This window comes from Centropristis striata, chromosome 4 (assembly GCF_030273125.1).
Source record: "Centropristis striata isolate RG_2023a ecotype Rhode Island chromosome 4, C.striata_1.0, whole genome shotgun sequence".
Taxonomy (NCBI): Eukaryota; Metazoa; Chordata; class Actinopteri; order Perciformes; family Serranidae; genus Centropristis; species Centropristis striata.
Genome location: NC_081520.1, coordinates 32740406 through 32801353, shown reverse-complemented (window position 1 = coordinate 32801353; position 60948 = coordinate 32740406). Strand labels below are relative to the sequence as shown.

General features: G+C 37.9%; 3 protein-coding genes across 3 annotated transcripts in view; 2 read left to right on the top strand and 1 right to left on the bottom strand.

Annotated features, from left to right (window-relative positions):
* Positions 1-4738: 4738 nt before the first annotated feature.
* LOC131970731 (transmembrane protein 255B) lies at positions 4739-40834 on the bottom strand. The gene is made up of 9 exons (XM_059332151.1): positions 40759-40834; positions 36776-36915; positions 34711-34773; positions 23320-23409; positions 20589-20669; positions 19552-19637; positions 19195-19354; positions 8291-8380; positions 4739-5055 (listed from the first exon to the last, which is right to left on the bottom strand). The coding sequence occupies exons 1-9, from the start codon at positions 40832-40834 to the stop codon at positions 4909-4911; spliced, it is 933 nt and encodes a 310-aa protein (XP_059188134.1). The 3' UTR covers positions 4739-4908.
* Positions 40835-49272: 8438 nt separating this feature from the next.
* Positions 49273-51303, top strand: rnf7 (ring finger protein 7). The gene is made up of 3 exons (XM_059331432.1): positions 49273-49478; positions 49616-49663; positions 50837-51303. Exons 1-3 carry the CDS (start codon positions 49313-49315, stop codon positions 50953-50955), a joined length of 333 nt encoding a protein of 110 aa, XP_059187415.1. The 5' UTR covers positions 49273-49312; the 3' UTR covers positions 50956-51303.
* Positions 51304-54072: 2769 nt separating this feature from the next.
* The window catches only part of grk7b (G protein-coupled receptor kinase 7b), an 8164-nt gene continuing 1288 nt past the window's right edge, over positions 54073-60948 (top strand). The window contains exons 1-3 of the mRNA XM_059332150.1: positions 54073-54690; positions 56336-56773; positions 59034-59305. Coding sequence (XP_059188133.1) covers positions 54073-54690; positions 56336-56773; positions 59034-59305 — 1328 coding nt within the window. The remainder of the gene's footprint in view (positions 54691-56335; positions 56774-59033; positions 59306-60948) is intronic.

Here is a 60948-nt window from a genome sequence, read left to right as displayed (position 1 = left end):
AAAAACTACCCTGACCAACTTCAATCTACAAAATTTGTTAACATATTGCTTAGGGCTAAACTAAATATTAAGGAAATCAAATAAATGGCATACAAATGTGTTCAAGTAAATACAAATCAAGACTTATCTCTTCACTGTAGCTGTTTTAAGACTGCTGAGGGCTTCTCTTAAAGTTGTGAAGACATTTGAGAAGAAATATAAGAACTTTGTTTTCAAGAATCTCATTTGTTCTCAAGTTCTATCTTTGGAAAAAACTTAAGAAGAAAGTTAAGTTAGTTAAAAAGTAAAGAAAAGATAAGAATTTCTTCATGAATACCAAATCTTCTTAAATTTTGTCTGATAAACACTGTTTATTAAACACTGTTTTAGGAGGGGAGAACACAAGAGGGGGAACAACACACAGGGAGACAGACAACATGGGTCTGGCATAGGACACCCTCTGTCCTTCTGTCCCTCGCTTTGGATAAAAAAAGACCCCCGTTACCAGGGACAAAATGGAAGAAACATCATGGAGAGCAACTGAGTTGAAATGAAAGATGATGTAGAATCAGAGTGCATATGGACAGAATCAACCACTGAACATCATGTGCTATATTATTTAGACTTCCACCACACTGTATGGTTACATTAATGCCTGAATTTACTATTAATCCAGCATTTTTTGATCCTCTCCTCCTCTCTGGATTGTACCCTTTATTAAGAGACCAGAGTGGGCTTTGGTGTGGGGGTGGTCACTAATTAGAGAGCTGGCCTGGTGCTTTAACCTCTGCTTGGTTCTCATCCGTCACTGTCAGCACTGTTACATGTGGCAACACAAGCTGCAGGGAAATATTTGTGTTTTAAGGGTCAAATGTATACCACAGCATGAGATGTCTTCACGTTACAAGAGTACAAAGCTTCATCTGTGAAGGGAAACAGATGCTCAGAGATGTTCAAGTTTAAAATCACACGTGACATGTTGAGGATTAACCCTGGACTGATGCATGTGCTTCCACTTCCTATTCATGAACTTCCTGTTCCCCTTACCCCTACAGCTACATGACGTGGCTTAAAGGGTCGGGTTATCCATAGCACAAACAAACAACTAAAATAGAAGAGTGCAGCTATGTAGATTTTATGTGTGCCTGTGGACCTTTGTTGCTTCAGGATCAGTCCTGAAACAATAAATTGTGTGAATCCTAACTGAGATGGTATTTATCTGAACCTCATTGGTGCCCTGCTGCTTCTCTGTGACTTCATCATGTTCACGGCGGTCTGGCAGCATCACGGACTTCACATTCTCAGTGAAGCCACAATAATTTTTTTACTTTTATTCTAACCGACCATCTGACCCTCTTTATTATAAAGGACAACTGTGTTATGCTGGGCTTACACCAAAAGATTTTCACAGTCCCAGACTAAAAACTGAAAGTCTTTAGTAAATCTAGGAGTTTTACTGGAGTCACAGCGCTCCCGTCATCTCCATCGTTAAGTGTAAGGTAGTAATCGGTGCTGTTTCATATCAGTCTTTTCCTAGTCTTGGGTTTGCCATCATATCAAACGTGTTTGATATTATCACAAGTCGCAGTGATGTAACACAATCAACAACCAATAGATGAGCGGTTCCAGACCGGGCAGTAAAATCACTTCTAAAGGAAAAAGTAACATCACAATAATGCTAGTATGCTCAGTCCTAAATAAAAATATAGTGATGTCATATATTTACGGCCACAAGCGGGATTTTGGGGGGACGCTGTTTCTTAGTAAAGTAAACAGTAAGCAGACCCAGTTAAAATGTATAAATAAATGTATACATAAATAAGTAATAAATAATTGATGATGAATGTATGATTCAATTTATGAAAGTTGATAGAGCTGATAAGTATAATTATTCAATTAAACAAATTATAATCAAATAGGACATAATGTATATCATGAATTCTTTTCTACAGTTTCCTTTCCTTTATTCTTCCTTATATCTATTTTTACTGTAAAATAGTCAACTTTTCATGTCAAAACAGAAACCCTTTTTCAGCTTTGTGAGGGGGCATTTTGTGGCATCTTCTCCTCTTCCTTTTGTTGTTGTTTTTTTTTTCAACACAAACCACTACACACACACAAATTGCATGGTAGGAAAATAGTGACCCTGCAAGATACACAGTCTTTGTAGAATCTCAGTCTGAGACAAAAAACTCTAAACACTTGTCTTTAGATGTCAGCAGGTGTGAGCTTATGGTCTTGCAGGAGTCTTTCCAAATCTTTTCAAAGTCTTCTGGTGTATAGGTAGCATTAGTCTGCAGACCACAGAGTCTCTCTCTGTCTGTCTCTGCAGAAATTTGACCTGAAGTAATGTCCTCTTTCGTCTTCTCATGGCGATTAGTTAAGATGTATTAAATGTAGCCAACACTGCCCTACAAAGACAAAACTGAGGAAAAACTGCTTGAAAGTAATTGCTTTTAAAATTTTTTAACTGGCCAGCCCAATGGGTTATAGATAGGTCACTTGTTTCTACATTTATTGGTGATGTAATTCTTATGCTCACAAATCATGATTTATTTGACCTTTGACCCCAAAAATGTAGTAACTAAAATGTTGTCTTTTTCATCTTTTATATTTTGTTTTCAGTGAATAAACATTTTCAAATTGTTTTTGTTAGAAGTGTGTTTAAAAGTGTGTAACAACCCTATTCAAATATGTGTGTGTATTTTAGACTTAATATTATAAAGCAATGTTATATTTTGGTCTTAATATAATTTTATCTCACTTTTTACTTAATCACTATCCAGAGAATAATTTCCCTATCAAATAAACTTATAATTTCTATTATTCTTGTCTTCACTATTCAACACAATGAAGAAAAACAAGACTACACGGTTTTTTGTTAAAATATGTATATATATCCAAAGCAGACTGTGGTAAATGCAATTACTGAGTTGAATTTTGTAGTATCATTATTTCTCTTAATTAAAGCAAAATTGAAATCCAAGACTTTGTCACAAGATAAAATAGACATCAAGGAGTTCATTTTTAGTTATTACTCAATTTCAACCCAAAATGTAGTTACTGGCTTTGTAGGGGAGAATACATGCTGATCATTTTCCTATATTCCTCATCCTCTTTGACTGTAAGTCCAGACCTCTGAGGAGTGTTTTACAGAGGAAAAGTTCGCTGTAACCCCCACAGAGCTGGCGTACTGGCAGTCCAGCCTGCTGTTGCCAGACCTACCTCACACTCCTCAGGCTTTGCCATGTTTTATGCCACACATGCTTCCACATAAATTTTAAGCACACAGTGTTGCAGAAAATGCATCAAACGAGCACATGTGGATATTTGTTTCCAATCAAAGACAGAAACATCAACTGTGTTGTTTTTTAAGATGGGTTGGTGTTGGTTTATACAATTTATTCTGGAATTCAAAATTTCAACTGAAACGTCTCATGAGAACAAGATGGGAGAGTAGAGCAGGTGGACACTAGAACTTGAAGACGTAGGTTTTAAAACCCTCTGAACAAAATCACATCACAAAATCAGCACATGACTTCTTCATGACATCCTGCTGTAAAACTTTCAGCAGCGTGTTTCCTGCCGTCAGCCTCCCTTTAAAGTTCTGCTTCAAACTCCATGAGGCCAGTTTGTGTTTGATGATAGAGCAAGTAAAACCGGAGATAAGGTCAAATATATTTAGTAGAAAAATGTAGAACCAAATGTTCTCCTCAGTTTACCTCTTAGATGTAAGATTTGGAACCAACATTTAAGTCTTCATACTCATTCATCCATTCTTCATGATTGTGTTCTGAAAGTAACAAAAACTTGATATTAAAAATGTTACAATGGGTTTTTTTGTGTGTGTTTCAATTGGGTTCATAATGTTGATCCAGTAAGTCAAAGTGAATCAATAATGATCAGGTCATATAGGTGAAGTTATGCTGGAAAAAAAACCCAGCATAGCATGGTAAACCTTTCTTTAGTGGTTTAAACAGACAGGATGAAATAGACCAAAATTCCAAAGGGTTAATCACGGCAGGCAAACAGAGACTGACCTGGAAAACAGGATTTAAAAATAAACCAAACTAACGAGGAGATGAAGTGCAGGTGGAAGAAGGGTAGAGGATCTCCGGTGAGAGGTGATGAGGCCACAGCTGAGATTACTTTTCAATTTCATTTTATCCACCACTCAAATTACCCAACTAATCTGGTGTAATAGTTCATTTATTTGGTCAATGTAATGAGAAAGACACATTATGAAAAGTTCCATATGAGGTGAAACAAAATGTACTATACAAGAAAACAGTTAGTAAAAAAACATTATCTGTAAATCATGCATTCAGAGGCTTTATAGGGCATAAATAAAACGTATAGGGCATAAATAAAACTTCAAAACACAAACCTAATATTCATTAAAAACAATGTGTGTGTCACACTAAGTTTGGCTGTGTGAGAATGCCACTGTATTGAGGTTTTTAAGGCACATCATGAAGGAATTTATTCATCATTTACTGTTTGTAAACTGACTGAATGTCATCATGTTTTTGGCTGGAATAAATATACAGTCATGGAAAAAGTTATTAGACCACCCTTGTTTTCTTCAGTTTCTTGTTCATTTTAATGCCTGGTACAACTAAAGGTAAATTTGTTTGGACAAATATAATGAAAACAACAAAAATACCTCATAAGAGTTTAATTTAAGAGCTGACGTCTAGACATTTTTCATGGTTTTCTTGAACGATTTTGGTTATTATCAAGAAAACCATGGAAAATGTCAAGATATCAGCTGGTCTGGTCATTTTTTCAATGACTGTATGCCTCCATCTATCACATTACATATTCAGATTCAGGAACTTCACTAATATATAGGCCACAATGATTTTACACTGATGTTTGTGAGTTATGTTTTCTGGTCGTGTTCTGGTGAAATGCTGCTGCCGGGGCTCATGCTGAGACGCCGTTGACCTTGTAGGGCAGCAGGCTGGTCAGCGGGGCGAAGGGAGGAGGGTTGGACTCGATGGACGATGATGACGGAGGAAAACTGTGTGAGACAGCCGTCCCTTCAGCTGGAGGGAAATACATCGAGGCTCCCTGGATGAGTAGGACAGGACAGGACAGAGGAGACAAAGACAGATTCTGACCACAGACCTCAAATCATGTGTCTTCTGTGTCAATTGAGTGTGCTTGTAAGAGCACACTATATACTATTCACCAGGCTTAATCCTATTTATTCTTCTGTTTCTTCCTTTTTTGTTTGTGTTTTTTGTTTAGTTTAGGTCGCAAATACGCTAAAAAGGTATCAAATTGACCGGCTCGGCCATGACAAGTGTGCTTTGACTTTTCTAAGGGTTTCGGCAAACGGTTTTCAAATTATTCAGGAAAAAACACGCCAAAATATCCCCCCAATGTTACCCTATGGAGAGGCTAGAGTGGATGACATCATCGCTAGAGTGGAGAGGGAGAGAAAAATTTGTCAAAAAATAAATTTGGAAACTGCGCTCGAGGCCACAGATGCCACTCTACAGAAATAATTTATCCATAAAAAACGTAGGAAAACTCATCTTCTCCCTCACAATGGTCTGCTAAAGCTGTCAGAGTTATAGCTTGGGTGTAGGACGCACAGGTGCACCACCAACACACACCCACAGCCTCATAGAGGTACCAGTTTCTTCTGATTGCTCTAAAAAGACAATATCTTCATTTTTCTTCACAGAAAACATATGTAAACGTTCAAGAAGAACTCAGGATGCTCAAAGTGAAGATCACTGGATCACTGATAGGGACTACAGTTTGGCCACAAATGCTTCCTGTTCGAGGGGAACTTCCACCTTTTTTCTCTCTCTCTCAGTGGCGTCAAATGTCAAAGGAGGAGCAGCTGTGGTTGATTGCTCTGCTCTGATTGGTGGCGGCCACACAGACACAGACAGACAGGACAGACAGACAAACATGTTGAAAGCTTGATCTATCACATACCTCAGCAACGGTAGATATAATATACCGTAAACTACTCTGCACTGTCAATAATAAGAGTCATGGGCCAGAGTCAAGCACACTCAAAATTTGTTTAGGAATGTTCTAGTTAAACACTGAAATTTGTCGTAAGTCATTACAAAGTTGATCTTAGATTTACACTATTATGTTCTTTATATGGCTACACGGTGGTGTAGTGGTTAGCGCTCTCGCCTCACAGCTAGAGGGTCGCCGGTTCGCCGCTGCGGCTCTTCTGTGTGGAGTTTGCATGTTCTCCCCGTGTCAGCGTGGGTTCTCACCGGGTACTCCGGCTTCCTCCCACAGTCCAAAAACATGCACTTAGGTTCAATTGGGGACTCTAAATTGCCCGTAGGTGTGAATGAGAGTGTGATTGTCTGTCTCTATATGTCAGCCCTGCGATAATCTGGCGATCTGTCCGGGGTGTACCCCACCTCTTGCCCAATTTCAGCTGGGATTGGCTCCAGCCCCCCACAACCCGATTGCAGATAAGCGGTTAAGGATAATGAATGAATGATCTTTATATTTAAAGCTTGAAAAACAACCCACATCTTTCTTTTTGGACTCAGAATAGACTTTCACACTCCCTTCAATTAGTTTCAGTTGATGTGAACTCCAGAAACTCCAGCAGCAGCTGGTTTATTGTTTTGATTAATAACTGTGTTCCTGGTGCAGAGCGTGTGGCTTCATTAAACACATGAAGACTGAAATGCCACGACTGAATAAGTTGCTAAGATGTGGGTGGTCAGTGTGGAGAGTTTCATTGAAACAAAAACAAAAACGTTTTTTTTCTTCCATTCATTGTTTCTTACTTCAACAAAAAGTGTGTCTCCTTCAGATCTAACAACCACATTTAATTCTATTTCAATAAACATTGTGTAAGTGTATTTTCAAAGCTGTAATTCTTAAAGGTATACCTTAGTATTTTTAAATCTGGACCTTATTTTGATAAGTGACTAATAGCAACAATTACTTTTGAAACTGGTGCATGAATTTAACATTAAGTCCACTGTAGTGCTTGTTTTTAGCACCGACAGGCTCAGATTGTTCATATTAGTGTTCTGAGAGAGCACTTAAGGTTAAATAAAAGAGTTGTATTTCTCTTGAGGGTCCTGTCTATAATGTTTTATGGACAGGGCTCTTTATGACATTTATGAGAACAATCTGAAACTGGTACAAACAAGATTTGTCAGTGACGCTGTGCATTGCCCACGCTGCTTATTTTGCTGCCAAATACTGGAAGAAGTTCCAAAGTTGCTCTCACATAGACACAAAAAACCTTGTAAATAAGGTCTAAGTTGAAAAAGTTTTACTTTTAAGATTTAGTTCTGGTCGATTTGACATTAGGCATGGTTGTTGTGGTAATAGCGTCGGTGGTTTGTCAATGGTGCGTATGATTGCAATTTGAAATCAGAGTGGAAAAAAGGCGGACTCCACCACTGGAGTCTTACGGCCCATTAATCATTAATAAGGGATGTTGAGGGTCGTGCTCGCAGTCCTGCAGGCAAACACATGATCCTGCTCGTTCACATTACACTACCAGCAACAGCAGTGCTGTGCTCTGTCTAATGGAGGGATATTGGGTGGAGGCAGTGGTGGAATGTAACTAAGTATATTTACTCAAGTACTGTACTTAAGTATATTTTAAGATACTTTACTTTACTTAAGTGTTTCCATTTTATGTAACTTTATACTTCTACTTCATTACATTGATATTGAACTTTTTACTCCACTACATTTAGCTGACAGCTTTAGTTACTTTTCTGGTCAAGATTTACCATAAAAAATATTATCAATTTAAAGTGATATGCTTTTTTTTTTCATTTTTAAATTAAACCTCATAACAGTATATAAAGTAGTTAAAATGAGCCCCATATCTTTACAAACTCAAAACGCTGCTTACAAAAATGCATCAAAGAAATTATCTCATTATATATTTAGAACGTATAAAAAAATCTGAGTGTGCTCATTCTGCATAACGAGTACTTTTACTTTTGATACTTTAAGTACATTTTGATGCTGATACTTTTGTACCTTTACTTCAATAAGTTTTGCTTACTGAAGTTACTTGTAGTGGAGTCATTTCACAGTGTGGTATTAGTACTTTTACATAAGTAAGAGATCTGCATACTTCTTCCACCACTGGGTGGAGGTGAGGAGGTTTGGGTTGCTTGCGTGACTACAAAAATGAAGATGAATGAAGAGCATGTAAATGTATCTTTTGCAGACGTGTGTGTGTGTGTGTGTGTGTGTTAGTGTGTGTGTGAGTGTGTGTGTGTGTGTGTGTGTGTGTGTGTGTGTGTGTGTGTGTGTGTGTGTGTGTTGGCCGAACACTGACTGGGTGGAGCTGGTGAACTGTGCATGTGCTGCCGTTCATCAGAAGAGGAGCTGTCGGGAGAGAAGCTGAGGTCTCAGGGCTGCTGCTCCTCTGAAACACACAAAGACAAAACACACCCACACTGTTAGATAGATAGATTACTTTATTCATCCCTGAAGGGAAATTTGGTTGTCACAGCAGTCCGGTATTTAAGTACAATAAAATACAATAGAATAAAATACCACGATTATTGCGGTTACAATAAGCACGTGTTCTGATGTGACGTGCACACATGACAAAAATGAGGGAGTCACATTTAGCCATTACAGATGATTAAGATGGCCGATGATAAACTCGTAGAACTCTGTGATTACAACATTGTTTTGGCCATGAAATGCAGCACGGGTTGTCCCGGTCAAAAATGTCTCAGCTCCCAAATGAACAGGCCAGTCTGAACAAATCTTAATGTGATCTTGTAGCTTGGATTCCTGAAAACTGGACAGAGACAACTTTAATCTGTTGAATCAGTTCAGTTAGAGACATCGATGTCAAGGAATTTGCTATTTATAGCACTCAATAGTTATTTAGATAGAAAAAGCTCTAGGACTAATTACTCTTTAGCTTAACTTAAATCCCCCTGAATTTGGTTTAAAATCTGAGGTGTTTCTCTGTAAAATTGAATGACTTAATGTTAGTATGGGTAATCTTAAATGGGTTGGTCGCTTAGACATCCCCAGTTTTCGATAGACTATTGCTGTTTTGATGTATTAATATTATAGTATAAACATAAGGCCAATGTAAGAGTTACTAGTAATACAGCAGCCTACAAAACACAGTCCATCACAACAAAAATAAATAAAAAATAATTGAAACTATATATAGAAAAAAGAGGAAATACAAGGGAGAACATGTATTATATATCAAATCAAATCAGTCAAAATTACTTCATTCATCCCCAAGGGGAAATTCAGTTAGTCTGGTAGAATATCTTGAAGAATGAGACAGTCTGATGGCTGTAGGAGCGAAGGATCTTTTGAATCTCTCCGTCCTGCAATGGAGAGAGAGGAGCCGTCCACTGCTGTTTTTTTGGTCCATAAAGGTTTTGTGTAGTGGATGATCCGGGTATTTCAAGATGGCCTCGAACATCTTGACAGTGCATCTCTCCACCACCTCCTCCAGTGTGTCCAACCTGGCTCCAACCTGGCTCCAACCACAGAGCCAGTTCCCCAACCTGACATACTGGGGTCTTCCTGTCAGGTAATCTGTGATCCAGGAGATGAAGGAAAGATCCACTCCCATCTCTGTGAACTTTTTTTTTAGTATGATGGGTTTGATGGTGTTGAATGCGCTTGAAAAATCAAAGAACATGATTCTCACATAAGCACCAGTTTCCTCCAGATGAGCAAGGGCTCGGTGAAGCATGTAGAGGACAGCATCGTTCACTCTGATGAGTTGTTTGTATGCAAACTGCAGGGGGGCGAGTTTGTCTTTGACTTCAGCTCTCAGTAGGCGTAGAGTCAGCCGCTCCAAGGTCTTCATGATGTGAGAAGTGAGGGCTACTGGTCTGTAGTCATTAAGTTCAGCTGGACATTTTATTTTTGGTACCGACACAACACAGGAAATCTTCCACAGTGCCGGCACTCGCCCCAATTGTAGACTGAGGTTGAAGATCTTGTGGAGAGGTTGACACAGTTGGGCAGCACAGTCCTTGAGCAGCCTTGGACACACACCATCTGGACCAGCAGCCTTCCCAGAGCAAAGTCTTCCCAGTTCCAACCTCACCCCCGTCTCTGTGACAGACAAGGGTGGAGGCTCAGGTGTAAGAGGGGGGGTGGATGCTGCTTTGGAGATGTATACATGTTGAGGAGGAGGACGAGGAGGAGGAGGAGCATTGGCATTGGGTGAGGCCGCTGTATTGAATCTATTGAAGAACTGGTTGACTTCATTAGCTCTTTCTACATCACCCGCCACTGGCTGTCTTTTCTTGCTGTTGTAACCAGAGATGGTGTTGATTCCTCTCCACATTTCACAGATGTTGCTGTTCTGTAGATTTCTCTCCAGTTTCTTCTTGTATTCCATCTTTGCCATCTTTAATCTCTTTTTCAATTTATATTGTACTAGTAATCCAAGGTTTTTTATTGTGGAAACTAGTGGGTATGACTGTATCTCCACAGAAGTTGATGTAATCAGTAAGGCAATCTGTCAATGTCCATACTGTTCTCCTCTGTTTCCAGCAACACATTCCAGTATGTACATTCGAAGCAGTCCTTTAGAGCCTCAGTTGCCTCTGGTGTCCATTTCCTGAATGTGAATTTAGATGCAGGCTGCCTCCACACACAGGGTTTGTAACAAGTCTCCAGAAGAATTAAGTTGTGGTCCGATTGTCCTATTGGGGGCATGGCAGTAATTCTGTAAGCTTGTTTGACATTAGCATACAGCAGATCAAGGGTTTTATTTCCTCTTGTGGGACAATTAATGAACTGTGTAAATCCAGTCAGGTGGGAGGTGAGGGAAACATGATTGAAATCCCCTGATATTATCAAGAATGCCTCTGGGTGTTTAGTCTGTATCCTAGCAACGAGGTCATGTAGAACTTCACATGGAACTTTAGCAGTTGCCTTGGATGGAATGTACACAAGTATTTTTATGATATGACTGAACTCTCTCGGTACATGATATGGTTTCATACTAACTGCCAATAATTCAATGTCTGGACAGCACATCTTCTCCTTGACAGTAACATGTGCAGGACTGCACCATCTCTGGTTCACAAATAAAGCCAAGCCCCCACCTTTTTTTCTTGCCACTAGCTTTAGCATCTCTGTCTGATCTTATGAGAGTGAAGGCAGGTAGATCCACATTGGAGCCTGAGATGTTTTGATTCAACCACGTTTCAGTAAAACACAAGAGACTACACTCACGGTATACTTTCTGAGTCTTCACCAGCATCTCCAGTTCATCAGTCTTGTTGGGCAGAGAGTTGACATTCCCCATGATGACTGACAGCAGAAAAGGCTTATATCTCCATTTCCGAGCCTTAACTTTTGCACCAGCACGGCAACCACGAAAACACCTCTTCAACTCAGCTGGAATAGGGTGATGGTGTCCTCCAGACTTGCTCCGTTTCAGTGAAAGAAGCTCCTCTCTTGAATAAACTCTCCTCTCCAGCTATCAAACTTTTGCTGCTCCTCCATGAAGCATATATATGTGTGTGTGTGTGTGTGTGTGTGTACACATGTGTTTTCATCTAATAAAATGAATATAATAATATATTCATGTATATGTATAAGTGTCAATTAATCACAAGGTTACAAGCCAGTAAGTTATCACTAGACAAAACTATTAAAGAAACCAGTATTAAAAGCAAAGTCTAAAAAAAAAAAACCTAAAAAAAATAAAAAGTAACAAAAAACTAAATATAGTACATTGACTTAAATTGTTTCCTCAAAATTTTCTTTTCTTGTTCTTGATAATGTCAATAAATAATTAAAAGCTTTAAGTCAGTGGCTAAACATTATAAAAATAATGTGAAATTTGGCATTGGTCTGTAAGTTGATACTAACACAAAATGAACCACAATCACAGTTACAGTTTGTTAAAAAGAAAACATCTTCAGTTATTTCTTATCAAGAGTCTAAACTCTGTTAATCTGTTTAATCGTGGCTAGATCAGACTGAATTGATTGTAGTCTGGTAACATAATGACATCCCACAACTATCACTGTTTAAATAAAACTTTAAAAGGAATGTTGAAGAAGCAGTGTCATTTATGAACAAAAAGTTTACTGAAACAGAACCCACAAAGTATAACAAAACCAAATTAAGCAAAAGCTTAAAAAAGAGAAGAAAAAGAAAAGCCACTCCAGTGAAAGAACGGCACAGTCACACATGAAGGCAACCGTTGATCTCCTGATGAAGTGATAATGGTGCTGTGCAGAGTGTGACACATGGGATTGGGTTTGCTGGTTTGTGGTGCGTTTCACAGCCAAGTGGGGTGAAGCACACACACTCCTCTGCTATTGCACAGAACCAACACAGAGCTCCATCTGTTAAATATGTGACTCTGATTTTTTCCACAAATGTGTCATCTACACGTTTTTGTTGCATGTAGGTCCATTTAAACCTTCTTAATAACTGGTAATGAATCAATTAAAATCAAATAAAACTCAAGCTGTGATCCAACAAGTCTGACCACACAGTAAATAATAAAGGGAGTTGCTTTTCAAAGTCCCACATACCATTAATACTATTAGGCAGATTTGCACACAGTTAAGTGTCACTGGGTCATTTTAGTGACGCAGCACACATTTATGGATACATTTGGGCCTCAGTGTTCTGGTCTCCATATTGGGTGGTCTGTGTGAAGAAACCAAACCTTGAGGAAGCTTCAAATCTATTAATTTTACAAACTGTTAACCTCCCTGTTTTATTATATAATCTATTGCAGTAAGATAGGAAGATTAAAACATATAAAACATTTTTTTCTAAAAAAGTATAATGTAAACATGTCTAATCATCCCATAGGTATGTAGAAAATAAGTAAGTGTTTGCCACTCCCACAGATCTGGAGATGTCTGGGACTGATAGTTCAAGTTTTACACAATTGAGTGATCAACAATACGATATGATGATAATCATGTAAGATTTAAGAGGAGGAATATCTGAAAGGATGATGACAGATGATTACATGGCTGATAATGTTATTTATAAAAAGAAGACTTTCTGCATGACATAATAGGAAGATGACAGCAGGACGGAGGCGGTGTTGGCAATCATTTCCTGCAGCATTTAGGATCACTGAGCTGATTCTCTGGAAGCATGAAGCTCAATGGGATCTTCATAGACCACAAAAATGTTGTCTTTGGCGTTTCAAATACAGTCATGGAAAAAATTATTAGACCACCCTTTTTCTTCAATTTCTTGTTCATTTTAATGCTTGGTAGAACTAAAGGTACATTTGTTTGGACAAATTTAATGATAACTAAATTAGGTTTTTTAGGTTTTATTTTATTTGCACAGTTAGAATTACATAAAATGACAAAGATAACATATAATGCAAAGTGCAGGGAGAGGCAGAAAACCTAGATGGGCTTATTTAAAGCCTCCACCTAAAATTTCATTAGAAAGTAATAACTGATAATAGAAAAAACAAATGTATAACATCAACAAGTTATAATGACAATAACAAAAACAATTAAAAACAAAAATAAACATGTTAAAAAAGTGTATTTATGTGTGAACTAGAATTTCAAAACAGCAGTTAGATGAGCTTTCAGACATCTTTTGAAGCATTTTACAGAGATGGGAAAAGGTATTCCACAATTTGGTCCCCCTAAATTGAACAATAAATTGACCTCTGCATGTCAGAAATCTTGGAGGATGAAGATCTAAAGATTGACACGTTGAATAAGAGTGAATCTGAGAATTAAATTTAAAATAAGTCTTAAAGTGCTTTGGAAAGCTTTCATGATCTGAATAAACCTTAAAAATAAAAACACATATTTGAGAAATATTGATGTCATGAACAGTAAGTATCTGGAGTTTCTGAAAAAGGGATACAGATGAGGCATGTGACTCAGATCGGGTTGCCATCCTAACAAAATGTTTCTGAAGAAACAAAATTCTATGGAGTGTAGTAGGAAAGGTGCTTGCCCAAACTATATTACAATATGAAAGATATATGGATAATTTAAACTATAATAAAGTGTATGAAGACAGTTTGTAGTTACCAAATTACTAATCCTCTTAATTATACCAATAGATTTGCTTATTTTTTTGCTAACCCAGTGTACTTGTGCACTGTTATCAACTCTTATCAGCTATTTTTGTTGTTATCATTATATTTGTCCAAACAAATGTTCCTTTAGTTGTACCAGGCATTAAAGTTAACAATAAACTGAAGAAAACAAGGATGGTCTAGTAATGCATGAAGTTGATCATTTTGGTTCGTTTTGTATTTTGTCTGGTTTGCTTCCACAGAGCAGAAATGTAAACGAACCAATTTAAAAAAAAAAAAAGATTTGCAGAGGAGCATGTATGAAGACAGAGGGCTGAAAAAATACTTGCAAGTTATTGGTTGGAAAGTTGGTGGTGGAAAATGTCAACAACATGGAGCCAAATGTACATGTCAAAGTGTTTTCCCCTTGACTCTGCACTGATCTACCATGCACATGACTCCTTTCTCCTCCAGTTGACCTCCAATGATTATATAAACCGCATTGTTTTTGTGGACTTTATTCAGCATCTCCTGTATGTGTTTTTTGGCTCAAATGCCAATAAAACATCTGACTTCATCAGAAGTCCAAGTCAGTCCTCTCCCAGCCGTGTTGCATCTGTCGCTCTGTGTACATCTCACAGGTCGCCCACAATCTGCTGCGTTTTGGATTTATTTCTTGTAACTAGGGTTCATTTGGAATCATTCACAAGTGACCAAACGAACCACAACAAAGATTTAACCGCACCAGATTTAGATTAAAATGGACTAAAGTTTGGGCTGTGAAAGCACCCAAAAGTGTCTTTTAGTCTGTTGGTCCAATCAAATGCAATCAAAGACTTATTTTAGGTGATAAAATTGTTTAAATGAACATAGATGAACTGAAAACACACTGAGAAAGTTATAAGTAATACTATTTAGCAGATAATATCAAATGGTTTTGAAGTCTTTAGGGAGAGTTTGGCATCTTTGACTTTGATGGTTTTAAGAGCAGAAGCTGCAGGAGGACAAGTGAAGGAATGCTTTTGATATACCACACTGATGGACTGGGTATTAACATCCAGAGACAGTTCTGGTTAACTCTTCTGCTCTGTCAGTGTTTCCCCTTTTTTATGACCCACTTTATCGACTTCACATCCTGTCTCTGGTATCTCTCACTGCAGAGGGGGGTGACAGTCTGAAAGACTGAACTCATGCACAACAGGTACATGAACTGATAGTGAAAAGGCTGCCTTTCCCTCCACCTTTTCACCTGGTTCTATTCTCATCATTTTGCTATCTCTTTAATCCTTAGTTCAGAACAAATTAATTGATTTGTATAAATGACATATGCCTGTAGTTATTTATGGGTTTGTGTTTTGGTTCTGACTGTGATCATGGAGTTAATTCAGCTGCTCGCCAGCTTCATCATGTTGAGTGATGCAGGTCTTCCTGATTAGGTCTCAGCAGGGAGGGGCTGGGCACTTACAATGTGAAAGACAAGAGGTAAGATAGTTCTGCAGAAGATGACATTTGGGTTATACTTGGGTTACTTCTTGTAATGCTACCTATACATCAGAAGACTTTGAAAAGATTTAGAAAAGACTCCCAGAAAACTACCAGCTCACACCTGCTCACATCTAAAGACAAGTGTTTAGACTTTTTAGTCCCAGCCTAGTCTTAGACTGAGGTTTTAGACAGGCTGTGAATCTTGGGTCACTATTTACAAGACTACAACTAGATTCTTTTAGTATTTTTTTCCTACCATGCATTTTTTCCCATCAAGCTCTTAGTAAAAACTTACAAAATGGAGGAGAAGCAGCTTTTGAAGCTACAGCTGCTCTAGTGTGTGCAGTAGTTTGTGTTGAAAAAACAAAAATAACAAAAAGACGAGAAGACGCCACAAAATCCCCCCTCACAAAGCTGAAAAGGGGTTTCTGTTTTGTCAGACATGAAAAGTTGACTATTTTACAGTAAAAAAGAAGAAAAGGAAGAATAAAGGATAGTTTAATTGAACAATTATATTTATCAGCTTTATCAACTTTCATTTAGTTAATCATACATTAATAATTGATTATTTATTACTTAATTATGTATACATTTATTTATACATTTTAACACGTTGCTCTGCAGTTGCTCTGCAGTTTTATTTATGTTTGATTTTAATTTGCCTAAGTTTAATTTATTTGGAAGGTGAATTCCGGGTTTCATTTTGTGCTTTTTTTTTTTAGTAAGTTTTCTTTTGTAAATAAATAACGTTTTTTGCATTCACCCTGTTTCCTGTTCAGCTTTTTGAAAGATCCCTTTTTAAAAATTTTCATTGCGCCACCACCTGATCATTTGTACATGGTGGCGGTGCAACACTGATCTCAATGACCATTCTGCAGGTTTTAATTACAGAAAGATCACATTTACAAGAACAATTTACAGGATGGTTTTAGAACAATATTGCACTTGATTTTCATGTACCTTGCTGCAATTTTATGAGTTACTTAAATTAGTAAATTACATAATTTTGGGTTGATTTAAAGCTTTAGAACATTATATTCTATTTTTTGTTTGAAGACACCATAAAAACCTGACAGGACTAGTCGAGAAAAGGGAGATTTTATTACTTCATAAAGACTTTATCTCTTGAGTTACGTTCTATTTAACTGTATTTTTTTAATCTCTTTTCTCCGTCTGCTATCTGTGTTGCATTGTTCAGAGATTAAGTTATTAGCTGTGAACTAGCCTGGAACCTCCTGCTACCAAATAAGAGATTTATAAGTCTACTAAATAGTTGACCATGCTTAGATATGCAGCCTGAATAGGGTTAAGTAGATGCCTTAAATTTCAGAGACCAGAATATTGAAAGTAATAGCTCAAACATTACGTTATTTGGCTTTAAAAGTGGACAAGAATAATGGTTTTGTTGATGTGTAACCATGTCTGACTTTCTAATGAACTCCAGGTCTTTTTTGAACCCACGGCTCCACTCATCCTTCCACTTTAATCCTCATCAGCTGATCATTTACGCTGTTGAAGGATGCTATCAGTTTGCACTGGCATGGCAGGCTTTGTGCAACAGGTCCTATATGTGGTGCTGCCTGCTCTATGTGATCTGGCATTTAGCTTTCATTTCAATTTGATCTGCAGTCCAGAGAAAAGAAAAGAAAAAGACCCTGGCTCTTAACCATCCTGTACGGTTCAATCTGACCGCAACCTGATCAAACCAGCATCCAGGGAATTTGAAAAGAGTTCATGTGTTTGATTTCTCATTCTGGAGGTATCCATTGTTGGCTTTTATTATTCTTGATACAGTGAAAGACAACAACATGGCAGGTAAAGGTAAGATGCTACATATGGTTTTTACACAAAACCTAAGATTGCAAATAGACTAATTTTTATTGTCAGAAGACGAGTATGCCTCTCAGGTTTATTTCTGGTGTGTGTGTGATGTTTGACTTCACACATGTCAGTAAACAGAAGAAATCAGAATGGAGGCCAGTGAAAAAGTTATGGTAATTACTGCTTTTTTATATATCTGTTACTTATTCACTCTCTCTTTCCAACTTGGTGCAGACTCATTTTGAAAGATGTTTGACACAGCTTGGACAGAGACAGAGACTGGAAAAAAGAGCAGAAATCTGCGTGTCGACCCAGGTGTTATGTTTCCATCACTGCCAATCGAAGCTAAAGCCTATTTCATATGTGCCGGGAATGAATGCCGATTGTATCTCTTCCAACGGAAGACAAAAGCCAGATGTTATCGGGGTTTTTGTCGAGTGGGAAAGCGGCTTTATAGAAAACAAGCCCTTACTGGTTCAGGTGTGACGTAAAAAAAATTGCACAATGGGAATTTAAGGTTGCATGAATACGTAAATAGTCAGCTAAAGTTGGAAACATCTTTGAACAGATGCATTCCGTTTCCCAAAGTCAAGGATGCTCCCTTGATAGGATGGGCGAGACTCCTTCCAATTATTGGTAATAAATATTGATGCATAAATAGAACACTGTGCTGCTGGTGTAACCGATTTGTTCAGCCAACATTTTTCAAACTCCCGGTAGAGAATTGTGCACAAAGGCTAATCTACTGCTCCACACAGTCCAGTGGGTGGTGGTAATGTACAGGTGCATCTCAATACATTAGAATATCATAGAAAAGTTTATTTATGTCTGTAATTCAATTAAAAAATGGAAATAACACATGATATAGATCCATTACACACAGAATAAAACATTTCATGTCTTAATTTATTTAATTTCTTCTAATTATAATGATTATGGCTTACATTTAATGAAGACCTAAAATTCAGTGTCTCAAAAAAAATGAATATTACAAAAGACTAATTTTAAAAAGTATGTTTAATATGGAAATGTTGGCCTCTGAAAAGTATGTCCATCTATATGACTCAATACTTGGTTGGGGCTATTTGACTTGAACTACTGGAAATGGACTTTTACGTCATATTCTCATTTATTGAGATGCACCTGTACCAAAACTCTGGTTTGCCAACTGCCAAAAACTCATGGAAGAAGAAGAGTGTGCACAAACCATCATGGGTGCTCAAGGTGCGCCGAGGATACACACGTGCATCCTCGGAAATTCCCTGAAAGACGGACTCTGAGGATCCTTGACATTGGAACATGTTGATGACGTAGCATCCTTCAAATTCAGCCATTTTAGCATCCGTCCTTGATTTGAAAACAGCTACAGATTTAGTCTTGATGCTTGTTTTTTTGGAGATCTGTTGCCTCCTCGTGGCCCAAGGAAACCAACGGGTGCAGCTTTAAAGTTTAACTGGAGTTTCAGAAACTCAAAAATCTTAAGTAGTTTAACAATATTTTAGTAGTTTGTAGCTTTTGAAATGGTTGATAATAGAGGTTTATTATTAAAAGAAACAAACAGGGAAAAATAAAGAAAGAAACAAAGGATCCAACTTTCAGAAAAAAGCTCAGAAGGGCTCTGGATGCTTCTCTCATTTTTCCAACCAACGTTAAATTAAATCAAAGCAGTTTAGTTGTTATAGAGCATCTTGATGATGAATTTACTGTTGATCAGGCCACAAATTAGAGACGAATTAGCTAGGTAGTGTGGGCTGGTGGGCTAGGGCTAGTTTGCCTGCTGTACACTCTCCTTCTGGCAAAGTAGTCTCCAAGTTTCTGTAACTCTTGTCACTGCTATCTTGAGATGAGCAACAACTTCATATTTAACACAACAAAGATCCTTTCTTTCCGTAAGCGTGTCTTACCAGGTCCTTGATGCTGCCAAGCACGGCTGTAGTAAGAATGCCTGTGAACAAGGCCACGAGGTTCAGGCCGCTCAGAATCCAGATCAAAATGTACAGAGTGAAAACTTCCTCACAGCTTCGTACTCCAACAAACTCGTAGTAGTTGCTGAGGTAGTCTCCACTGCAGAACAAAACATCAGCTCTTATTTGACATTAACATTAATCAAAGACAAGACAAAGCCTGAGATTCTGGGGACAAGTGTAAAACTGTAAATGGGATATTTAAGTCGATAATGGACGTCAGTTTGTTTAAACTTTAATGACATGGCAGTGGTAACAATATACTGAGATAAAATCTTAGTAATATCATTGACTCACTTGGCGCAGTCGTACAGGTCGCAGCAGTAGCAGGTCCCACTCCGTACTGTCATGCTACAGGTCTCCTTTGGACTCCAACATGACACCTGAAATAGTTTTTACAAAAGTTCAAAAAGTGTCACCTACAAATACAACACAGAGTCAAATACACAAAACACAAACTAATTGAGAAAACATCTTCATCAATTTGACAACACAAGCACAGCATTTAGAAAACACGCCGCAAAGACCACAACACAACAAAAGTGTTCCCAGAGGACATTTAAAAAGTGATACACCCGCCTGGATACACTTTTGATATTATTGTTGTTGTGTATATTGTTGTAATATTTTAGACATAAAATATTTTATTTAATTGATGTGCATAACTGCAAACGTTAGCGGCTGATCGATAGCATGCTAACATTAGCGGCAGATCATAGCGTGCTAACATTAGCGGGCTAGCAAGACCAAGACCAACTTATTGCAGTTGAGAGAGACCTACAACGTGTATCATTCATTTATTTGATTTGTTTAACTGCAATGTGACTGATAGGGGCTAATGGGCTAACCGTACTGGGCTTACGCTAGTGGGCTAATGCTATATATCACATTATAACATGAAAATATCATTATCATGAAATAATGTGATAATATCACAAGCATGTCCAGACATGTGCATCACTTTTTCCTCTGGAAACACTTCTGTTGTGTTGTTGTCTTTGCAGTGAGTTTTCTAAATGCTGTGCTTGTGTTGTCAAATTTATGAAGATGTTTTCTCAATTTGCAGCGCTGTGAGCTCTCCGGGCCACCGCACTGGAGGCAATGCGTAAATGCATGTCTTTGGACTGTGGGAGGAAGCCGGAGTACCCGGACAGAACCCACAATGACACGGGGAGAACATACAAACTCCACATAGAAGAGCAGCAGGCCGGATTCAAACCTGTGACCCTCTTGTTATGAGATGAAAGTGTTAACCACTACACCACATAAAGCACCAACACAGAGTCAAGTCCAGACCACATTTTCCTTAAAAACACCAGCACATCTTTACTCACAGAGGTGTAGAAGTTCTCGTAGATGTAGCTGCTGCCGCTGCTGTAGTACTGGCATCGGTTTGCTTTCAGTGGTCGCATGTCCTGGAAAAGATAAATAAAGAAATATCATCCACAAGATTTCCAAACCAACCCTTCTTTATTGAGGACGAAATCAAATGTTTGTGAGCAATTTACAAATCTCTCTCGGTCCATACAATATTGTTTATGGCTCCTTTAAAATAGTTCTTTTCAAAGTTCTTTTTAACCGGAAATTTTTTCTCTTGGTGTTTATGGGTGGCTTTAATGGTTTTGGCTTCACTTGGTTCATTTTAAAATACATTTAATTTCAATAATGAGTGTGTGTTTGGTTTGATTTGGAGAAACTCTGAATGGACCCACAAAGTTTCCCATCTATTGTAAAAATAAAACACAGATGGAAATTTACAGTTTTGTATGAATAATGATTGTTCTTTTGTGGAAAGTGTTGTGCACAAAGATGTTACATCTGAATTTGTTTGACATTTAATAAATAAAAAACTGATTTGATCCGATGTTTCGTTGAGTCTTCATCTGTACCGTATGGTATTAAATGGAACACAGATGTGGAAAAAAAGGATCTGCAATTCTGATTCTGATGCTGAATTATTTAAAGAACCATAACTTTACCTTCTTGGACATCAAAATTTACTGCACTATGAATTCAATGAAAAACTGGCCTTCAACACACTACAAGACGATGACATGAATTATAGTTACATTAAGATTTTATTCTTGAAGGGAGGTCAGCACAAATAACTCATCTCTATGAAAAGGTGAAAAACTGCACTTTATGAAAATTATATATATAATTCCTCAAAGGACTACGCTTACAGTTACAATAAATCCAAGTGATAAATCAAAAGTTGACATTTTCCCAATCTATGTTCTACGATACATGCATGTAAATCCAATTTTTATCTTTGACTTAGTCGTAAAACAAACAGCAGCACATACATTATGGTATGTTGGTGAAAGTACAAAAGGTTAAAGATGGCAGAGTGACTCCTTAACTTCATTTTTATGTGCCACAGTGCCAGGTGTGCACTGAAACACGACACGAACATTAAATTGATTGATTAATTAAATTGCCAACATCTGGTGGAAAGATGGCAAACATCAGGTTGTCAATCTGGAGTCTGGAGCCTCGACCTGATGTTGTTGTGCAGTGTGTGGAGGGCAGAGAAGAATCCACCAATCACAAGAACAAAGCAGCAACAAATGAGGTCAATAATCTCTTCCACTTGTAACTGATTCCAGTAAATGTTGTACAATAGTTTTGGAAACACACTTTCAGTCTGTGAGCCAAATATGAAGCCACAGACGCTACAAAGAAATTTAATATGAGGTATTGAGGTTATTTTTTATTTTTGTTTTATGCTAAATAGTTCATAACATAATAGTAATAATAAAACCCTTTTTTATATAGCACCTTTTAAAACAGTGTTCACAAAGTGCTTTGACAGAACAAGCATGAATAAAACTCATGCAAAAATAAGAAACCAACAATGAAGAAGGAAAAATACCACACGAGTTAAAAAGACCAACATCACGCAAATGCAAGTCTGTAAAAATGTGTTTTGAGAAGTGACTTAAAAGTATTCACTGATTTAGCAAGGGCTTACACAATATATATATGATTCCAGTGGAAACATGCATTCTTCACTTAGAGACTATTATTACAGAGGAGTACTGAGGACTGATAGACTTCGTTTACACTTGATTTTAAAAGGCTTCTTGGGCGATCGGGTCACAAGTGGTCAGCGCGAAATAGCTACAAGAGTATACAGGGTCCAAGACGCATGTTACGCCAACGAATGTAATAATGTTCACAAACATAATAAACCACAAACATAATAAAAATCTGCAGCTATTAATGCAATAATCCCACAAACGTAATACATTTTCCACGAACGTAATAGCCGCTGCCTACTACAAACGTAACACACGATTACCCACAAATGTAATAACTATTATGTTTGCAGGGACTTATTAATCTTCAACTTTCAATAGTGTAATAACTGCCCACAAATGTAAGAACACAATGAATAATGGTTGTTGTGGTTGTTGTTGTTTGTTTGTTTGCCTATACACACACTATTAATACTGACCATGGGTGCAAAATCCAGCTGCTGGCTCTCCGCTACGCTATCACACAACGGATTGTCTGTTTATTGACAATTGGGCTGAATATAATGCTTATGCAAAGAAATTGATCTGTTAACACACAAAATATTTTGTGAATTAAAAAAGAATGACTATGTTGCACGAGTATGTGCTTTGAATAAAGGGTGTGAAGTGTTCTCTACCTGAAGAGATCCAAAATAAATGTATGTATTGTCTTTATTCCAGAGGCAGGAAACAGGAATAATAGATTTGCTTTTTTAACCTGTTTGGCGGACTTTTAGAGTTGCAGCTTTCTTTTCATCCTCTCGGTCCAATCCAGTTTTTTTCTCACATGAGGCTTTCACAACTGCTAATTTCATAGTTGAAAAACAAAAATAACAAAGTTATATGTGAGAACTCATTTCACAGTCAAAATTGTGTCAATATTGCCAACAGAGCGATGTGGGCGCCCACTGTGGGGCAAAGAGGCTCGCTGTCGACCCAAACGGTGTTTTGTTATTGCTCAGGGTCTACTGTTACTGCTCTGTTTCACCATCCAGCACAATCACCTCTCGGTCACAGGATACACCTGCAAGCGCAGGTAACTCACCATGTTAAAGACAATACAGACGCCATCGACCAGCAGGCACAGGGAAGAGGTGATGACCCCGAGGCTGAGAAACACGATAGCAGCCGTGAGCTGGAGGAGGAACAAAGACCAAAGCATAAATGAGAGAATATCCACATAAAGACAAATAAGCAGAGTTGTAACGGGAGCACAGTTTGAGAAGAATGCAGATTCTAGCTGAGAGGGGCTTGTTTATTTTCCAACAGATAAAAATTTTGCATGCCAGTCACAGCAGAAACTGTTTTGAAACCATGCCTGATACTAAACGTAAAGCTGTTTAACTTCTTCAAAGAGAAGTTTTAAAAAAAAAAAAAGAGATATAAATGGTGTTTTTTCGCAGCATTTACTAGCTTTTTTTAACTGAGGAGTACATTGTTTAAATGTGTATTTCCCCTGTTTCATTCATGTAATTACAGGGTGCAAACAAAGACATGTTTAAATAATGACAACTGATTACAATATTATAAAAAACAAAACAATTTCAGGAGTAAAATTGTGGAATGTCTTGCCTTCTTAATGTGTGTGAGACCTTCAAAGGAAAAGGTGGCTACTTTGAGTAATATAAAACATAAAAACATATTCTGGTTTGTTTAACTTTTTTTTACGTTAACATTTGACCATATTTAGCATATGAATTCTTCAGTTGTGGCTCATCACAGTAACCTTTGACTTTTGGTCAAAATCTAAGAGTCAATAGCCCCTTTCATAGTGCCGTTTTATGTATTTTTTTTTAATAAAGGGGAAGTGTTCTCCATATATCCATATATAAATGGTGTTTTTTTGCAGCATTTATTCGCTTTTTTTCAACTGTGGTGTACATTGTTTAAATGTTTATTTCCCCTGTTTCATTACAGGGTGCGGACAAAGACATGTTTAAATAATGACATTTGATAACAATATTATGAAAAAAACATTTTCAGGAGTTAATTTGTGGAATTTTTTGCCTTCTTAATGTATTTGAGAACATCAAAGCAAACGGTGGCTACTTTGAATAATCTAAAATATAAAAACATATTATGGTTTGTTTAACAATTTTTTGTTTACTACATAATTCCAAATGTGTTCTTTTATAGTTTTGAAGTATTTAATATCAATCTACAATGTAGAAAATTAAAGATAAGATAAGAACAGAACAGAATAAGAATATTAAAAAAAAAACATACATACATTCTTTACACATTAAATACATACATTTCTGCTATTTGGCATTATTATTATTAATATTTATTATTGTGTTTGTTTGTTTTCCCGAGAGTACTTTGCTTTTTACAGATATTACACATTGGAAAGAAATAGATTTTAGCATGTTAAACATGTTAAATTTTGAATATGTTAAAGTTTGAACATCAATGAATAAATATATTTAAATATATGTAGAGATATACACAGTATAGTATAAGTGGTATATGGCAAATATAATACAGGAAAAAAACATAGAAGGCCTAACATAGGCCTAATGTGTTCAGATGTAAACAGAGAAAAAAAATAATATTTAATAAAAAATAAAAAACAAAAAAACATTGAATGAGAAGGTGTGGCCAAACTTTTGACTGGTATTGTGCAGTCTGATATCAGTCTCAGCCAGAAATATGAACTTCTCTTTGTTTAAACTGCAACAATCATAATATTATTGCTACTTGAGAGCAAATAAACGGATGTAATTGCGTTAGCACTCTGAACCTGTTGTGCAGATTGTATCTCCCCTTCATTCCTGCCTTTCATTAATCACAATCTTCCTGGAAAATAATATCTGTGGAATAAATTGAATATAAATCTCATAAAAAAATAAAAATTCCACTTGTTAACATAATTTCCCACTGAATCAGTGCCATGTCTTCTCCGATGTTTTAAAAAGTTATTCTCACAGAAACTTGCCTCACCACTTAAACTGATAAAAACATGATGTCAAATCCAACCACAACCAGCTTTTTCCAAGACCTCGAGCAATGGACGCTGTGTTCGCAAATCCCCTTATATCCCCTGGGATGATCTGCTGTTTTGTTTTTTTGTTTTTTTATAATTTCTGGCTTAACCCGCTGGAGTCACCAAAAGCGCTAAAGCTTTACTTCTTCACGACATCTAGACGTAAAACAAAAAAGCAGCGTTGAGCCCTACCATAAATTTCCTGTAAAGAATAGACTTTAAACTCCATGAGGCCAGTTTTAGTTTGATGATATACCAAGTAAAACTGGAGACAAGGTCAAAAATATGTTTTGTATAAAAAAATATTTTTTGCATAAAAACTATAGAAAAAAATTATAGAACTGGATGTCTCTCTTATATGGATGTCTCTCTTATATGTTTTATTTGCAACCTGTGTTCACATTTGCAATATTTCAAGTTCTTCATTGAGCATGATAGTGTTTTGGAAGTTAAAAACAAAAAAACTGTAAAGTAATCAATCAATCAATCAATCAATCAATCTATCTATCTATCTATCTATCTATCTATCTATCTATCTATCTATCTATCTATCTATCTATCTATCTATCTATCTATCTATCTATCTATCTGTCTGTCTGTCTGTCTGTCTGTCTGTCTGTCTGTCTGTCTGTCTGAAATAATTATCAGGTCATATAGGTTGGGTTGTGCTGAAAAAAATAGACCAACATGGCATTTAAACATTTTTTTATGTGGTGTTTACAGGCAGGATGAAAAGGATTCAAAAATGGACAAAATAGCCCAAGACTTCATAGAGTTAAAGCAGCTCTCGGCCTGATGGTGGTGACAGATGAATAGTCAGTTGGTTCACAGAGATCATCACAGGAATCATTCTCTAGGGGTTGGGAGCAGCCATACCAAATTAATGTCAGTATAAGCTGATACACTGCCTGTAAACTTTTGTATAGGTACAAACTGTAGGCGTGGAAGTGTTCAAGCTTTACTGTCTTGCAACATAGGACCAAAGCAGATTAAATGTGACTTGTGTTATATGCTGATCAACAGAAGAAGAACAAGTGTTGTCAGCATACTGGCTCACCAAAAATTGAACTCACATGCAAAATCAATATACGACAAACAGATGATCTCAATTTCAAATCTGCCTCCAGACATGTATGTCAAAATAATCTTGCGAGAATTATTTATTTATTTAATATCAAGTAAAAGTCCTGCATTAAAAACGTATTGAAGTAAAAGTACAAAAGTATCAGCATCAAAATGTACTTAAAGTATCAAAAGTATGATGGAAAAGTCCATTTCCAGTAGTTCAAGTCAAACCAAGTATTGAATCATATAGATGGACATAATTTTCAGAGGCCAACATTTCCATATTAAACATACTTTTTAAAATTGGTCTTTTGTAATATTCAAATTTTTTTGAGACACTGAATTTTAGGTCTTTATTAAATGTAAGCCATAATCAATATAATTAGAAGAAATTAAATAAATTAAGACATGAAATGGTTCATTCTGTGTGTAATGGATCTATATAATGTGTTATTTCCACTTTTTGAATTGAATTACTGACATAATTTTAATAACTTTTCTAACTTTTCTATGATATTCTAATTTATTGAGATGCACCTGTATATTGTTATGGAGGTTTAATAAAAAAAATGTCTAAACATGTTTTGTTATGTTAAATCTCAACCTGTAATGTAACTACAGCTGTCAGCTTAAAGTAGTGGAGTAAAAAGTGCAATATTTGCCTCAAAATGTAGTGTAGTTTTATTTATTTTATTTTTTTATTTAACCTTTATTTAACCAGGAAAGTCTTATTGAGATTAACAATCTCTTTTACAAAAGAGTCCTGGCCAAGACAGGCAGCAGCACAGTTAGTTACAGTCAATCATTTAAAAACAACAGGGAACATAAAAATAGAGTCACAGTCAGAACATCATCAAACAAAGCATGTACAGACAGAAGAGCCAGCTTCAACATCATGAAGTAAGGATTTAAACATGTTTAGAGAAACCAGCTCCTTAAGTTTTAGCGCATTTTGCAGCTGGTTCCATGAAAAAGGAGCAGCATAACTAAATGCCCTTTTCCCCAGTTCAGAACGGACTCTAGGCACAGTCAGTAAAAACAAGTCCTCAGAGCAGAGCTGATACTTTCCTGTGCTTTTCTGAATTACATACTTCTGCAGGTATGTAGGAAGAACACCGAGGATGGTTTTATAAATAAGGATATGCCAATGATGGAGTCTGCGGGTGGACAGGGCAGACCATCCAACACGAGCATACAAAGTGCAGTGGTGCGTGAGGGTTTTAAAATTAGTAACAAATCTCAGTGCTCCATGGTAGACCGTGTCCAAAGACTGTAGGCATTTTGAAGATGCATTCATATATAAAACATCACCATAATCCAACACAGACAAAAAGGTTGCAGCAACAAGTCTTTTTTTAGCTTCAAAAGAAAAACAAGATTTGTTTCTAAAGTAAAAACCTAATTTTATCTTTAGTTTTTTCAAAAGCTGCTGGATATGAGGTTTAAAAGAGAGAGCATCATCAATTATAATTCCCAGATATTTATATTGAGACACAGATTCAATGACAGAGCCCTGCAAAGTGGTGATAGGAGGGAGGTCCGAGGGCTTTGATTTAGCTTTTGTGAACAGCATGAGCTTTGTCTTTTCAGCATTTAAAACAAGTTTTAAATCACACAGGCTACGTTGCACAGTGTTAAAAGCAATTTGGAGCTGACTGAGAGCCTGATTTGGGGTAGTCGCAGAGCAATATATCACAGTGTCATCGGCATAAAAGTGAAAATTTGTGGTTGGGGCTTTACAATCCAGACAATTTATGTAAATAGTAAATAATAAAGGTCCTAGAACCGATCCCTGTGGCACACCCTTGGATACATTAAGAAAGCTAGAAGTAATACCTTCTGCTCGCACACACTGAGATCTATCTGATAGATAGTTTTTAAACCAACCGACAGCTTGATCAGACAAACCGATGCTGCAGAGTCTTTCTAATAATAAGGCATGATCCACAGTATCGAAAGCCTTTGATAGGTCAATAAAAAGGGCTGCACAATGGTGCTTGTGGTCTAAAAATTCAATAAAATCATTTACCACTTTTAAAGCAGCTGTTGATGTACTATATTGTTTCCTAAAACCAGATTGAAATTCAGATAAAATACTGTTTGTTGATAAAAAACTCCTTCAGTTGTTGGCTTACAATGGATTCCAATACCTTATTCAAAACAGACAGTTTGGAAATGGGCCTATAGTTGTTTAGCACAGTGGGGTCCCCCCCTTTTAACAGTGGGAGAACAAAGGCAGACTTCCAAATCAGGGGAATTTCGTTTGTCTCCAGGGATAAATTAAAAAGATAGGTTAAAGGTGGTGCAATAAAATCAGCAGCTAACTTTAGAAAGTAGGGTTCAAGATGGTCTGGACCTGCTGATTTTTTTGTGTCTAAACATTTCAGAGCCTTATGCACCTCTGAATGTGTAACAGCGCCAAAAGTAAAAGCTTGTCCCTCAAAAAGACAACTACAAACAGAGCAAGCAGAGGAGCCTTGAGCTGTGTTTTGAGAGTTAAAAAGTGAACCAGCTGCAATAAAATGCTCATTAAAACAGCAAAGCATGTCAGCCTTTTCATAAATTTGGGTAGAGTCTTTGACAATGCATGGAGGTAGCTCAACACCATTTTTATTTCCAGTTATTGATTTAATGGTTTTCCAGAATTTCAACGGATTGTTTAGGTTATTTGAAGTTTCAGTGAGGAAATGATCAGCTTTGGCTTTTCTAATTGCCACTGTGCTTGCATTTCGCAGCTGCCTAAAGAGCAACCAGTCTGATCCAAGACCAGTACTCCTGGCCTTAGACCATGCCACATTGCGCTCATGGAGTAAATTGGATAACTCTGGCGTGAACCATGCATTATCCCTGCCCTTTATTCTGTACTTCCTAAAAGGAGCGTGCTTGTTAACAATTTCAATAAAACCATCATAAAAGAATTTCCAGGCATTTTCAACATCAGAAATTACATTAATTTTCTCCCAGTCAAATAGAAACAGGTCATGAAAAAATGCTTGCTCCACAAAATGCTTCCTGTCCCGCTTTATGATGACACGCGGTTTAGTTTTTGGAACTTTTGTGTTTCTTACAGTTGCAATGACACAGTGGTCACTGATGTCATTGGCAAAAACAGAAGCAGCAGAATATTTATGAGGAACATTGGTTAAAATAAGATCAATTAAAGAGGATTTTTCCGGACATTTCATATTAGGTCTAGTAGGGCTGTCAACAATCTGAAATAAATTAAACGAATCACAAAAAGCTTTAAAATCGTCTGATGCTGGTAGCAGCCAGTTCCAGTTTAGGTCACCAATAAGGACAATTTCATTGAACTTCAACCCAGATAAAAGTTCCATTAACGATGGTAAGGTGCAGCTGATAGCTGAAGGTGGCCTATAGCAGCCGACGACAGTGATGTGGAGAGTTTTTGAGATTTCCATGTCGAGAACCAGAAGTTCAAATTGCTTACTCACTGATGTAGAGAGACGGATGTTCACATGAAACTTAGATTTGACATAGATTGCAACCCCTCCACCCTTTTTGGGTCTGTCAGTCCTATACACATTATAGCCGTCAATGTTGATATCCTTGTTTAAAACTGCTTTGTTTAGCCAAGTTTCAGATATGACAATAACATCAGCATCAGTTGTATGAGCCCAGATACGAATCATATCCATCTTTGCAATCATACTGCGCACATTTAAATGGATGAAACCAAGTCCAGACCTTGTTTTAAATTCAGCAGGGGTGTTACAAATAACAGCAGACTCAGCAGAGCCTGGGCCTGGGTTAGGTTGAACATTCCCTGAAATCAGCAGCAACAGAACAATTACACACCTATAATCAGACCTTATAGATTTGTTTAAAGGATCCTTTTTAATCTTTACAAATATAAAGAAGTCACGAAGGCAACTTGAAGGAATAGTAAAGTTGTCTTGTAAAGCCATCAGGCTGACCAGACGGGTCAGGTCCATAGATGGGGGGGGCAGAAGAGTCATAGGTGACAAACTGCCCAGTGGACTGCCAGCAGCGCATGTCCCCCGGCATGGTAAAACCGGAGTAGAATTTACTGTAGTAGTAGAAGTATAAAGTTACATAAAATGGGAATGCTTAAGTAAAGTACAAAATTGTACTCTAGTTAATGTACTTAGTTACATTTCCACCACTGGAGGTGTGCCATAGGAGACAGGAGTTTACTGGTTTGTTGCCAGTGTTCACTACGAGTTAAACTATGCCCAACTTTTAGTTTTAGCTGCAGAATCACCAGTGCAGCGGCCATAGACAATGCATGGCAGCTTGCCAATATTTGGCCTAATGGAGAAACTAGACCAGACTCTGACACCAAGCTGATGTGAAGGTCAGATCCAGAAGTTCTCAGTGAGAGGGAAAGAGCAGATGTGCTTCCAGCCCCCTTTTTGGAATTTTCATGTGGGAAAGTGAGATTCAACAAATAAATAATTCTAGCAATGATTTATTTTTTTACTTTAAAACGTGTCCGGAGGCGGATTTGAAATTGAGATCATCTGTTTTTCGTATATTGATTTTGCATGTGAGGTTCAACTTTTGGTGAGCCAGTGTGCTGACAACACTTGTTCTTCTTCTGTTGATCAGCATATAACACAAGTCACATTTAATCTGCTTTGGTCCTGACAGTAAAGCATGAACACTTCCACGCCTACAGCATGTATCTTAAGGGGCGCAGATGGGATTTTTGAAAGCTGTCAGTAAATTATTTTAACTCAATGAGTTATTTTTCCACTCCATGCCTTAACCCAAATATGTTTTATTTAAAAAAGGTTTAAATTAACTGTAGTGTAAACAACAACCAACATATTTACATAAATAAAAATAAGTTTGTACATGAAATTCCCAGTGCAGCCAAACAAATTTACTGACTTGAAGCTGACTCAATGAAGGACCCAAAAACATCTCTCCTCCTTTCATTACCCTGAACATGCTGCTGGGCAATTTCTTGTCTGTCAGGATTTTCTGAGAATATGATGGGGGGACCCAAACATAGTAGGGGGGTTCGGGAGCAGGCTCCCCCAGAGAACATTTTTGTCCTAAAAGCTAAATTTGGTGCCTCTCGCACATTCTATTGCCACTATTCCATCTTAATCATTGCATATTTTAATGAATTATTGTAAAGGAGTTTTTCTATGTTTAATTTAAGGCATCATATTTTGACAGTATTCTTGCAAATTGTGTGGTGGACTCTGCTAACACACCCATGTGCTCTTATTTTAAAAGCTACATGTGTTTGTTTTTATTTTGAAGGCGGGTCTAACACGTTCTTACCGTAACGCCTTATGGTGTGTTTAATTTACACTGAAAGTTGGACTTGAAAGTCCGAACTTGGAGCTCAGAACAACATCTGAAATTCATGTAGACCTTGAATGCACCATAAGCTGCCAGAATCTCTATGTTTGCTGCAAAGTAAATAGTGTAACTAACGGAATATTAATTCTCTGTTTTTCCCGGCGATGTTTGTCGCTGAAAGTGTGTGTGTGTGTGTGTGTGTGTGTGTGTGTGTGGGGGGGGGGGGGGTCGGGATCATTATGAATCTGGGGGGGGACATAACCCCCCCAACACACACACACACACACACACACACAAACCCTCACCCCACCCACCCACCCCCGTCCCTAGTGCCATCTGCGCGCATGATGTACCTATACAAACAGTTTACAGGCAGTGTATCATCTTATACTAACATTGATTTGGTATGGCTGCTCTCAACCCCTAGAGAATGATTTCTGTGATGATCTCACTAGCCTTTCATCCATCACCACCATCAGCCAGCTCGTGATCTGCAGCGTGGTTTTAATATCAAGCCTAATTTATTCATTATGCCAAAAATCGGCAGGCAGCCATGCAATGTCTATGGCAAATGAACACATCTCCTTGCTGGAGAAAAATGTTATTATTGAAGCAAACCGCTCTCCAGCATTGTTTGGGGTCTTGTCTGCATTAGAGGAAACATCTGAGACATTCAGTCACACATTGGTTGAGCTGCCTGATTGATGAGGAGTCTGTTGTGCACTGAAATCAACGACTAGCCAACAAATCAGAATAGCAAGCATCTTTTATTTGTTAGAATTAATTGTTAGCTTAAAACTGGCCTTTGCTATCTGTATTGACAAGTACGAGAAGTTTCAGGTTTCTTTGACGGCTTCTGATTCGTTTTCAAAGTTGTGACCAACCTACTTTAGCTTTGAATCTCAGACTTTGAGAAGTGCACAGGTAATTTAAGAGCTGATATCTTAAACATTTTCCATTGTTTTCTTGATAATGATTTTAGTTATCATCAAGAAAACCATGAAAAATGTCTAGATATCAGCTTTTAAATTAAACTCTTATCATCTATTTTTGTTGTTATTATTATATTTATCCAAACAAATGTACCTTTAGTTGTACCAGGCATTAAAATGAACAAGAAATTGAAGAAAACAAGGGTGGTCTAATATTTTTCCATGACTGTATATATAATAATTTTTTTTTAAAGATTATTTTTTTGGCATTTTTGTTGCATTATTGATAGTGAGAGATAGAGGGGAAGACATGCGGCAAAGGGAGCTCAGGCCGGATTCGAACCCGGCTCCGCCGCAGCACATGGCATACATGGTTAGCGCTCTACCGGTCAAGAAAAAGGAAACTATAAATATTTGACCCCGACATGACATCTGATCTGATACACGGGGAATGGTTTTGAATAATGTGATTAACAGGCAGGTGACATTACTTCAGCAACAATCATGGTAATTTGTTACACAAATCAGATTATATAATTCCTAGTAAACAATGTATAAACAGCAAAACCTTAGCTTCTTGCTATAAGCTAATGTTCTTTAGTTATAGAACTTCTTATCTGTATCAGATAGACTTAAAAAGGCTCAAATAACACAAGGTTACCTAATTTAGAGCTGCATTTTAATGAAAGGAATGTGTGTTGAAGGACAACACAGTAGATCTGTGTACATCTGGTTTTCTATGTATTTCTCCTGCAGTGGTTTACTATAAGCAGCATGTGAGCAGTTAGTGCTGCAGTTTGTGCAATAAAATGACACTAACGCTCAAATACTAAATATTTTCTTTACAATAAGGACCAGATGTTACATTATCTGTCTCCATTGTCGGATAACTGTCAGTTTCTTTTCATGTCAGTAACTATTTAGGAATTAATGATTATGGTGTGCCGGTAAAGCTGCCAACTTTCGACCGTTAGACTCACACAACTGACACTGATTCACACTCTCTCACGCCCATTGTCTCACAAGAAACCCCACAAAATTCTCACTAATAACTATACAGGTTCATCTCAATACATTAGAATATGATGGAAAAGTCCATTTTCAGTAGTTCAAGTCAAATAGCCCCAACCAAGTATTGAGTCATATAGATTGACATACTTTTCAGAGGCCAACATCTCCATATTAAACATACTTTTAAAATTGGTCTTTTGTAATATTCAATTTTTTGAGACACTGAATTTTAGGTCTTCATTAAATGTAAGCCATAATCATTATAATTAGAAGAAATTAATTAAATTAAGACAATTAAATGTTTCATTCTGTGTGTAATGGATCTATATTATGTGTTATTTCCACTTTTTTAATTGAATTACTGACATATATAAACGTTTCTATGATATTCTAATTTATTGAGATGCACCTGTATATCGTTCAATGTCCTTTGACTGAAAGTGCACATTAAACTATTTTTTTTCTCACTCGTTTCCTGCCAAAAAGGCAGCGTTAACTTAGTAAAACGAGTCGCGTGATGTCCAAAGTCAGTCACTGCTGTCAATCATGATGTCACTCCCTTTTGACAGCATTAACTAATTAAAACCAAACATTTAAACCTTAAACATACACCAGTGTTTACTTAAAATTTAAATTTAGCTGATGTTTACTTGTTTTCTGTTAAGCTTCTGTCCCATCGGCTGAAATTGAGGGTGTAGTATTTTTTTAGCGACACTGCAGCCAGACAGCAGGGGGTTATCAAGAAGTTTTGGCTCCGCTTTTGCTTTTCGGGAGCGGTATGTCATCTTTAGCTGCTGTGTTACTCTCTGTCCTCTAACTGCCAACCAGGATATTAATATTGTGGTCTGCCACAAAAATCTGGACATTTTAAAGGTGAAGGCTGAAACTTGAGATGAGAATAGGAGGGAAAGGAGAGTAACATTCTCCTTAATGATAAAATGTAAAAGCCCCTGGAGTCACAGTGGAAGGCCAGAAGATGTCTGCTGTGTTACAGTGCAGCACTGCTGGTCACCGTGCTAACATACATACTCCCGGCCAATAGACACTCTCTTTTGGCAGGCTGGGGCTGGGTGTGTACAAGGAAAACATGAGGAAGAGTTACGACAGAGGATGTAGGTGTGTGTGACTGTGCAGGAGATTATACCAGCTGTTTGCGGTTTTCTTCCAGGCGCAGTCCCAGAAGTCCTAGGAACGATCCAAGGGTCAGCTGTGAAGAAGAAAACATAATGATCACAGTAAGTGTTATGCAAAATAAAGAAATATTGTTCATTTTTATAAGAACTGACACTGTGGTTTTTCTTGGTTGTCATCCAAGGGAAGCATTCAGCAAGATATTAGCACTTAACAACTATGAAAATGGCTCTTGTGGAACAATTTTATAAACATACAGTATGCTTTATGTTGCAAAGGGAGGTCAAAAGGTGGAAAATGCACTATGCATGGCCTTAATCTCCAAACTGATATATAATAATAATAATAATAATAATAATAATAACAATAATAATAATATACAGTCATGGAAAAAAATATTAGACCACGCTGTTTTCTTCCAACAACTAACAATTAACCATAAAAGGCACATTTGTTTGGACAAATACAATAATAACAAAAATAGCTCATACTAGTTTAATAGTATGACTGTGGGGTCGTTTGGTGGGAAGGAAAAGAACAGCTGGGTATCGTCGGCGTAACAATGGTATGAGAAGCCATGATTGCGGATGATTGTGCCAAGTGAGGTGGGGTAAATTGAGAAGAGAAAGGGGCCTAGCACTGATCCTTGAGGCACCCCAGTGGAAAGGTTTTTTAGTTTGGACACTTCCAAATACTTTAAAAGATCTCCCTGTTAGATTGGAATCGGACCATTGGAGGGCAGAACCTGAAATACCAAGTTCTGTGAGTGTAGAGAGGAGGACATGGTGGTTAACAGTGTTGAAATATGCAGAGAGGTCCAGAAACAAAAGAGCTGATGATTGACCAGCTGCTCGAGCCAGAAGCAGTGATTCTGTTACAGACAGGAGTGCAGTCTCAGTAGATTGACCCTGCTTGAAGCCAGACTGATTTGGATCGTACAGGTTGTTCTCGGAAAGGAACCTGGAAACTTGGTTCAAGACTGAGCGCTCCAGAATTTTTGAAAAGAAATGGTAGGAGTCAGACAGGTCTGTAGTTTCCCACCTGTGTCGGGGTCCAGTGATGGTTTTTTGAGCAGTGGAGTCACCTGCGCCCATTTGAAGGTGGTGGGAAACACGCCAGCTGTAAGTGAGGAGTTGATGATGTGTGTGATTGAGGGGTTTACTGCCGAAGAAGGAGATTGGATGGTTATCAGATCCAGTGGACAGGTGGTTTGTCGAGAATCCAGCAGAAGTTTCAAGACCTCCTCGGTCAGAGTGTGTAGAGAGGTGAGAGAAGCCCAGTTAGGTGGTGGCAGCAGCGTGGAGGGAGGCAGGGGTGGCAGATAGAGGAGCGAGTTGAAAGCCGAAAACATTTTCTGAGTATCAGTGGCTTTGCAGATCTTGTCCTGATAGTATGTGGTTTTAGCTGATTTGATGCAAGAGGTGAAAGAAGTTAGGAGATGTTGGTAGTTGCTGAGGTCAGAGGTGTTCCTGGATGTTTGCCATTTTCTCTCTGCCACCCTGAGCCCTGCACTATGTTCTCTGATGACTTCAGTGAGCCAAGGACTGGGGGCAGAGACACCAGCGGGTTTGAATGTTAGAGGACAGCGATTGTTAAGAGGGGAGGCAACAAAGAGTGTCTGTGGCCTTGTTAAGAGCAAGTGATGAAAATTCCTTGAGAGGAGGCAGGCTGGTCAAGACCTTGTTTTGACTTGGGACTTGAGGGCAAAGACTTGAGACTTACTCGTGACTTGCAAAACAATGACTTTGTCCCATTTCTGGTAGGAAGTGCCCATATGGATTTCTGACTGTCAATCATCAATTTCACGACCTACCTTAAATTGATGTCCATCTCATATAATTTGCTTACTGGGAGAGCACAACAAGCGAAGCAAAACGTTTGGCCGGCACTGCGAGACTAAAGCACCGTAGCTTGAATTTCATAATGGATATCACATGCTGGAGGATGTTTTGGTATGCTGTAAAACTTCCAGCTGATTTAGTGGTAGCTGCAAAAGTTTAAAACCAATCCATCGTCTCCCTTTATCTCACTGAATAAATCATGACAGGGATTTGTAGAGAGACATTTGAACAACTTACAATAACTCCAGAGATGTAGCCGGACACACTCAGGCTCTCTGTCCGGGTGGTCGTGTAGACTCCCTGCACCACCAGCAGCAGGGACAGGCTGAGCATGCCTAGAACCAGCCACAGAGCTCTTCTGACTCTCCCCTTCATCTCTGGCAGCCACAGAGGAGACAGAAATGTGTCACATGGCACAGTGCACGATAAATACACCACAGTAAACTACAATTGGCAGCTGCCTACCTGCATATTTCCAGTATAATGTCAATGTTTAAGTCAAAACTTAATTCCATTTCATTTAATTTGCCTTAATTTAATTTTAAAAAACAATGATCCAAATCCTATGTCTCCATGTTATTCAGTTCAAATGTCACGATTATTTACAACTCAGATTGAAGCCAAACAGTGGAATTCATTCTACTGCTCTAATGTTACTAACAAACAAACTTTTGACCTCAGGCTATTTAAAACAGACATATTATTCTCATTTTCGGGTTTATACTTGTATTTTGGGTTTTCTTCTATAATAAAAACACATTATTCTTAGGTACTCTCTGTCCGAATACACATTTATTTACCCTCTGTCTGAAATTCTCTGTTTTAGCGCCTGTCTCTTTGATCCCCTCTCCCAAAAAAACTCTGATTAGTCAGTCTTCCACATCTGTGCTCTCAGAGTCTCTGCACTGTCATTGTATTACATTTACATTTAGTCATTTAGCAAATGCTTTTCTCCAAAGCGACTTACAAAAGGGAAATCAAGGTACAGTGTGATAAGAGCCATTAGTGCAGCATACAAGTGCTAGTGAGGATTCTTTAAGGAGTAGAGTTGTGGTGTGGTGCTAGGAGAGAAGGTACTTTTTTTAAAGGTAGAGAGGAACGCCCCTGCTCTGGTAGGAACTGGTAGTGCATTCCACCAACGGGGGACAACAAACACGAGTTTGGATTGCCTTGGGTGGCAGAACCAGACCATAAGAAAAAAGAGTGGCTCATGTGTTGCTCAATCTCGTCTCTTGAGATCAGTTTGAACTTCTCATATTCGTATTATTCTGTGATCATTTGTTTCTGTATTACTTCACCTAAGGGACCCTTAGGAGCAAGAGTTAAGCTAAAAGGAGGTTGAGTCGAGAAAACCATTTGAGCAATACTTGAGAAGTGGGATTTACTGAGGAGAGCTCATAGTTGTATGCCTCTGATCTCAATTATGTCTCTGTTATTATGAAGGAGAATTGAATTGAGACATAATCATGAGCAACTCATTTGTCCTACGGGAGGCGTTGTTCATTGGAAGAGCTAAGCGGTGGTAAGGTAGCGTATGCCTGAATCAGGGCGTTCAGGTAGGTGGGTGCAGTGCCGGAGACAACTTTGTAGGCGAGATTACGTCCCACCTCTATTGCATTAGAGATTTGAATTTTATGCGGGCTGCAACAGGTAGCCAGTAAAGCTTGATGAGCAGCGGTGTGACATGTGACCTTCTGGCTGGTTGTAGACCAGGCGCGCCGCATTCTGGATCATCTGAAGGGGGTTCACTGTGCAGGCTGGCAGGCCCGTCAGGAGAGCGTTACAGTAGTCAAGTTTTGAGATGACAGCTTGTGTCAAGAGTTGAGTAGCATGTTAAGTTAGGTAAGGTCTGATTTTTCTGATGTTGTAAAGTGCAAAGCATGACCGGGTAACTCAGGCAACGTGACTGGAAAAGGTGAGTTGGTCATTGCAGCTGGGGAATGATTGTAATGACACTGTAGCAGCACTTTCTATCTATATATACTTGGGGTATAATGGTTCTAAAACCGAGACCAAACCAATATTCAGATGGTGATGATGGACGAGACCATGATTAGAGTGGTAAGAGGAGAGAAGAGGGGTCGAACATACCCGAACATGTATGTTACCTTTAAAGAAAGCATCTAAAATTGAACTGTTGGCTGTGAGTCTCTGTCGGAGTTTGCATGTACTGTCTTTTTTATTATTTCAAAGCAACTATCAGCAACTATTAAAGTGATGCCGCCCACTTCGTCACCACCCCAATACTTTTTAATTAAATCTCCTCCTGTTACTGATCGTTTCTGACTCTCTGTCTGTTTATACTTTAATTTGTCTTTGATTTTGTGGACCATTTGTGTTTAATTTAAATTTAGCAAATATAAATGGACATATTCGAATAGAAACCTCACTTTTTCCAAATGTAGGACCTTTACATAACCATAAAAAGAAAATGCTCCGTATTAATAGAAAAAAAAAAATCAAAGACCACATAAAATATGTGGCAGCTGAAAAGATTTAGTGTTTTCTTTGTGCACTAGTCAGTTATTGTTTTCTTTACGTCCTTCACAAAGGAAAACATATTTATCCAATTTTAAATATATACAAAAATAGACAAAACATGATCCATCAGCCATCTTCATTTAAGTGAGTTGTTTTTTTTCTTATTCAATCGATCACTAAACTGTATCAACTCTGGATGTTTTTGGTGTTATTCCCTATGTGTGTTTTAAAAAGTGAATATCTAAGCATACATCCAAAAATCCAAAATTCAGACTCAGTCTACTCTTTAAAAACCCACCTACAAAACCTGACTCCCACCGCCTGACCTGAACTGTCATTTCTCTTTTAGTTCTCTGTATTTTGTATCTGTATTTGTTCATATTCTCTCTAAAACAACTTTGAGTATCTTTAAAAGCACTATATAAATCCAATCAATTAGTAATATTTAAGTAACACCCAAAACCAACATTAACTTATTTACTACAGCATAAAGTGTAAAGTGAGAAAGAAATCTTTCACCTATTTACCTCTACTGAAAATGACCTATTAAAGCAGCCTTTTTTAGATTAATTAGAAAGTATAAGGAAACACATCAAAGTATAATGCTCTGGAGGGATACTGCATAAATATTTTAGTAAAACTGTAAAATATAAGTACAATATCATCATTATTTCCTTAATATTGAATATCAAAGACCAAATTTGATCCTCACCAGTGGTGTAATGTAACAAAGTACATTTACTCAAGTACTGTACTTAGGTACAATTTTAAGATACTTGTTCTTTACTTCAGTATTTTCATTTTATGTAATTTTATACTTCTACTTTACTACATTTTTTAGGTAAATATTGCACTTTTTACTCCACTACATTCAGCTCACAGCTTTAGTTACTTTTCAGGTCGAGATTTAACAAAAAAACACGATTAATTTTTTTAATCAAACCTCATAACAGTAACCAGGATACTAATAATGATGACAACATAAGGGACTAAATATGTGCCTCGTATCATAAAACACACCTGTGTGTATCACAAATATGTCACCTGTCTTTCTGAGATTTTTTTCTTATTAGTTTAAAAAATTAAAGTAACAAAAAGTACAAAAGTATAAGCAACAAAATACTCTCAAAGTACCTAAAAATAAAGCAATCATTATGCAAAAAGGCAATTTTCAGCAAAATATAGCATATGTTATTACACGTTTTTGTTTTTTTTACCTCTTTCCATGAAATGATTGTGACAATGTGATTTATTCGTGACATATAAAGTGTATATCATCTCCAAACTTTATTAATCAACCTCTTTCAAACATATCACAATGAAAATGAAACCATAATTAACAGAGGATTGTGTCTGAAAACTAAATTATTCCAACTTTATGGGCGACTGTCTATGTCACTGGACTATATTCACTGATGTGTAAACTTTACTACTGTTGCAGCTGGCAAAGATGGGGCTAATTTCAGCTACTTTTTATACTGCTGGGTAGCTTAATCTATAACATAACAGTATCTTTTAGTAGATTTTTAGTTTGCATTAATAATCAAAATCTCCATTGTAACAAAATGTGTCATATTAATGCAGCTAAGTAAAAAGTGCAATATTTGTCTCCAAAATACTGTGGAGAATATAAAATACAAGTACCTAAAAATGTAACTTAAATAGGCTGCAGTACTTTAATAAAGGTACTCTAAACTGTCTATGCACATCACCATATCCGCTCCGTGTGTTAGGCCTACCTGTTGCGCGGCTCTTTGGCGCTGGTTTGTCCCCTGGTTTGTCCTGGCCGGTCGCTCCCTGCATCCTTGCAGTCATGATAGATCCACTGTCTGGGTCTAGCTCAGGTTTAAGTTCAGGCTAACCAACCTCCTCTCCAAGCTTTGTGTCCTCAGTATCACAGGCATCTACTGTGTGCATGCAAGTCACTGCAGCTCTGACTGTGCTGCATTCAGGGACGGTCGGAAACGCGCGCAACTACTGCTGTCAGAATACTCCTAACAGTTCAGGACATGCAATAACAAGCGAGCTTTTCAAATAATTGAAAACACTTGACCATGTAGCTGTAAATCAACTGTCTGGGCTGGTCGTGCTGCTGCAGCAGAATGAGAGGAAAAACATGTTGATCAGTGGGAGATTACATGGAGCAAAGAGTTATCTGCTGGGCCCCTCATGACGCCGCGTTTCTCCCTAAAAAGATTTTTCTTTGCTACATTTTTTGCTTTCTTTATGTGCTTTTCCATTCAACACATTCATGTAGAAATATACAACATGTACAGTCATGGAGAAAATTATTAGACCATTTTTTCTTCAATTTCTTGTCAATTTTAATTTCAAATATTTTTATTTGGATTTTTCAGACACATGTTCATGTTGATTACAAAGTAGACAGTAGATCCTTATTTTAACAAACAAAAAGTGCAGGGATTAACAAATACAATTAACAGTCCCGCACATAACAACCCCCCCTCCCCCCTCCCCCCTCCCTTTACAGTACTGAGAGCATTTTAAGGCACAGTTCTAAAGATTAGCTTATGGTGTATCCCCCTCACGGGAGTCAGGCTGCAAATGCTTATATCAAGGGCCAAAGCTGAGCACATTCATGTTGTTTGGGTATTATGAAAATATAATAAAAAAGGATCCCATGTTTTATAGAACTTTATCTCTGAGCCGCCGATAGTGAAGCGCAGCATCTCCAACTTGAGACAGGTCATTATGTCTTGAAGCCATTGGCTCAGCGTGGGCGAGGCAGCATCCCTCCGTCTAAGTAGAATTGCGCGTCTGGCCAGAAGCAAGGCAAAGGCAACAACATGTTGCTCACTAAGTGTCAACTGTGGGTTGTCACCAGTGGTGATGCCAAATAGAGCTAGAGTAGGGCTAGGGGTGAAATTCCTGCCCAAAATTTTAGATAAAGTATTGAAAACATTGTTCCAGAATATCTGTAATTTGGGGGACAGCCAATACATGTGGAAGAGGGTACCGTCATTGGCTTTGCATTTGTCACAGATTGGATTTAAGCTAGGGTAAAAACTAAACAGCTTTGTTTTAGACATGTGAGCCCGGTGGACAATCTTGAACTGAAGCAAATAATGTCTTGCACAAAGTGAGGTTTTGTGTATTGCCCGTAATATAGAGTCCCACTGGTCATCAGATAAGGGTCCCAAATCCTGTTCCAAGGCTGATCTAATCCTATTGTCAATTTTAATGCCTGGTACAACTAAAGGTGCATTTGTGAGTTGACTTTGTGTTTTTTTGTTGCATATTCCCAAACAAAATGTTAAATTTAGCTTAACTTAACACAAACCAAGGGCCCAAAGTAAGCAGTTTGGACCGCTGGAGATCTGGAGCCACAGCTGCCTGATTCGCCCCGTTAGTTATCAAGGCCTGTTTGTATGAATAAAAGTTATGCAGCAGGTAGCCATAGTAAAAAAAAGTGATAAAGTTAATGTTTTTAAAGCCAAAAAAATGACAAAACATTATTGATCACATAGCCTCAAGGAGAGGAATGACTTTAATTCATACATTTAGTGAAATGTTATTCTCTGTGGCAACACAATCATTATGGTAAACAATCAAATCCCAGAAGCCATATGAACAGCTGGAACATTTATTGTACAATAAAAATCTGAGATAAGAGGATTCAGCTCTCCCCTACTCCCCAATGTGTTCAGTGATTTAGGAATGAAAGTGACGTGGTCATGATCAAAAGAATGTGTTTTTTTAGAAGTTGTTTTGCTAATTTTAAAAGGTGACATTTAATAGTTAAAGGTTAATTAAAATTATAGAAATCATCGTTTCACATTTTCCCTTTTTCCTGTATTAATGTCATTTGGTTTAATGTATCAATCTGTCAAATATAATAATCTTTTCAATTATATTCAATAATAATCTATTCAATTATTATTATTATAATGTGTCTTTGTTCGGTGAAAGTGTTCTGCACTTTGGAATAAAATGCAGACATGAGACATGCGTCTGCACCCTTGAAGCCCTCATTAAGAACACGTAATGATGGGGCAATAACTTATTTAATTTCCTGCTGCACTTTCTCTGATCCTGGGTCTCATCTGCACAGGCCTGGAAGGGCTGAACACTGAGTGATTGACGAAAAACACATGCATTTTAGACTCTTTCTCAAGAACACACAGATTTATTAATCTGTACATCATCATATCTATGTGGGGGGAAAAGTGTTATCTGCTGTGAAAGGGTTTTGGAATGTGATTTCATTGGAAACTTGGAAGGTCCATATTTGTTATCAGAGCTAGTGGATCCAGTGAAGAATGAGAAGTGAGCATCTGCACACGATGATATGTCTGGTATGATTTGACCTCTTGCAAACCTAAACTTTGGAAAGTGAACTGCTGGCGTTTTTAACTGCTGAAAATAATCTACTTGAAAGCGGAGCTTGCTGGAAAAAAACAAACTACTGGATCAATCAACTATCATGTAAAACCGCAGAGCTGCAGCAGAGAGAAATGGCTTCAAGGACAAGAGGGCAACAAGAGGGCAACAAGAGGGCAACAAGAGAGCAACAAGAGGGCGACAAGAGGGCAACAAGAGGGAAACAAGGGGGCGGCAAGAGGGCAACAAGAGGGAAACAAAAGGGCAACAAGAGGGCAACAAGAGAGCAACAAGAGGGAAACAAGGGGGCGGCAAGAGGGCGACAAGAGGGCAACAAAAGGGCAACAAGAGGGCCACAAGACGGCAACAAGAGGGCAACACGAGGGCAACAAGAGGGAAACAAAAGGGCAACAAGAAGGCGACAAGAGGGCAACTAGAAGGCAACAAGAGGGCCACAAGATGGCCACAAGACAGCAAAAAGAGGGCAACAAAAGGGCCACAAGAGGGCCACATAACAGCAACAACAGGGCCACAAGACGGTAACAAGAGGGCAACAAGAGGGCAACAAGAAGGCAACTAGAGGTCGACAAGAGGGCAATAAGAAGGCAACTAGAGGGCAACCAAAGGGCCACAAGAGGGCCACAAGACGGTAACAAGAGGGCAACAAGAGGGCAACAAGAGGGAAACAAAAGGGCAACAAGAAGGCAACAAGAGGGCCACAAGATGGCCACAAGACAGCAAAAAGAGGGCAACAAAAGGGCCACAAGAGGGCCACATAACAGCAACAACAGGGCCACAAGACGGTAACAAGAGGGCAACAAGAGGGCAACAAGAAGGCAACTAGAGGTCGACAAGAGGGCAATAAGAAGGCAACTAGAGGGCAACCAAAGGGCCACAAGAGGGCCACAAGACGGTAACAAGAGGGCAACAAGAGGGCAACAAGAGGGAAACAAAAGGGCAACAAGAAGGCGACAAGAGGGCAACTAGAAGGCAACAAGAGGGCCACAAGATGGCCACAAGACAGCAAAATGAGGGCTACAAAAGGGCCACAAGAGGGCCACATAACAGCAACAACAGGGCCACAAGACGGTAACAAGAGGGCAACAAGAGGGCAACAAGAAGGCAACAAGAAGGCAACTAGAGGTCGACAAGAGGGCAACAAGAAGGCAACAAGAAGGCAACTAGAGGTCGACAAGAGGGCAATAAGAAGGCAACTAGAGGGCAACCAAAGGGCCACAAGAGGGCCACAAGACGGTAACAAGAGGGCAACAAGAGGGAAACAAAAGGGCAACTAGAGGGCAACAAGAGGGCCACAAGACAGCAACAAGAGGGCAACAAAAGGGCCACAAGAGGGCCACATGACGGCAACAAGAGGGCCACAAGACGGTAACAAGAGGGCAACAAGAGGGAAACAAAAGGGCAACAAGAAGGCAACTAGAAGGCAACAAGAGGGCAACAAGAGGGCGTCTATAGAGGACGACAAGAGGGAAACAAAAGGGCAACAAGAGGGCATCTAGAGGGCACGTCCTGTGTCCAGGGTGCCACCATCTACACGCAGCACACTGTGATACGCAACTCACAAAGATAAGATAAGATATAAAATATAACTGTATTGTCTTTTGTACAGTAAAAACAGAAATTTGTCTTTGACACGGCACCACAAATTAAAACACACTTACAAACACATTCACACACAACAACAGATAAAAACATTTGCTGCTCTTAGGACAGTTATTGCAGAGGGGATGAATGATTTCTTGTAAATGTTTTTCTCTATCGTCTGCCTGGTGGCAGCAGACTGAAGGAGTGGTGTAGGGGGTGGGAGGGGTCCTCAGTGATGAGAGTGGCTTTCCTCACCACTGAGCGCCTGTACAGTTCAGTCAGAGGGAGTTGAGCTGTTCTTGTTATTTTTCTTTTTTTTTGATTATTTTTTTTTGGCATTTTTGTTGCTTTATTGATAGTGAGAGATAGAAAGGGGGTGATAGAGGGGAAGAAATGCGGCAAAGGGAGCTCAGGCCGGATTCGAACCCGGCTCCGCCGCAGCACACGGCATACATGGTTAGCGCTCTACCGGTGTGAGCCACCGGGACGCCCCTTCTTGTTATTTTTCTGACCTGATTTATTATGCGGGAGAGTTTTGTTTTGGTGGTGGTGGTAAGGAAGTTGAACCAGGATGAGATGTTCAACTTAAACTGGGACAGTAATGAGTTAAAGACTACTAGTTTGGTCTGCACAGAGGCTACTGTGGCTATACATTTTCCTGTAAATCCTGATTTTTCTTTTTAGGTAGGTATAGGTGGCAGACAAAGATAGGGCAAAAACATTAAAGAAAAATAGCAAGGAAACGAAATGATGCTCTTTCCAGAAATTACATAAACAGCTTGGTCACCATTCATCACTTTCTCTTTTCTCACTGCTCATAAGAGACTTTCAATTGAGACTTAGAGAGACTCAACATCCATGATTTCCTTTATAACAGAGAGGATGTGTTTACTCATGACCAGATGAGAAGGATGGATGACTACAGGACCAGATGGGGAGCGTGGTTGAGTGGTTAAGTATCAGTTGTTGCGTCTAACATGATTCAACACCTACTTCTCTGCGGGACTCCCCCGTGTTTTCAGTATTCCTGGGGGCAGCTGAGGGTAAACCACAGCAGACCTCCTTCGACACCCCACCTGCTTCCAGATACCTGGAACTGTCTAAAGACCAGCCCAGTCCTCACACACACAGGAAACTGAGAAATGAAAATAGACCGTTCTAACAGTGTACATTTGTCAAGTTAAATGCAGTATGTTACAGTATACTGTATGTATATATTACCTTCTGAATGGCCCAGTACATACATTTTTCAACATGTCACATGAGGGCTACACTGTGGTGTAGCGGTTAGCACTTTTGCCACTTAAGCACAGGTCAAATTCAGCTTGTGGCTCTTCTGTGTAGGTTCGGCATGTTCTCCTGTGTCAGCACTGGTTCTCTCCAGGTCACCCGGCTTCCTCCCACATGCAGCTTAGGTAGGTTTAACTGATGACTCTAAATTGAAGATTGATAGTCTGAGGACCTGTCCAGGGTGTACCAATGTCCATTGGTGGAAGAAAAGAAGTATTCAAATCCCTTACTTAAGTAAAAGTACAAATACCACATTGTGAAAGTGTGTAAAGTAAACTTTATGCAGAATGACCCACTCAAATATATATTCTTTATATATGATCATTATATTATTAGATCATTTGTCGTGATGTATTTATGTAAGCAGTGTTTTAATTTTGTAAAGATAACTATATATATATACTGTTATATACTGAGGTTTAATTTATAAAAATGTCTGATCATTTTAAGTTGATCATGTTTTCTAAATATCGACGTGAAAAGTAACTAAAGCTGTCAACTAAATGTAGTGGTAAAAAGTACGACATTTGCCTTAAAATGTCATGAAGTAGAAGTATAAAGTTACATAAAATGGAAAATACTCAAGTAAAGTGAAAGTACCTCAAAAATCTCAGGTGGGACTGGCTCCAGCCCCCTGTGACCTGAGTTCTGGTAAGCGGTTAAGGATTAGAATAATTAAGTGTGCTTTGATTTTCATTTGACTTAAAGATTTTACTGTAACTTTTACGTGTGTGATTTTGAATAATCTGAAGTATTGTGTGATTTTCTTAATGTACCCGTTCTTGCTGTTCTATTTTTCTATTTAAGTTTTAGTCATGATATCGAATTTACTGATGTAAATATTTTCGGAAAGCACTGACAGTCAACCCTGCAGTAATGCTGCAATATCAACATTTTAATAAAGGTATTTGGCAAAAAAAAAAAAAAAAAAAAAAAAAAAAATATATATATATATATATATATGTATGTATATATTTGATTTTCTCCTCAGGGGACAGGTAATTGTGGAATAAGGAGTGTGGTAGCAGGCGGTAACAGTGTTGTAGACAAAAATCAGGCATAGTTGAAGTATTAGATATTTTTAAATATCAAGAAATGATAAGTAAAACAGCTTAAAAAACGTTTTTTCCATTTTTTTTCAATTTTTTCCATCTGAATGGTAGGATATTGTTTACTCATTCTTTTTTTAATCCCTTGGCATTGACAGTGCTAATCATCCATTTGCCAAAAATACAGAAATCTCTGAATGTTTTTAAAAACTAAATCCCAACGTGAATTTCTTATGGTGTTCCAAAGGTCTTGGTGTATTGATGTTAAATTCTGAGGGATTTTTTTTTTTTTACTGATTTCACCCATTCTGGAAATGATCTTTGCCTAATTAAACACCAAATGTGCGTAAAAAAAATGGTATCAATCCAAAAATTGCTACAACAATTTACGGGACATAGTTGAGCATTGTAAATGGACTTCAGAAAGCAATATGTTAATGTTCTGAACCGTTATACACCATAATTGGTATACTTTATGGAATAATTAAGTCAAAATATCATCTCAAATTAATCTTCAGATCCCCAGCTTTCAGTTGATGTTCAACACTTCTGTGTGGCATTTACTATTGATCTACTATCTCCCCCGAAATACCCTCTGCCCACAACCCCCAATTCTCAATAAATCAAGGGTTCATCTACAGTCATGGAAAAATTATTAGACCACCCTTGTTTTCTTCAATATCTTGTTCATTTTGATGCCTGGTACAACTAACGGTACATTTGTTTGGACAAATATAATGATAACAACAAAAATAGCTTGAGGAGTTTAATTTAAGAGCCAATATCAAGACATTTTCCATGGTTTTCTTGATAATGATTTTGGAAATCAAGAAAAACCATGGAAAATGACTAGATATCAGGTCTTTTTTTGTGATAAACATTTTTTATTTCTTTTTTCCATTTTCATTGTACAACAATAATAAAAATATTTTGTTAATAATTTGTTAACAAATAAACGGATTAAAAGTAATAGCTAACTTAAATACATAGAAAAATAAAAAGAAGCAATGATATGTATTTATCCACAATGAACTGAAAACTAACGTCTCTTCACTATATACTCCCCTTCAGGAGCCTTTTAGAAAATGTAAGTATTTGCCTCACTTTGCTTCTTATAAATCCAGCCTACAGTTGTTTATGGGTACACGACATTTTTTCAATAGATAGATAGATATCAGCTCTTAAATTAAACTTATTTTTGTTATTAGCATTATATTTGTCCACACAAATGTACCCTTTGTTGAACCAGGCATAAAATTGAACACAAATTTAAGAAAACAATGGTCCACCCCCCTCTGTCATCCTCTGGCACACTCACGTAGCCAAACTGGCTGCACTGGAGAGCCTATCACAGGCTAATAAACAGTGGAAAGCTTCAATTTGAAATGGGAACGATACTTGTCCAATATGAAAGACCCTGTGTAGGAGATGGTAACAAATCTGAACACAACACCTTCATCGCTGAGCATGTAACATAATATGATCTTTTACCCCCCCCCCCTTTCCCTTTTTTCTCTTTTTGTTATTATTATTATTGTTATTTCTACTTTTTTAATTAATTAATTATTTTTTATTGTGTTGTCATCGTGCTGTCCTGTTTTATCATTTATTAGATTGTTCTTGTCTCGTTTGCAAGCATTGCATAACATATTTTACTGCTTACATTCTGTATACGAGTCTTAATATCAATTTGTAACCAACCATTCCCACATGTGTACCTGTAATGTGTGATATTCAAAAATCCCAATAAAAATACTAATCATAAAAAAAGAAAACAGTGGTCTAATAATTTGTTCCATGACTGTATGTTGTCTTCAACAGTTGGTATTTTGTTTTATCTGTGAATTTGTGTTGTCAAATCCTGGACAACAGCGCCATCTTTTGTCACTATGGAGACAAGACGTTTGCTAACCGGGTTAGCACTAGCATCGCTTATAAGCGTTTACGTCCATTTTGTTTAGCATTTAGCTAAGCTGGCTAACGTTAGCTCCTCAGACACCGTACAGCAGAGATGGATGACGGTGACGAGCCGGGGATAGTCCTCTCTCACAACACTTCTTCAGGCTCTAAGTCAGGTGGGGACAAGATGTTTTCCCTCAAGAAGTGGAACGCTGTGGCGATGTGGAGCTGGGACGTGGAGTGCGACACTTGTGCTATTTGCCGGGTACAAGTGATGGGTGAGTCCGGGGAACAGACGCTTTGTCCGCTAGCTCAGCTCGGACACCGGCTAGTGAAGCTAACCTGGCTAATATCACCACTAACACCTGAAGTCACAGGCAGAATGACACTTTAACATGTTCTTCTTGGTTTACAGACGCTTGTCTCCGATGTCAGGCAGAAAACAAACAGGAGGACTGTGTTGGTAAGACATTGTTGGCAATAAATAAAACACTTATATATATCTGTGTTTTATAATGAAACGAACACTTAAGCTAGTTAGCAGGTTAGCCCAACAAGCTAACATTAGCTAGCATTAGTTAGTGGGAGGTGGAGAGCTGTCAAAGAAGCCGACCAGACGGAGGGGGATTTAACTCTCCTTGGTAATTTCGTGTCTGTAAAATGGATGACATTAACTAGATATCGTCACACTGTTAAAATAATCGCCTATGTCATTTTTTGTCAAAATAGGTTTTTTTTTGCCTAAATCATCTCTTTATGACACCGGCCACCTATGGTAAAATCACCTACATCCTCAGTTGATCAGATCATGTGATTTTATCCTTTTAAGATAATGGCCTATGTCAAGTGTGTGACTTAAGCGGATTTATTATGCCTAAGTCAAAATATAATGTGACTTAGGCAATTTTTTGAACATGCCTTTTTGACTTAAGCAAGATATGGTAACACTTTATTTTTAAGGTGTCTACATAAGAGTGACACGAGCGTGTCATAAACATGACATGGGGTGTGTCATGAACATTAATGACACTTTGAAGTAACAATGCTCATGATACTTGTCATGTTTCTGACAGTATTCAGTGTGAGTGACCCCCAATAGTTTACCAGATATTGTGGTATTGTAAATAACTGACTTTCTCAGGATTAATATGTATTTATTTTGTGTTTTAATAGTTTACCGGATTACATGTTGACCTATTCAATAGTCTCTGTGTAAGATTTCTCATTTTCCTAAAAAACACTAAGTGTTATGGTAGCTTGTTTCATTAAACTGGAGCATGACATACAGTCATGGAAAAATTATTTGACAATTGTTTTCTTCAATTTCTTGTTAATTTTAATGCCTGATACGACTAAAGGTACATTTGTTTGTACAAATATAACAAAAATAGCTCATAAGAGTTGCTGATATCTAGCCATTTTCCAGGGTTTGATACAAATTAAAATCATTATCAAGAAAACCATGGAAAATGGCGAGATATCAGCTCTTAAATTAAACAGCTTAAATAAAAAATATCAGATAAAGCTGTTTCAAACTGTCCATCACTAAATTAACTGAGGTTGTACTTTTATGTTCTGTGTAACCTGTAAGCTGTTCTCTGTTAATACTCTACTTATGTCCTCCATCTTCTTTCAGTTGTCTGGGGTGAATGCAACCACTCCTTCCATAACTGCTGCATGTCCCTTTGGGTGAAGCAGAACAATCGCTGTCCCCTCTGCCAGCAGGACTGGGTTGTTCAGAGAATCGGGAAATAACTCCAGGCAGTCTGATTCACAGACGACACCTGTGTGTGCACCTAAAAGAGGTGACGGACTTTGCAATTAGTACTGCAGCGTCATGTGCAGAGAGCCACAGACACCGACAACTGTCCTCCTACTTATGAATGCATGTTCCAGTAGTCCTGGTGTCAAAGGTTGGATGGACAAAATTAAAGCGACATTGACCTGTTGGTCACTAATTGATTGATGTGGCTGGAGGGATCATGCGGAGAAGGATGAACCTTGTTGCGTCACATTAGCTTTGTGTAACTGTCTGTGGTGGTGCTCAGCACCTTGAATATGTGACTGTCTTTATAAAAATAAAGAAGTGTGTATACCTGTAAACACATGTATTCTTTCGGTCAATAGAATAGGCTTGGTATGTCAATTTTATAAACAAGTGAAATGATAGAAATTGGTAGACTTGTCAAACAAATGTTTTAGCTTAAATTAGGGAAATTGATACTGACAAAAATGTGTCACGTTCCAAAATCTAGCATTTTCAAATTTAGACTAATTTTCCTCTTATTCTTTAATACCAGTTTCTGGTCAAATTATAATTTTCAGATTTTTCAGACTTCTTCGGAAGCTGCATGTGTTTAAACAACGTTTAAAAGAACTCGGCCTCTTCTGCAGTGTGAAACAAATTTTGTGGGAAAACGTTCCTATTCTTCAATTTAGGAAAATATAATTCTACTAGTTATTTTTTATGAGCTGAGACAGTTTGAGGTGATGCTTATCCACTTCTTGGGGAAAAAAAATTACCAACATTTTAAACATTGTCAAGATCGAAATTATTTGGCAACCACCAAACAGGAATGTCCAGGAAATGGATGGAGACTAAAGACCGTAAGTCACCTTAATGCTTAAGTACCTTGGCAGTCAAAGTGAGCTACCTGGAAGGCAGCCATGCTACCACTATACCACTAGCACTTGTTATACATGTATGGTGAGGTTGGCCTTGTTCCCGTTTCACACTTAACCTCAAAGCAGCAGTGGTGGAATGCAACTAACATGACTCAGCTATTTGTACTTGACTGCTTGGATGGTGACTATTAAGGAATAAAATCCCAATAATAAATAGTCTATATAATAAGTTATACTTTGCACTAAGCCATTTTGCACAAGTACAATTTGCTGCTATGCTTGTATGTATGATTAGTAATACAGGACTTCTGCTTGTATCTGAGTATTTTTAATCATGTTATTGCTACTTAAGTCTAACATCTGAGTATTTCCTCCACCACTGCAAAGAAAGTATCAAGTGCACCCAGGATTTCAACTAAATTTAATGTGGGGAATAACTTAATATCATATGGGTGAATGTCTTTGTAATCATTTTCAGCCCATTAAAAAAAAGTCACATTTATGCAGGACAGCTCAGCGTTACTGAGGACTGAAGTTTCCATGGCAAAGAATATTGTAAGTGGTGACTGATCTGGGTAATTCACTTAGACTAGAAGCTAATGACTCCAAGGTCGCTGCTTCAAACCTCTTGACCCTGTGATGGAAGTGAACAAGAAGCACTCTATCTCTGTGTCTTCTAGAAGAATACACTTGCTGTGATATTTCACAGGCATTAAAGCTGCATCTAAACACTATTTTCCATTATCAATTATCATTTTCTAATCATTTTATCTATAAAAATCAAAAAACAATTTCCTAACACAAGGTGAGGTCACCAAATACCTTTTTTATTTTTAAAAACCCAAAGACATTCAATAAACTTTTAATATGAGACAAGGACAAGCAGAAAATGCTCACATTTGAATAGATGAATTGGTCATCAAAATGTTTTTTGGTCATGTAATGCAATTTCTGACAACCTCAGAAGACATGGAATCATTTCAGCTTTGCAAGCTCAGGTATATTGCAATAAATTGCATTATTTGTGCAATGTTCGTGTTTCTTTGCCCACATCCTCTAGGTGGAAGTGTGGCAACAGAAAGTCTTTTGTACTTAATAATAATCCTGATGAGTAGTACACATTTCAGGAGCGTCTAATGCCAGAAATTTGGTCAAAGATGTGAGATCAAGTCAAGTTTATTTATATAGCACATTTCATTGGACAAGCATACACTCAAACTGCTTCAATAAATGGAAAACAAAACAAACATAAGCAAATAGGCAAATATACCTGACAAAAAAACAAAAATACAAATATAAAAGCATACAATATAATGTCAGATAACATGAAGTAGGTTATTACAGATATAAAACATTAAAATGAACAAACATGTGATGCAAATGTATTACAATTAAAAGGATATACAATTTATATAAAAGAGAAATTAAAAACCATATTAAAAGCTAATGAAAACAGATGTGTTTTAGTCTGCTTTTAAAAGAAGACACAGATGTAGCAGACCTTATTTCATGTGGTAGCAAGTTCCAGAGAGTTGGGCCATAATGACTAAAAGCACCATGAGCTGATTTTGAATTGATTCTTGGCAAAGTGAGGAGACCTTTACTTGATGATCTAAGGGATCTTTCCAGATGAAGATTAACTTTTCAAAACTGCCACACAATTTGTCGTCTTGAGCAGCTGAAATCCTCAAGTAGGAGTGTACAGCCTGCATCTCCTGACAGCACTTGAAAAGTCTGTCAAGAAAGTGAATGTCTTAGGCTGCCTACTTAACCAATTAGGGCTAAATTAGTGAAAGCTTCACTCTTTCCCCTCTAATTAATACTGAAGGGTGCATACTTCATTGCATGCTGCACATATTTTACGCACCAAGCTCTCTCAGTTGCTTCTTTATCTCATAACAAGCTATTACATGTTAAGGTCGAGATCTGCCACCTCATCATGTCATGCTGGCATGCACAATTACTTTACACAGGCACTTTGCATCTTCTAAAAATAGACAAGCCTCTTAAGTTCAGACCACATAAGTTGCTTTCCATTAGTGCCGTCTACAAATAAGCGTGCAAAGACACTTAGCTAGCAACAAATCCCTAAGGACGGTGGTAGTGTTAATGCTGCAGGAGGCGTGGCACAGGAGGAGGTGGAGGATGTTCAGGTGCAGGTGCTTGAGGTGCTCAGTTGTGCCTGGAACCTGCAGATGAGTGAGCGGTAGCATTGTTGTAGTGGATCAGGTCCAGCTGCCTACAGGCATGGCGCAGGACGGATCCTACTTCGATGACCTGCCGGGGCTGGACAACCTGGTGGCCAACACGGCCTACCTGCACGCTCAGCGCATAGACCGGGATAAGCTGAGGAAGCAGAGGCTGAACCTGACGCTGCCCAAACCAAAGATGTCCTCTGCTCTCATAGCAGCAGTAGGGAGGAAGTACGAGTCACTGTGTGAGCGACAGCCCATCGGCAAGAAGTTGTTCCAGCAGTTTCTCCTGACCTCTAACCCACAATATGTGGTAGCTACTGAGTTCCTGGAGGCGCTGAGTGACTGGAGCGTCACTGAGGATGAACACAGAGAGGAAGCCAAACAGAGCATCCTCGCTAAGTTCTGTCAGCCCGGATCCAAGAGTTTTCTCTCATACCTTACAGGAGAGCCAGCTGAAAGGCGCAGGGCCTTATCTGAAAAGAAATTTGAGGTGATGTTGGACGACATAAAGGAAGACACAAGAGACTACCTGAGGGGGAAACCTTTCACGGAGTATCTGAATAGCCCCTTTTTTTACAAGTTCTTGCAGTGGAAGGAGTACGAGAAGGAGAGGATCCATGCCAGATACTTTTATGAGTTTAGGACTTTGGGAAGAGGTGGCTTTGGTGAGGTAAGTGTGAGAAAGTCCCAGCATCTGAATATAATTGTAAATCTCAGATTGCTTTATGAACTTACAATTCATATGCCTGACTTAAAGTGAGAAAGAAAACATTTTTCTCTTGCAGATGGAAGGCTGAACATGTGAGCAATTAATTGCAAACTTTCTTAATTTAAGAGGTCTTGCAGCTAAAGCCTCACTTATGGAGGCCCTGCACTGACCTGAACTCAACACTTTCGATATGAAGCGATATGAAGCCTTGTCAAAGTCACCAGACTTCATTGACAAAAGCAGTGGTTTTACCTTGCAGAATATGGAAGTTGGGTGTAATGCACCATTATTCCGATGTCCCATTGGTTTCAAATAGTCAGAAGAATAACTGTTCTTGTCAATGGGGTTTGGGGTTTTTGACTATAGAACAGTTTAAGTTCCCCCTGTGTTCATGGTAAAGCAGTGAAACTGCAGACTGTCATCTACTGCAGTAACACACGGACTATGGAGTAGTAATATCTCCCTATCCTACTTCAAACTATCCCTTTAATACATCCAAAAAAAATTCTCCTACAGTCTCAAAGGGTCTGGTATGACCTATGATAATGCTATGTCATGCTATGTATCAGACGTATTGTACGTATTGTGTGTCACAACTGTAACAACAGTTACTGTTAAAAATTAGCAGAAACATATCTCAGGATCACACAGTAACAATAGACACTAAGTTAGAATTAACCAATAAACAGTGGTGTAAGTACATTTACTCAAATACTGTTCTTAAGTACAATTTTGATCGACTTGTACTTTACTTGAGTATTTCCTTTTCATGTAACTTTATACTTCTACTACACTACCTTTTGAGGCAAATATTGTACTTTTTACTCCACTACTTTCAGCTGACAGCTTTAGTTACTTTACAGATCGAGATTAAACATAAAAAAAACATGTTTACAGTTTTTTTAATTAATACTCCATAACAATATACAGATGCATCTCAATAAATTAAAATATCATAGAAAAGTTTATTTATGTCAGTAATCCAATTCAAAAAGTGGAAATAACACATTATATAGATCCATTACACACAGAATGAAATATTTCATGTCTTAATTTATTTAATTTCTTCTAATTATAATGATTATGACTTACATTTAATGAAGACCTAAAATTCAGTGTCTCAAAAAAATTTAATATTACAAAAGACCAATTTCAAAAAGTATGTTTAATATGGAAATGTTGCCTTCTGAAAAGTGTCCATCTATATGACTCAATACTTGGTTGGGGCTATTTGACTTGAACTACTGGAAATTGACTTTTCCATCATATTCTAATATATTGAGATGCACCCGTATAAAGTGGGTAAAATGAGTCCTATCTTTACAGCAGTAAAACACTGCTTACATAAATCCATCAATAATAATAATCCTGTAATATATTTAGAACATATAAAACAATCTGAGTGGGTCCATTCTGCATAACGAGTACTTTTACTTTTGATACTTTAAGTACATTTTGATCCTGATACTTTTGTACTTTTTTACTTCAGTAAGTTTTGAATGCAGGGCTTTTACTTGTAGTGGAGTAATTTCACAGTGTGGTATTAGTACTTTTACTTACCACTGCCAATAAATGAAATAAGATCTAACATTGCCCTGTCTTGCAGGTGTGTGCGGTGCAGGTGAAACACACAGGTCAGATGTACGCCTGCAAGAAGCTGGATAAAAGGCGATTGAAGAAGAAAAGTGGCGAGAGAATGGCCCTCACGGAGAAGCAGATCCTGGAGAAGGTCAACAGCCTCTTCATCGTGAACCTGGCTTATGCGTACGACAACAAGACCCACGTGTGCCTGGTCATGGACCTCATGAATGGAGGAGACCTCAAGTACCACATCTACGAGCTTGGGGAGCGGGGTATCCGTATGGAGCGTGTTGTTCACTACATGGCCCAGATAACCACTGGGATCCTCCACCTGCACTCCATGGACATCGTGTACCGGGATATGAAGCCTGAGAACGTGCTGCTGGACGCTAAGGGACACTGTCGGCTCTCAGACCTGGGACTGGCTGTGGAGCTGCCAAAAGGCAAAACAATCTGCCAGAAGGTCAGTGCTGTCACTGTCCTTAGATTAGCCTACAGTCAGGCTCACTGTCAGACGTTTGTACTGAAATGCCCTCTTGCAAAGCCTCTCTGTGCTCTGTGTTACACAATGAAATCTCCATGTGCTCCTGATCATACCAGTACTGTACAGTTGTCCCCCCACCAACACAAGCAGCTTACCAGGAATAGATATGGTGGGTCTTAGTCCTGCTCTGGAAGACAACACAAGCAAGCATAACCCTGTGTGATTGAAATTAATCTCATTAAAAGGTTCCTGACCTCAGCCCCAGTTGGATGCTGAGAAATGTATGCTGAGCAGAGCCTGTTAGCATTAGCTGGTTAATCTTTGCCTTACCAGATATGGCCTCCACATGTCTGTCCAAGGAGATGAGTCAGGAGACTCGCAGCAGGCCTCCACTCACGAGAGACAGCGAGCAATCTGCTGACCGGCCTGATGGAGAAAAGTTAATCCAACATTATTTGCTGTCAGTGACTGAAAGTAACAAAGTACATTTACTCAAGTACTCTACTTAAGTACAATTTTGACTTACTTGTACTGTACTTGAGTATTTCCATTTTATGTAACTTTATACTTCTACTCCACAACATTTTAGAGGCAAATATTGCACTTTTTACTCCACTACATTTAGCTGACAGCTTTAGTTACTTTACAGGTCGAGATTTAACATAAAAAAATTTAAAGTGGTTTGACTTGTTGTTTTTTAATTAAACCTTGTAACAGTATATTAAATAGTTAAAACAATCCCTAACTTGATCAAATTACATGCTGCTTACATAAATACATCATAATATTAATCCAATAATATACTTGATATATATAAAACAATCTGAGTGGGTCCATTCTGCATAACGTGTACTTTAACTTTTGATACTTTAAGTACATTTTGATGCTGATCATTTTTTACTTTTACTTCAGTAAGTTTTGAATGCAGGACTATTACTTGTAGTGGAGTAATTTCACAGTGTGGTCTTAGTACTTTTACTTAAGTAAGAGATCTGAATACTTCTCCCACCACTGTTTGCTGTAACGCTGACTTATTGTTCCATGATGCATACTTCTGGGTGTATTTTTGTCTTAGTGTTTCATTATTTAATTTAGTTTTCTATCATTTCGGAGCTGGTCAAGCAAGTCTGTTACTGAAATTCACTTTTAAAAGGTGACTTTTTAACAGATTTGTCTATTCTGTCTGGCCTGAAATACTTGAGGTGAGCACAATACATATAGCAGGGGGATCATTTTGTCTCTGTTCCTAGACCTTGAATAACTAAAAGGCTATAAAACTGCAATTATTGTTCTAGTTTGTCCACAGAAGTATAAAGGTGCATCTCAATAAATTAGAATATGATGGAAAAGTCCATTTCCAGTAGTTCAAGTCAAATAGCCCCAACCAAGTGTTGAGTCATACTTTTCAAAGGCCAACATTTCCATATTAGACATACTTTTTTAAAAATTGGTCTTTTGTAATATTAAAAATGTTGGCTTGTTGGCTTTTAGGGAGACAAGCATGCAGCAGAAATCTTCTCTTAAAAAACAAATCATTTATTTTTTTGTTTTGTTTTTAAGTAGAAACCTTCAAGTCAACCAGGATTGTTTGTCTGCTTTTATTGTGACTAAATTTGAATTGTCACCATTATGAAAGCAGCTGAGACTCCTCGTAAAGGGGGTTCAAAGCAACAGTCGTAATAGTTATAGCTATATATTAGACACTTCTGTATTTCAACACATAACTGATAATTCAAGTATCTACTTTTTTGGTTCAGAACCACTTTATAATGAGTTTTCATGGTTGTTGAGTAAAATTTGTTAAAGGTTGATTTACAAAGCTTTATCAAGCTAATTTTTCCCCAAAGGCAGCATGTCCATTTCCAGTAGTTCAAGTTAAATAGTCCCAACCAAGTATTGAGTCATATAGATGGACATACTTTTCAGAGGCCAACATTTAAATATTAAACATACTTTTCTTCAAAATATTACAATTTCTTGAAACGCTGAATTTTAGGTCTTCATTAAATGTAACCCATAATCATAATAATTAGAAGAAATTAAATAAATTAAGACGTGAAATGTTTCATTCTGTGTGTAATGGATCTATATAATGTGTTATTTCCACTTTTTGAATTGAATTACTGACATAAATAAACTTTCTATGATATTCTAATTTATTGAGATGCACCTGTAGAGGCTTCTGTCTTCTTGAATTTTCTCTCATCCTGCTTCCTCTCTCCCCTCTGTGTATGGTCAGGCTGGTACGACGGGCTACATGGCCCCTGAGATCCTGCGGCAGGAGGACTACAGCACGTCGGTGGACTGGTGGGCTCTGGGCTGCAGCCTGTATGAGATGGTGGCCGCCCGTTTGCCTTTCAAAGACTTTAGAGAAAAGGTGCAGAATGAGGAGGTGACTCGCCGCACTCTGGAGGATGATTGCAAGTTTGAACACAAACATTTTGATGCTCCCACCAAAGACCTCATCAGCCGCTTCCTCAGGAAGAAGCCGGCTCATCGCCTCGGGGGCCGGTATGTAAAAACGTTCAAATTCTGTCCCTTAAAGTTGGCGTAGACATCATGAGGCAAATCAACATTTAGTGCTACATGTATTAAGTCCATACCTGGAGGTCAGGAGACTTTGAAGTGTTCACAGGATAATTAACCCTTTATCGGGCAAAGAACTATATTTGGTAACTTCAGTGGATATCAAAACGGGGTCCCCATGTGTCTCTGTTTGGTCGTAGAACCACATGGATTTCTTCCAGCTAATCAGCAAAGATCAGGCTACACCATGACATCTGACCAATCAGTATGATAATAATATAATAATATTATCTTTATTGACCTTGACCTCCAATGTAAAAATGAAAAATGTAGAAAAAAAATCTTGTAGAGATAGTCAGTAGAGAAAGTCGTACAAACAAAGTTATTCTTCAGTGACTTGTAATAATAATTAATATTTCGAAAAAAAAAGTTGTAAATTTACTAGATTAAAGTGGCAAATCTACAAGAAAAAAAGTTTTAAGAGATTCAAAGTGGCAAATCTGCACGTAAAAAGTCTGATTTATGAGAAAAAAGTGGGGGGAAAAGCAACTTTTTTCTCGCAGATTCATCACTTTAAATCTCATAAATCTGCAAAAAATGTTCTCGTAGATTTTCCACTTTAATCTCGTAAACTTTTTTCTCAAAATATTACCCCCCTCCCCCAAATCCTTATGTTTTATTTACACATTCAACAGTCCACATTCTGGCTGTATGTAATATCCTCCAATATTCTCTAGGGTTGAAATTTGGAATTTGCATTTGAAATTTCAATGAGTGTCCTATTAAGGGTCAAAGAACCAGGGGTCGGTTTCACAAAAATGTTCTTAAGATAAAACTTAAGAAAATTATTAAGAAAAATAACTTCTTAGTTTTCTCACTTAGGACGTTGTTAGATTTTTAACTTAAGATCACTCACCAGAAAAACAATTGCGGGCCTAGGGAGCCTATATTGTCTAATTAAGATGTGACCAGGGAGTGTAGGATCCATTCTGTCTCTCAGAGGCCTTGGAGGATTTTGCTCCCTAGCTGCCACCCAAGGAACTTCCATCTAAAACTAATAATAGTAAGGACATGGTTTCAGTAACTTGGCCTACTTAAATAATATGTTCATATTGATTAATTAAGTAGTATTAAATACAACAACTGCCTCCGTGATTTACTCACTGAAGTGTAATCTAGGAATAGGCCTACATGTCACACAGACTGAAAGGCCATTTCAATTATGTCAACTGCCAGAATAATACATTTGTAAATAAATTAGTCTAGGGATAAAGTGGGGCCGGATTCACAAAGCATTCTTAAGAAAAAAATGCTTCTTAAGTGCCACTTTTTTCTTAACTTTGCACTGTCTCTAAAATTTAAGAAGATTTGGTATTCATGAAGAAATTCTCATCTTTTCTTTAGTTTTTTTTTTCTTAACTTTCTTCTTGATTTAGATAGACTTGAGAAGAAATGAGATTCTTGAAAACAAAGTTCTTAGATTTCTTAGATTTCAGAGAAGCCCTCACCAGTCTTAAAACAGCTACAGTGATAATATTTATCCCTAGAAAATGTGTTAACAAATTTTGTTCATTGAAGTTGGTCAGAGTATTTTTTTGTGAATGTATCAAATCTTATTTTGGCAGTTG

Coding starts and splice junctions, on each gene's coding strand:
- LOC131970731 (XM_059332151.1), bottom strand. CDS start 40,834: ATGACTGCAAGGATGCAGGGAGCGACCGGCCAGGACAAACCAGGGGAC. Junction 23,410..34,710: donor AAGAAAACCGCAAACAGCTG/GTATAATCTCCT, acceptor TTCCTCCTCCAG/CTCACGGCTGCTATCGTGTT. Junction 5,056..8,290: donor CAGTTCACCAGCTCCACCCA/GTCAGTGTTCGG, acceptor CTACTCATCCAG/GGAGCCTCGATGTATTTCCC.
- rnf7 (XM_059331432.1), top strand. CDS start 49,313: ATGGATGACGGTGACGAGCCGGGGATAGTCCTCTCTCACAACACTTCT. Junction 49,479..49,615: donor TTGCCGGGTACAAGTGATGG/GTGAGTCCGGGG, acceptor CTTGGTTTACAG/ACGCTTGTCTCCGATGTCAG. Junction 49,664..50,836: donor CAAACAGGAGGACTGTGTTG/GTAAGACATTGT, acceptor ATCTTCTTTCAG/TTGTCTGGGGTGAATGCAAC.